We start from the raw sequence: 72,089 nt of genomic DNA, 5'->3' as shown, positions 1-72,089 counted from the left end.
AAGCAAGCAAAGGGCCACAGTTTGGAGACTACTTCTTTACGCCATTAAAATGTTTAAAACCGTTTAGCTGTCAAAGTTTCTGTTGCAGTCAAGAAAACAATTCAACATAGTTAGAAACCATCTCTAGCAACATATTTACACACCAAAAGAAATGGATTTACCATTACCATTGTCAGAGCATAAAAACTGAAAAAGGGGGAGAGAAAAAACAAAAAAAACAAAGCAAAAAAAAAAACAAAAAAAAAAAAACCCCCACACATTTAAAATCCAGCCTACACAATGAGCAGACCTTGTAGGGGACATTTACTAAAACTGAAGCACACAGAATCTGGTGCAGGTGTGCATGGTAGCCGGCTTCAAACTTCAGCTTGTTTAATTAAAAACGTTGACAATAAAACCTGGAAGCGGACTGGTTTCTTTGCAGAGCTGCGCCATATTTTGCATGCTCCAATTTTAGTAAATAACTCCATATAACATAGTGTAGCAACCATACCTGTGTCAGCCTGTCTTGTAGTATAGTGACAATCTGATCCTTTGTGTATGGAGAGAAATTGAGCAACTGAGGTCTGCAATGAGCACGAGCCTGAAGCCTGGGCAAGATACGGTCTGTCAAATCCAGAGCATTTGCTATTCCTAATTGAGAAAATTAATAAAGTGTGAGGTGGAGGGAAGGAGAGATGACATACAGTAATTCATCTGGAAAACTATGTTCTGTAGCATGCAAGCTATACAAAACAGGATTGCTGAATGAATATACACACATCAACAATTCCCAAAAGACAGTTCATCTTCACAACTCACCAATGAGCACAACTCTGGAGTTTGGAAGCCAGGGCCACTCAAACACTGTGTACAGCACATCCTGCCCTTTGCTGTCTAACTGATCCATCTCATCTAGTACAAGAAGGCTGCAAAACGGAGAAAACCATTATCAACTTATGTAAATACCACAAATACAAGTTTTACTTATGAGATCTGCAAGTGAATACAGAGCAAAGTAACAAGTTGTTCCATTAAAGTGTTATAGTGACACTGCCAAACAGAAATAAGGCGTGTGTTCTTTGTAAAATCCCTCCACATTATTGAAATCCCAAATGCAAATGAATGCAGGAACTTCCCAGTAGGCTCTTTATACAATGCTTTATCAAAAAGCCAAAAAGATGAAAAAAGGGACACCAAATGTTGATGCAATGGAAATGCAAGCAGCAGTTCAAAAGTAAAATAAAATAAAGGATGTTTATTGCACATACATGGCAGGCCCCTTGGAGGTGACCATCTTCTCCAGACTCCTGACCATATCTTTCCCAGAGGTTGAAAGCTTTGATGACCCAGAGATCTCTTCTGCTATGGCTGGGAAGACTGCCAGGGAACTCCTGAGACGCATACAGTTGATATACACAGTCTTTGTATCCTTTAAAATCTCCTAGTATGGTGGACGAAAAAAAAAAAAGTCACAATGCATTAGAATTAATGAGCCAAACAGCTGATAGTACTGCTCACCACATTTTGCTCACCCAGCATGACTATCTGGATTTAATTAAGTCTATTCTATTGAATATCACAAGGCAGAAGTATACCCCCCTCAGAATGGTTTGTTGCCCCGACTAGTAAAATACCTTGTTCTCTTGCAGCAGCTTGCTCAGACATGCAGTTTTGCCAGTTCCTGGAGCCCCAGAGATGTAAAGGCTGCCAGGCTTCTCAGAAGAAACATGTGTCTTCAGAAAGGAAAGTATGGCTGCCGTCTCCTTTTCTCGTGCCAGCAGACGTTCTGGCACAGCTGTGTTTAGTGCGCATTTCGCCTTCTGATAGCAGGTCCCTGTACAAAGCAGAGGAAAGAAGATAGGCAAAATGAGCTGAAATTACTAAGCTGTGATACAGAATGGCACTAGGACAAGAGGTGTCATTCAGGATATTTCCCAAGAGGTAAAGGATCCTAAAGGGCATTGGCCACTTGGCTTATACCTGTACAGAACAAACTTCAAAGGCCCGGAGCTCTTACAATAAGAATTTTTAGGGTTCAATAATGAAAACTGATCCAAAATAAGGTCAAGGTAAACTTCAGGGCACAACAAACATGGGGAAACCTTTATGTTATCGCAAACATTCACGAATACTTCATTCAAGAATTTACATAGTAATATACAGTATTCAGGGTGTGTCACAGACTAGACAGACGTTCCAGCCATTAAACACTTTCTTTTGGAGTTTTTAGATGGAGTAAGCTGGTTGCAAACCCCTGAAATGAAAAAAAAACAAAACAAAGTATATCTAGTATGTACTGGCCTCTCTCTGAAGTGTCTAGTGCGATTTCTGTCTGCTTTGCCATTCCTCTGCTCTGTGCATGAGTCACTTTTGAGAGGCTATGCAGACACCAAGCAATCCTGGGAGTGGGCCCCACCCCACCACAGGTGATCGAAAGCCTCAGCTGCGCATGTTTCCCTATGAGACTGTGCGAAGGGTGGGGGTGGGTCCTTTCCCTCCACTCAGGTCTCAGATTACACTCAGCTCTTCTCTCCTAGAGCCAAGACATGCTGTGCTTTAGGAGACAATGGAGGAGAGCTACAGCTAAACAGGTACAACTTATGTAGGAGGATTTGTTCCATCTCTGTGCATCACCTGAGGCTAGTCACTTCAGTTGGCATATGTAAGGGTTTACAAAATCATTAAGTGCTCAAGTCCAAGGTAAAAAGGTTGGGGGAGCAGCTTCGATCTGAAAGGCAAGTCTAGAATACAGCCATCTAGAACAGTGACTGTTAAACAGTCCAATTCTCGTTTATATTTTTTGTGAACAGAAATGGACATACTACAAAAATGCCTAATGCAAAAGTTCCAAAGCTGTGGTTTAGAGTTGTTTCAGAGTCCAGGGTGGACATACTCGTGTCCTCACCTTCCTGTTTGAACAGCCTTGTACACACACTCTTCCTCTCCTGTGGACCACGATGGGAATTACTGGATGGCGTTTCCTGACCTCTTTTTTGAGGGGATGAAAAAGTAATGTGCTGAGCCTTCTTACTGGGGGACAAGGGAGTTGCAGCCGCCTGATTCTCATCAAAAATCAGACGCCTCCCCTTGGCAGGGCTGAGGGGTCCATTTTCATTGCAACTTTGTTTTGGAGGAGAGCAGCGGAGTGACTGGGGAACATTGCAGAGATTATCATCACCTAGAAAAAAGAAGACAAGATGATAAACAGCTTCCCAAAAAGACAGCAAGCCCATTTCAAGACAAACCAGCATGGTTTTTACCTAGTCTCTTCCTTGGACTTAGAGGTAGTTCCTTAGAGACAGGCAGGGGTGGCAGAGTACCAGCTTCTGATTTAGCCCGGGCTCGCAGCTCTGCCTTTACTCCAGTCTTGGCAGTCTTTGTCTTGGGAAACTGGATGGAGCTCTGAGATTGGGACCTGGTGCTTGGCATGGCTACAAAACAAAATGCTACTTTATAACCAAGACCCACAAAAACAAAACATTTTGTTAAAAAAAGAACAAAATTAAACCATCGTTCCACATGTGAGCAGTTAGATCACATCCACAAAGGTGCAGAGGGACGGTGTTTATGCAGCCAGAAGTGTCTGCATACAGCCACCTGTATAAATCAACCGCCTGCAGATGCACGCCTGTCATTATCTATCTCAGGGATTGTGCTTTTCAATGCATTTCGCATATGTTCTTTAAAATCATTAAGTCTGAACTAAAACGAGATTAGGCCTAGCCCTGAGTTAATAATATATGGGTTGAACAACCAGACACATTTTTATTATTCAACAATGCCAACTGACATTTACCCACTTCCCGTCTGGCCCATGTACATTAACAGCCGGACGGGAGCAGTGCCGAAGTGGGTGGCTGTTTATAAACGACCCCCACATTTACTGCCTGTGCGTGCTACCCGGGAGCGCACGGCACTGTGATCCAGTGCCCGCTGTGTCCTCAGGACACAGCGGAACGCGATCGCTGTATGGGACCTCTGTGTGAGGTCCCGATCATGTGATCACTCATTGGCCAATCGGTGATCACATGAATAGTAGTAAGCAAGATGTCACTTCCTGACATCATTGCTTACTACTAGTGAAATCTGTGAATGATCACAGAGGTCACACGGTACAAGGCTATTCACAACAGCCTTGTACAATGTGACCAGATGTGACCAATCACAGCTCTCAAAGTATTTCTCAATGGCTGCAAGAATGCAGCCAGAGAGAAGGGGAAATGATTACTTTTACAGCCTTTATGGGTGTAAAAGCAATGTAAAAAAAAAAAAAAAAAAAAAAAACTTTATCACCCCCCACAAGTAGTACAGTGTCACCATGGTGACACTGTACTGCTAGGGTGACAATATGTAAAAAAAACAAAAAAATTATAAAAAGAAAAAAATTTGTTAAAAATTATAATTTTTGGTTATAAACCAATTTGAGTTATTTTTTTACTAAAAGATAGCTGAATACATTTTGGCCAAGATTTATGAAGAAAGATTTGCTAAATTTTATAAGAAAAACACTTTTTTTTCAAAAGTTTTGGACTTTTTCATTTATATAACAAAAAAATAAAAATCCCAGTGGTGAATAAATACCACCAAAATAAAGTTTTATCCGTCTCATAAAAATGCTAAAAAAGTCATATGGGTACAGTGTTGCATGACTGCACAATTGTCATTCAAAGTGTGATAGCACTGAAAGCTGAAAATTGACCTGGACAGGAAGGGGGTGAAAGTGTCCGGACCTGAAGTGGTTAAATATCAGTATATACTTTAGAGAAAAAAAACCATTCCTCATAAAATGAGATGTTTGAAAATGAATGGGAAGGCTAAACACTAGAGGTACTGCATAAACATGGAGGGAGGATTGGCAACCAAAGTTCTGTTGTCATTTTCTTTTAGCAAGGTCTGAAAATTAAACTGGTACAGGCGGCACCCTTGACTTTTACCAATCCCCCCTCCCCCTCCCCCTCCCATAAGTGTCACACAACTGTGCTCAATAGTAGTACAGAGCCCAAAGCTCTTGCTGCTCTAATGAGCATGGCCTTCCCATTAACGATAACGAGCTTCAGGGAAGCTTCAGATTAAGTCATCAACAGGGAGCAGTTATAGCTTAATGAATGAGACAGCCGATAGCATGCAGGTTAACAAGTTTAATCAGTGTGTTACAGAAAACTAGCCTGCAAGATTTAACCCTTCACAGCATACATTACATGCTAAAAATACTTTAAAAAGGAGGGAACGCATAGGTGGTCACCATGGATAGTAAATTCAATTTGTTATTTTTATGCGTTTCCTCTTTCTCCGGTTCCTTAGCAAGTCAAGACACGCATCTGATCCTATGCTTGACACATTTAAAGGATTCCAATCCATAAAAACTATTCTAGCTCTTACAGCAGATACCCCGGGCATACACTAATATGCTATGTATTCTAAGCACAACTAGTGTAAACATTTGAAATGATCATAAAATCAGCCTCTTGCAGACATCGGCACAACAACACCCCAGAGCAGGACAGTGAGCTCACCTTGTTGTAATGAATGCTGTTGTACCGAGAGGTAGAGAGAGCGCTGCAAGTAGAATGCTGCTCAATCAGGCTGGGAAGTGTTCTGGCCCAAAAGATATAATGCAAGGACCTACATGGACAATCCAGGCAATATACTCAGATATCCCCCTCATACTGCACAGCTGCTTTGTTAAAAAAAAAGTCTGTAGTTGGCCTAGGGGAGCCAAAGGATGATCTAACCCCAGTTTATGGCAAGCCTGTATGGGGACACCAGCAGACACGGCTAAATAATGTTTGTTGGCAGGAGATCAGTTAGACATATTGGAAACCCGTGTCTGACTGTTTACACAATGCAAAGCAAATGTTCGTGTTTAACCACTAGCCTACTGGGCACTTCTACCCCCTTCCTGCCCAGGCCAATTTACAGCTTTCAGTACTGTCGCACTTCCAATGACAATTGCGCAGTCATGCAACATTGTACTCATGAAATTTTTTATCATTTTTATGAGACAGATAGAGCTTTCTTTTGGTGGTATTTAATCACCTCTGGGGTTTTTATTTTTTTGCTAAACAACCAAAAACTGAAGATATTGAAAAAAACGTTTTTTCTTAGTTTGTTATAAAATGTTGTAAATAAGTTATTTTTCTCCTTCACTGATATGCGCTAATGAGGCTGCACTGATGGGCACTGAAAGGCAGCACTCATATGGCACTGACTAGCAGCTCAGATGGACACTGATATGCACAGATATGTGGCATTCATGGACACTGATGGGGCTACACTGATCATCAGTACCCTGATGATCAGTGTACATGTCCCCACTGAGTAATGCCGATCACCGGTTCTCCTCTCCTCACGAGCTGTCAGCATGACAGTTCGTGAGGAGAGGAATGCTGATAATCGGCATTTCCTTATTTACATGCAATCAGTTGTGATTGGACACAGCTCATCGCATGACAGAGCCACAGCTCATCGCATGACAGAGCCACAGCTCATCGCATGACAGAGCCACAGCTCATCGCATGACAGAGCCACAGCTCATCGCATGACAGAGCCACAGCTCATCGCATGACAGAGCCACAGCTCATCGCATGACAGAGCCACAGCTCATCGCATGACAGAGCCACAGCTCATCGCATGACAGAGCCACAGCTCATCGCATGACAGAGCCACAGCTCATCGCATGACAGAGCCACAGCTCATCGCATGACAGAGCCACAGCTCATCGCATGACAGAGCCACAGCTCATCACATGACAGAGCCACAGCTCATCACATGACAGAGCCACAGCTCATCACATGACAGAGCCAACGTCATCGGCTCTTTCCATTGATCCGCTGTGTCCCAGGGACACAGCACGCCACCGATCAGCGCGCACGCGTGGTTAGACGTCATATGACATCCTCCCATAACAAGCTTCCTTGCGCCCGTCATTTCCTTATATGGCGGGTGGGAGGTGGTTAAGGACCCAGAGATGTGTCAGGCATCGTTGGAATAGTTGACCATTATCTACAGTGGCCTTTGCTGGAATCCCAACATCTGCATCCACAGTAGGCAAGGTTACACAATTTACATTTAACTCCAGGCAGATAGTAAAATAAATAATGCAGACGAGTGCAGTTATTTATAAAAAATTATTATTTTAAAAGGCAACTATTGAGCTGTTTCCAGCTTCTTATAGACTCCCCCAACCTTACAGCAGAGTTCAAACTAAAGGGGCAGCACAGGGCCCAATCAGGCACCCTGTATGCACTTGTGCCAGCAAGAACATTCAGACAGCATGTTCTGTTGCTGTTCCTCCACTGTCCATTTACACGCTGGGAGGCAAGGAGGTGACAAAGCTGATTTGCCTAACTGTGGTAGAGGGAAGTACCCTACCCAGGCCTGACTGTGCAAATCTCAAGATCAAAATGCACCCCACTGACAGTGAAACAGCTTCCATATAGGTCAATGTGTATTCACCGTAGGATAGCACAAATCACACATAGCAGCCAGTGCACACTATGTGTGGTGTAAAATCATAATGGAATGGGGTGAATGGAGGTCCCACTACAGCTATAGATGGTCAGAGATGACTGAATCAAAAAACACTTATGTCTGCAGGTTTAGATTCCTATAGACAAAATGATTTTGCTTCCTTCTCTGTACAAGGCTGCAATCACACTTCAGAGTTTTCTAGCTTGAAGCTCAAAAGCTCCAAAAAAAGCTAAAAAAAAACTTTAAAAGAAATTAACTGTTCTCTATGGTGTCTGTTCACACCTGATAGCATGAACAGGCACCATAGAGAACAATTGATTTTTTTTAAGTTTCAGCATTTTTGGAGCATCAACATACAAAACACACAGGTGTGAATGCAGCCTAAGGGTCAGATAAAGCCACCCCCACCCATGATTCACCTTGCTGTTTGCCAAGACTAGCTGATTACTATCTGATGGGGGTTGTGTGCACACTGGATAAAAAGTTGTGTGGAGTGAGAAATTCAGGACACAATACAAAACTGTTGCCAGAGCAAAAAAGAAACCTCACTCCCAGCTTTGGCAAAGCCAGAAATAAAATCAATGGCACCATGAATACTAACAGCAATACATAAAGTATGTATAGCCAGCTTTGTTTACACCACAATCTCTCCGATCACTGTGTGCATTTGCAGAAATCTTTTCAAACTTTTTGTTTGTGTTTGCATGCATTTGTGGTGCAGCATGCTGTATTTTTTCCCCCTCACACAAAAGCACTGCAATGGTGTAAACTAGGCTCATAGCAATACCTTCCCTTTTCATACATATGCGTTCGTATTGCTTTTAAAAACACCTTGGATTGCATCTGGTATAAATGAGCCCCTGGATGCTACAGGCCTGTTAAAAATCAACACCTGTGTGAGCCTAACCCCCCCCCCCACTTGATCCAAAACTAAAGGAGAAAACAAAAAAAACAAGAGTTTTGCCCAGAGATAAACTTGAAACAAAGCATACACTTTTTCAATATGGCAGCCATCTTGTTTCAGACCACTGAGACAAAATAAAAGTTCCTGTACATGACCGATCATTTCCCAGGTCCTCCACCCCAGAGGGGGCACCACAGCACCCCCATTTGTCACCCCTCTCATCCTTTCATTACTATTCTCATCTCGATTTACAAAAAACAAAAAGGGAATGAAAAGTATATATATATATATATATATATATATATACACACACAAAAAAAAAATATATATTTTTTTTGTGTGTATACACATACATGCACACACAATATATATATATATATATATATATATATATATATACACACACACACATAAAAAAAAAATATATATATATATATATATATATATATATATATACACACACATACACTTGCTATTTAAATGTATTATAACCCAAGCCCATCACAGCCTCCTCAGAATGTGTATTTGGACTCCTCTGGTCCACCCTCTGTTCTACCCTCTCTCTCTCACACACAGTATATCATCAATGCTTTCACAATCCCCCTTCACATATATAATGAGAGACACAAATGAAATAGTCAATAATGAACAGACCTGAGCAATGAATGAGCCGATAGATATCTCCCCTCAGAAGTCCAGCTACAGACTGACCTCAGCCCGCCAAACTCCAGCAGCTGATTGAAGCGCGCGCTCGGAATCTCGCGCCAAGCCCCCTGATTGGGAGAAGTTGCACTGTAAGTTTCTTCTGATTCGTCCAACAAGCCAGCTGCTTTGGTTAGCGGCAAATTCCTCCCCCCCCAACAGCAGCGCTGACGTCAACATCCTGCCTTTAGTGTTCTTTTCCAATAAAAAAAAAGCTTCTACAGTGGTAGGCGGGTCTCAACCATGTGCTCACACAGCACCAATGACATGCGCGGAGTTACTTGTCTCCCGCATAGTAAGCAGCCACGTTTGCGGTGGGATATAACGCAGTTGGTGGTTTTCTCCAGATACTGAATGCTAAACGGTTTGGAAGATGGAATGTACTGACTTGGCTTCTACACGTGCCAAGCTTCGTACAGTGTGGAATTGCTCCTGTTATTTTGCGTTGATTTTTAAACTTTAATACTGTAATGGGGAACTTCCCCTCTATCCAGGGGCAGACTGACCATTTGGAAATTCGGGTGCTGCCCGGGGTCAGTAGGGGGCCCCATGAGATGCCCCTGGTACCTTTTTCATAGGCTTTTTTGAGTTTGGGCAAGGACACAGGGGCCCCATGATCCCCTATTGCCCGGGGGCCCCATGAGTTGTCAGTCCGCCCCTGCCTCTATCATAAAATATATAACAAAGGAGCCTTTAGAAATGTTTAGTAATGACCAGGGGCGGACTGACAACTCATGGGGCCCCCGGGCAATAGGGGATCATGGGGCCCCTGTGTCCTTGCCCAAACTCAAAAAAGCCTATGAAAAAAGGTACCAGGGGCATCTCATGGGGCCCCCTACTGACCCCGGGCCCTCGGGCAGTGCCTGAGTTTCCAAATGGTCAGTCCGCCCCTGGTAATGACAAAAAGCAGTTACTTATCTAATAATTGTATTTTGTTTTTTGTTGCTTTTTTGCTATTGCTTTTATTGGTGGCCATTTTGACTAAGGGCTGTTATGGAAAAACAAATATTTATATAAAGCCTATTGCAGGCCATACATGGGTCGAACTCTGAACGATTTTTCATCCAAAAATCGAAACTGTCGTTTGCTCGGAAATCCAATGGCACCATCAATGATTTTGAAAATTGGCCGACCAAGTCATAACATTCAACCCCATAGAACAGGCAAAACTTTTGTTGCTTCCAGGTCACGGTTCATGCGCATATTCTTTTCGGAAAACCGATCCTACAATTTGACCATCGAGTTGAAAATCAGTTTTTCATGAATTTTCCAACATGCCCGATGACCGAAAAGGGGAGGAACCACAAGAATTGGCCGGTACCACTGACCCACTAACAGAGCGAAAAATCAGCCGATTATTCTTATGTACGATATTTGGATGAAAAATTAGTCCAATTTCGACCCAGGTAGGACCGGCCTTAGGCTAGGTTCACATCTCTGCATGTCGGGAACAGAGCTTTCCCAACTCCCAGAAGAAACGTGCTGCACTGTAGGAGACGCGCGGCGGTGTCATTCTTCAGCAGGACAAGTCTGGGTCAATTTTGACATTTCTCATACATGTAAAAATCAGCAGGTTTGGGCTTTTTTGCTAGATAACCCCAAAGTGTATATTTTTTTTCAATAGAGACCCTAGAATAAAATGGTGGATGTTGCATATTTTTATGTCACACAATATTTGCACTGTGGTTTTTCAAACAATTTTTAAGGAAAAATACAATTTAATCAATCTTAAAGTGTTACTAAACCCAGGACCTTGCGTTCGCCATATAGACCCATCGCCCCGCATTCGCCGTATGAACACAGGGGCCCGCGTCCGCCGTATAAACCCAGGACCTTGCGTTCACCATATAGACCCACCACCCCGTGTTCGCCATATAAACCCATCACCCCGCATTCGCCGTATAAACCATTCACTGTATAAACCCAGGGTCCTGCGTTCACCTTATAAACCCAGAACCCTGTATTCGCCGTATAAACCCAGGACCCCCGCATTCACTATATCTGGTCTCCCACAGTACTCACAACATGGAAGTGCAATTATTTTAGTAAATATAAACTGCTAAATACCTTTTCTCATCAGCCATTAGAGCAGTTTTGTGACTTCGATCAGTGTGCAGCAGAGCACTAGTTAAAGCACGTAGGAGGAGTTTTCATTTTTGCTCTAAGAGGATGCAGAACTCCCGACCTCTGAACAGTGCTGAATGGCCCTGTGCTGAGCACATGCACTCTAGCAATACACACTAAACTGAGCATGTGCAGAGTAACTCCTCACAATATGTCTTATCATGAGATAAGTGGGGGACACTGGAAGAAGGGGAGGATCAGAGAAGTCAGGATCAAACAGCCTTTTTATACAATGCAGAGGATTAACCCCTTAGGTTCCACAGTGAGTATAACTAGCATGCTTTACTGCATATACAGACTGATTTCACTATTGTGGGTTTAGTAACACTTTAATGTGCAAAAACATCATATAATACCCTATTGTTTGGTAAAATATAAAAAATGATGTTATGTCGAGTAAATTGATAACAAATATGTCACACTTTAACCACTTACCCTCCGGAGGATTTAACCCCCTTCCTGAGCAGGCCATTTTTTGCGTTACAGCGCTGCGTTACTTTAACTGACAATTGTGCGGTCATGCAACACTGCACCCAAATTAAATATACATCCTTTTTTTCCCATTAATTGAGCATTCTTTCAGTGGTATTTGAGCGCCTGTGCATTTTTTATTTTTTGCACTGACCAACAATTTTGAGAAAAAATACAATATTTTTTACTTTTTGCTATTAAACATGTCCAGTAAAAAGATTTAAATCAAGTTTCATTATAAATATAGGCCAAAATGTATTCTGCTACATGGCTTTGCTAAAAAAAAATAAAAATCCCAATATGTGTAAATTAATTGGTTTCCGTGAACGTTATAGCATTTACAAAGGACGGTATAGAAACTGGAATTTTTTTTCTCTTTTTCATACTAATAATGGCGGCGATCAGCAACTTATAGCAGGACGGGGGGATTCTGACACTGGGGGGGAACTGACTTGGTGTCACTGACATCCCCAGTGACATTAATACAGTGATCAGGAAAAAAAAAAAAGCACTGACACTGTACTAATGGCACTGGACAGGAAGGGGTTAACATGTGAGGCGATCAAAGGGTTAACTGTGTCCAGGGAGTGTTTTACTAGGGGGTGGTATGTTGGTGCTTCATTGGAAGCACACTGCTCTGGATGGCTCTGCTGGGAACTCTGCAATGGCCAGTAAGTTAAAAGTATACAAAGTATCAGAGTGGAAATGTTCTGCCCTGAGGAATGAAAATAAATTGTAACATTTCATCAGAGGAAGATCATTCTGTTAAGGAAAGCACATTAGGCTTCATGTACATGAGCCTACCCTGACCGCCAGGCGCAAGAAACCGCAAATAGCAGCAAAAACACAGTACCGCAGTTGCTGCGGTTTATCTTTTTCTGGCAGTTGGTGGTTAAAACGTTCCTATCCTTAATGCGATTCTTCCGTGTTCAGGAGAGGAAGGTTCAAACCTCACCTAAGCTCCTAAACTCTGCTAAAACCCTATCTGTACATGGACACACAGGCTTTTATGGAGTTGAGTTTAGGAGCTTTGGCAAAAAAAAAAAAGTCAAAAGCTCCTAAAATAGAGTTTAGGAGCTGCTCGTGCACATGAAGCCTTAGAACAGGCATCACTAAATGGCGGACCGGAGTCCGGATGCGGACCGAGTCACTGTCCCATACAGTTCTGTCATTTAAGAACCTTTATTTCTCCCAACTGTCTCATGGTCATCTTCACAGAGCTGACAGCGGGAGGCAGGACAGTTCTGGATGGAGGGTGGGAGCTGACCGAGGTTAACAAGCAGATGATTGGTTGCTAGGATGAAGAGCAGTCCTAGCAATCAAATTACTGTGTAAGGTAGGATGGGGGGGGGGCAAAGTTAATGGGGCTAAGGACATTAGTGTGAAGGGGTGCCGAGGACTGAATGTGGGGGGGCTGAGGACAGCAATGTGGGGGGCTAAGGACTGTGGTTTGCGGTGGCTGACATTAAAGTGTGAGGGGCTGAGGACAGTAACATGGGGGGGGATGATGTAGAAAGGGGCAGAATACTCTTCAGTGAGGGGGGCAGAGGACAGTACAGTTGGGAGGGGGGGTTGATGTCAAGGAAGTGTGAGAACACTACTGTGAAAGTGGTGGAGGGGGTTGATGTAAAGGGGAAGATAAGGACACTCATCAAGAGAGATCTTGCTATGAATGAGGAGGGGACTGTGATGTGTAGTGGGGATTGAGGACACTGATGTAAGAACAGGCTCAGATCTGTACATGTGCATTTGGTGCACACATTGTACTGTAGGTAGGTCAGCACTACCTGTTAGAAGCCTGAAGAAGTCCCCGGCCCTTTATATATATATTTTTTTTTTCAAAATTGCACCGCAGCAACACGTGGTTTGGCATACATGAAAGTGCACCACAGGGGCCTACATGAGATTTGAACCTCCGATGCATGTAAATTTTACTGCTCGGACCTTGGTGAATTTTAATTCAATACCTCTGCCTTAGAATGTTCTCAGTTTCATAACAGTGTGCATTTATTGCTTCCTCTGGTGCAATGTTAGCATGTAAAAGAAAAAAAAATTGCAAAAACACTACGCCAAAAATAACTAAATAAATTTAACTGATAAAATATTGCAAAACAAATATTTAACACGGTCAGTAAATAGCGCATTCGTTTTTGTGAATTGACTACTTTTGATGCAGGTGGTTTTTTTACCTTAATGCATAGAATTTTGTAGCAACCTGAAGAGTGATGCCAGCAGGAGCTGGAAGAGGAAAAGAAGGTCAGTGTATTAAACAATACTTACACTTCCTTTTGCAACGGCATATTAGCACCTATAAAAAAGGGTTAACAGCTATTAGGCTACTTTCACACTGATCAGTGCAATGCACCTGCAGGTTAGCTGCACTTTGCCATAGACTCCTATTATTTCTTGCAGTTTTGGTGCGCCCTCAGACAGTGCACCACACCCACGGGATATATTAGAAGTCTAAGGCAAAGTGCAGTTGACCAACAGGAAAGCCGCAGGTGCACTGCATTGTACCCGTGTTGCAGGTAAAGCACAGTGCATCAGTGTGAAATTCCAATTCCCCTTCCTTCTGTCGGATGGAAACGGACAGGCGGTACATTTTCATCTGACCACCCATTGAGGAGAGCGAGCAGCTCTGTGTCTGCTCTGCAGCAGGGGAGCGGACACAGACCTGTCATCTGCTTGCTCAGTGGAGAGATCCCCTGCTAAGCAAGCGGATCTGCTAAGCAGGTCTGCCTCATGTGAAAGGACCCTTATAGTAACTCAGGACAGTAAGAGCTTGTTTACATTTGCGCTTTGGGGGTGGTAAAACCCCATAATTGAGATGTTTTACCACACCCCCCAATCACTGGTGTAGCATCAGGGATTACTATGGATACCCCGCCCCATGCTCCAGGGGGCCCGTGCAACCTCCCTGTCACATTCTGTTTTACACTTGAACCAATCCTCCATTTTCCTACTGCAACCGCTAAACTTCAGCTTCTCCTCCTCTCCCTCCTGTCAACATACAGCGGCTGCAGGAGAAAAAGGTTCAATATGCTAAAATAAAAAAAATTTAAATTCTGAACCATTTCTTTCATTGAGGTCTGCGATCGGTTACCAAATCACTTAAATGGCCCTTGTTCTTCAAAAAGGATGAGGACCCCTGCTGTAACCAGATGAAATTTTGTTCACACAATTAGAGCTTTCTATTGGTGGTATTTGATCACCACTGTGTGTGTTTTTTTTTTTTCTTTTAAATTCATATAACTTAAAAAACAGACATTTTGAAAAAAACACCACAATATTATTGTAAAACATATCCAATTAAAAACAAAACAAAAAACTAAAATGTCTTCACAAATGTAGGCCAAAATATATTTTGCTACATCTTTGGTAAAAAAAAAAAAAATATTAATTGGTTAGTCTGAAAGTTATAGCGTATATACTGGAATTTACACAGCTATGACGCTATACTGGTAATGGTGGTGATCAGTGACTTATAGTGGGACCGTGATAGCGTGGAAAGCTAGCTGACGCTGGCTGTGAGGTACACTGACAGGGACATCAAAAGTGACAATACAGTGACGAGTACTAATACTGTACACTTTCACTGTACTAATGACACTGGCTGGGAAGGGGTTAACATTGAGGGGCAATCAAGGCATCAATTGTGTGCCTAACAATGTGTGCTGCTTTTACTTTACCATATGGCTGTTTTTTTTTCTCCCTGCAAAGAAGGGAGAAAAAGCAGCCAGATTGCTGTTCCCTGTACATAGAGTTCTGTGTTTTGTAAACACAGAACTCTTTGTGTGACTGGACACAGCCAATCAGCTGACTTCAGCCAAACTCATTGGCTCAAACTTGTGCTGTGTCCAGTCACAGCACGGGTTGGCAGGGGGCACGCAGACCCAGAAGCAGACACACACACACACACACACACTTTATAATAATATATATAAATAATACACACACACATACCTGCACCTGCCCGTGCATGGTAAATGTATTGTGGCGGAGAAGTGCTAAAAATTTTTACAGTTTACTACTTGACAATTAGGCCTCATTCACACAGGGTATATAAATGCGTGAATATATAAAGTAGAAAAAATTGCCATCCTGATCGAATATGATTATATCCTTATAATACAAGTGTGGTTTATAAACCCAGCAATACTTTGAAAAACAAAATAGCAGTTGACTAGTGCAATGCCTGCCTAAATATGGTTTGTAATAAATCCTAAGCGGAGTAATTTATCACTATATAGGTGAATGCAATATTGTATTTATTTGATCTCATGGATCGTAGAAAAGGTGGACATGGTGAACATAATACAATCATGTTATAAAATCAAAGAATTAAAAATGGAAAACAGTTTGGCATCTTCAATTTAGCTGTGTGGGCAATGAATGTTCAATATGAGGCTGTGAAGATTCTTCTGTGTTCATCAAATAAGGTTTCCATACTTCTTAACCTACAGAAGTAGGTACATAAGAGCTAGATAAGTGTAGCTCGTATATTAACTACATGCCACCCAGCCACTGTACATATAAGGCGGCAGGGCGGCACTCACAGGCAAAACCACGTTTTAAAACGTGTGTTTTGTAAACAAATAGGAGGCGCGCCGTCGCCCTATTTGTCCCGCCGATCACCGCCGCAGATGTCAGTCGCCGGGTCACAGCCGCTCCTTAGCGGCTATCTACCGGCGATCGGCGGCAAACAGTGACAGACAGCACAGTTGCAGTAGCTGTGCTGTCTGTCACTTCCCTGTCAGCTTGAGGATGAGCTGATCGAGAAAGAACAGTTTCTCTTTCTCGCCTTGTCCCGCCCAGCACACACCCCCGCCCCCTAGTAAAACACTCCCCTCACTCCTATAACCCTTCCCTGCAAAATAAAGTTAACCCCTTCCTCCCCAGTGCCATTAGTACAGTGTCAGTGTTTTTTTTTTTTTGCACTGATCACTGTATTAGTGTTTTTGGGGATGTCAGTGACCCCAGGTCAGTACCCCCCAATGTCAGAATGTCCGCCGCAGTCCCGCCATAAGTCCCTGATCGCCGCCATTATTAGTATAAAAAAAAAACCCTAAAAATCCCAGTATCTTTCCCGCCATATGTAAACGCTACAACTTTCATGTAAACCAATTAATTTACACGTATTGGGTTTTTTTTTTTTTTTTTTTTTTAGCAAAGACATGTCGCAGAATGCATTTTGGCAGAAATTTATGATTAAATTTTATTTTTGCATTTTTTTTTTACTGGACATTTTATAGCAAAAAGTCCAAAATATTGGGTTTTTTTCCTCAAAATTGTCAGCTTTTTTTTTTTATAGCGCAAAAAATAAAAACCGCACAGGCGATCAAATACCACCGAAAGAAAGCTCAATTTGTGGGGAAAATTCATTTATGTACCAGATTGCATGACCGCGCAATTGTCCGTTAAACTAGCGCAGCGCTGTATAGCAGAAAAATGGCGTAAATTGCAGTATTTATACCATAGTTTGTAGACGCTATAACTTCCACACAAAGCAATCAATATACACTTATTGGGATTTTTTTTACCAAAAACATGTAGCAAAATACATTTTGGCCTAAATTTATAACCAACTTTGAATTTACTATATATTTTTTTATAGCTGAAAGTAAAAAATATTGTTTTTCTTCAACATTTTTGGCCTTTTTTTGTTTATAGCGTGAAAAAGTAAAAAAGCGCACAGGTGACCGAAAGAAAGCTCTATTTGTGTGAAAAAAAAGGACGTAAATTTTGTTTGGGTGCAGCATTGCATGACCGCGCAATTATCAGTTGAATTAGTGCAGCGCCGAGTAGCAAAAAGAGGCCTGGTCATTAAGGGGGGTAAATCCTCTGGAGCTCAAGTGGTTAATAGTGAATTTACCATATGGTAAATTCACTATATTAATATACGAGCTACAGTTATGTATCACTCTATATTATTTCACTAATTTTCTTTATTTTAGAAACCTCACCTATACACATATAATTTTTTGGATAACTACCCACTATTCTTGGTCATACAAGGAAATTTATATCCACCATTTACAAGATATGATACACTCACTTAGAAGGTAATGAGATAAATATTTAATCAGCCATTAGATTCCTATATGTGCATCCTACAAGGTTTAAATGATGATGACAAGCTTCATGATTCTTTTTAATTCATTATTCCACTATTTATTCCTAGGAACCTCTTCATATATGCTTTGATGTTGATTATAAGGAACAAATAAAGAGGAAAAACAAATTGATTAGGTTAAGAAGTATGGAAACCTTATTTGATGAACACAGAAGAATCTTCACAGCCTCATATTGACCATTCATTGCCCACACAGCTAAATTGAAGACGCCGGACGGTTTTCCATTTTTAATTCTTTGATTTTAGAACTTGATTGTATTATGTTCACCATGTCCATGTCTACCTTTTCTACGATCCATGAGATCAAATAAATACATTATTGCATTCACCTATGTAGTGATAAATTACTTTGCTTAGGATTTATTACAAACCATCTTTAGGCAGGCCTTGCACTATATAAATGTGTGCCCTTTGCGAGGATCCTGTTTACCTGCACAGGGATGCATCGTGTTCTGTTCATCTCCATGCAGGCAGTCTCACTGATGCCAATTGGGATGCAAAAGCTGCACAGCAAGTTGGTGACATATGCACCTTGGTTAATGGCAGAAAAGATTATAGGACCTGCACCTACAATCATGTGACTGTTACAGTGTGCACCTGTCCCAACCTAAAGCTTGGGAAAGCAGCTCTGAAGGATCAGGACGATGTGATTTTTATACAATAAAATGTGACTGGGGACAGTCCTTTGGGAAACACATTGCAGTATATGTTTGCTACATAGACATGAAAAAATGAAAAGGGAGTGTTTCATACTACTTTGACCCACAAATACTCCTATTATGCAAAAAGCAATAAATATTGAAAATCCATTTTAATATATACACCCCATATATTTAAAAACTGGACAGTAACAGCAGCTTAAACACATGGGTATAGGATTATAACTTTTTTTTGTTTTATTTAACAGTTGAACTGGATGGACTTTTGTCTTTTTTCAGCCAGATTATGTAACATGGCTAAAAAAGTAAACCTGAATCTCTCATAGACAGCCTCTCTTGAAAATGTCATGCTAAAAGCCAGCAAGTCAGTGCAACAGCCAAGCGACTAGCATTTTCAATGGAGGATCACCCATGGCAGACCCTCCCTCAGGACAGGTTTGTTGTAAAAAGACGGTCAATTCCCATAAACACCAGTGCTGTATGGCATGGCCACCATGAAGCAATGAATTATTCCAGGCAGACTGCAGGTTATTTTATATATAGATATATTTATATTTTAGTATTTTCAACCATTTCTCATAGTCCTATTTTACAACATACAAAATAGACATCAGTATCTATAAGTCTGGATTATTTCAGAGTAAAATATACATTAGAAAATAATAGTACCAAATTTTCCCCCCTTTTCTCTTGTTGGATAAAGAAGCAGTGCATTGTGGGCCGGTCTGCAGTTACCATATAGTAGTGCATCATGAGGAACATATGCGGACCACTCTAGGCTTCACAGCAGTGGTTTGTGCATACCAGCCTGTGCTCTGCAGAATCATGCTTTGCTTCCCTCACCAGGTAAAAGGGTTGAGTAGTGTATAAGGAAGGGGGCCCAATTAACACCTTAATAGCGCATAGACTTGGCTCTTTGGGATACACGCTACAGACCAATCCTTCCACATTGTGCACAGTATACAAGATCAGTTATTCTTAACAAAAGCCTATTCGTTTAAAAAAACAAACAAACAAAAAAAAAACAAAAAAAAAACAAAATCACAGCTTTCATTACAGAACAGACGTGCCCCATCTTTGATTTGCTTTTTTTAAAGCATGGTCCCTACCTTTTGATGATTTTAGTAAACTGAACTCAAGACTTATTTTGTTCCATTGTGATTGGACAAGATTTTAATGGAAAACACTGAGGCTGGATTCACACTTTTGTGAGTCTCTGCAGTGCGTTACGTTGCACATTAACATGGGTTGCATTAGTGAAGCCAATTCATTATTAATGGGCTGTCAAAGCACCATCAAAAGATGTATATGACCCTTTTTAGCAAAAAAAAAAAAAGAAAAAGCGCAGCGCAATGCAAAGGCACTGCAGTGTACCGCACTCTACAGTACAATGCGTTAGAATGGCATTCACAATGAACAACACACAAGTGTGAATGGACCCTCAGACTTTGATCCATGGAGGCTGATCTACAGTAACCTATGAACTACTAAGCAATGATCCCATGGCAGCAAGTAGACCAGGGGTGGGCAAACTGTGGCCCTCCAGCTGTTGTGGAACTACAAGTCCCATCATGCCTCTGCAAGTCATGATGTAACTGTCAGCTTTTCAATGCCTCATGGGACATGTAGTTCCATGACAGCTGGAGGGCTGCAGTTGCCCACCCCTGAAGTAGACACAAGTTCTGCTGCGTACAATAGACAATTCAAGCATATCAAAATAGGAAATTGTCAATCTCTGTTTATGCTTTAAATGGTGTCTGTCAGAAAGCAAAAGGCCCATCTCCCAAACCATTCTCCAATTCAGGGGGGGTATTAGACTCACAATGTGCACTAAACGGTTTCAAACGTCAATGCAGGTTAAAAGGGAACAGCCTCTATAAGGCCCCTTTCACATGGGTGGACTCCGCCAGTGGATTATCTGTCCGTTGATCACTGCTGAGCAGGCAGATGACAGGTCCTTTCCTCTATGGGCAGTCGGATGTAAATGGACTGCCTGTCCGTTTACATTTGACTGTCATCTGATCTGCTAGATGGACGGGGAACGGATCCCTCGTTTGTCTGTTTTTAGAGGATCGGCTACAGGCAGGTGTAAATGGACACGTCTGTTTACATCTGCCATTTCATAGAGAGCAATGGATGGTCCAATCGGGTACGCCTGAAAAATGGACAGGAGGACCCCATCAGTCTGCCTGTGTGAATGGGGCCTAAGGCTTCACACAGCTGTAAACATTTTACTGATATTATTACATGAGTTTTCTAGGAGAAAAGTTGCTGCGTAACAATCAGTAAAATACTTGTGTATAGATACATTTAACGTAAAGACGCATATTTGTACATAACTTGTTTTTATGATAATTATTTTCCCCTTTGTTTAGGCTTAATTTACACCTGTACAAATACATTTATATGTGTAAATCTAGATTTTTGGATTCTGTGTTACGGATCTAAAAGCAGATCATGTTTACACACCTGTGTGAATGAAAACAATGTAGCTGTGTTCAGATCTGTAATTAACCTCTTCGCGCCAGCGCCTCCAGGCCCTTTAAGTTTCAGAAGCCAGGAGATGGGCGGGGTTTTAGGGTCATGTGACCACCATGATTCACTGTCACATGATCAGAAAAGGTGCCGATCGAAAGGGGAGATCAGGACCTTTTCGTGAGTCACGGACATGTGTGCTGGGAGCGCGCACTCTTAGTAAATATGTATTTTCTAATTGCACGCAAATATGCGTCCGCTCGGCGTCAAGGCCCAGATGCCGAGAGGCCTCATATTTGCGTGCGCTCGGCGTCAAGGGGTTGAAAAACACTTGTATATGCGTATTTTTATGGCCATGTCAATGAAGCCTAAGGTACTTTTCTGTATTAAACAGGCAAGTACACAAAGCATTAGTGTATACATTAGAAAACATTTGTTGCAGCAGAAGTGTCAGTTTAGAACCAGACCGTGGCATCCAGAGCTCTTAGCTACAGTGCTGCAGCATCAATCTCATGACTCCTGCCCACCCTTATTGTGCAGTAGGATATGGGGAGGTCTGATCTATGACATACCTCCCTGTATTCCAGAAGGTGGACTGGACTGAGGAGAACTGACACAAAGCACAGCAACCAATGGCTCCAGCTGCCACAGGGTTGAATGGGTTTGCTGCACAAGAGAAATTATTATTTAGTTGGCCTGCTTTAAGGAAAACGGTCATGAAAGAAACATGAAAGTTCCTTATGAAAATGCAAGCTGCCTGGTTGTCATGCCATCTCCTCTTGCTTTGATATAATGGGCCACTGACCCAGCACAAGCATGAAGAAAATTGACACTTTTTTTTTAATTTTACATCATTGCACGACTGTTCAAGGTGAGTGTATCTCACAAAAGGCAGGCGGGTCAGTATAACTGCCAAGCAACTAAGATTTTCAGCAATGGCAGTCTCCTCATTTCTTTCATGACAGTTTAATTTGCAAGTACTTCATAACTGGTGAAGCTGTTCTTTAATTCGCTACTCCAGATGTCCAATTCAGCTTAGAAGCTATGAAATGGCTGCTTCCATCAGAAATGTATCCGGAGATACAGATTTTGCTTTATGACCTTTATAGAAAGTATGTCTCAGACAAAAGGGCAAAAAATTGTATTAAAAAAATTAGCATCATTCACCCAGGCACCTCTACAAGACAAAATTCCTAGACAGTTACATGTCAAAATCCTGAGAATCGACAGCTTTGTGCTACTATTTTCTTTACGTACTTCTCCTCACTCAACTAAAGTAAACAGGGTGACATATGTGTAGCAATGCAGAGACCCGCATTACCTGCTAGATGGGGCTGTAGGCTATCCCAAGAACCTGGCCTATGGGCTGCAAGTGTTTAAAATGTGCCCCCACTATAAGGCAAATGAATTCCTGCAAATCAAAGCAGCAGTGGGGGTGTTGGCAGTCATGAACATGCTGCAGCCTATAGTGTTGTCGACGTCTCTATACATGAATAATAAAACATGCTGCAACAGAAAATGACAGCTAATAACCGTTGAAAGTCAATTCAGAGCATTGCCGCACTGTGCCATCTACATTATGAAACATCTACGAGCACCAGCATGGCTCTTTAATAACAAGATCATCTAATCAACCTAAAAAGTGTCCAGACAGGGGACTGGCAGCCGCAGAGCATTCCTGATGCCTAGGGCTGGTAAACAGTTACCTGTAAAATCATTATTGGCTAAAGTGATAAAGTAGGTCACGGTCATGTAGTGATTATAGTAGTAACAAGGGACCATGAACAGATATCGACAAGACACACAAGAGGTTTAAAATGGAGCTCTGATTTAAAATGGGCTGGAGAACCAAGATATGGCAAAAAGTATTAAAGAATTCGAATATGGTCATCAAACAAGACCAAAAGAAAAAAAAAAAAAAAAAAAAAAAAAAAAGGTGACGCGGACAAGAGATCCAGTGACCTTGGAAAGAGAACACCGCTTATGAAAAAAACCCTCTTCATCTGCATAGAAAGTCATAAGAATTACCATCCAGAAAGTTTGTTCCCATCACCTTATTACACACAAACAACCCGCACTAATATCATGCCACAATTCAGAGAGTCGTTAAAATCTGGCACTTTTGTCCTCTTTTCTTGCCTCTTCTCCAGCCACCCTACATGACGGTTTATTGTTATTTGCTGCAACGTGGACGATACAGTCTCCCAGCTGCCCAGTGGCAACCATTCTAAACGCACATCCTCAGTCCAAGCTCCACTGTCTTATCCAGAAAGAGCCTGCACATGGATCTGCCCAGTGTCTTTGGGTAACAGTCAGAAAGTGCTTTGTGGTGAGGCTGAGGCCTGGGACAGAATACATAGATCTATCTGCCCTGGCCATTTGTCCTCTCTGTAGTGTATTCCTCTGTGTATATTCTTTGCGCTTTCATAGTTCCTATATTGTGAAGCCCACTTCTTATGGACATAAAAAATTCCGTTTGTCATGGCATTTGGAAAATGGAGGATCCATTAATTCTGATGTGGATAAAGACGGAAAGCAGTGCTTGATGCAGTCGCAAGTTCCCTGGTTTACACTCAGGAGCTGAGACCATACAATACCCCCCTTCCCGTGCAAGAAGCGAAGGCGGCTGTGCCCGAGGCAAGGATGTGGAATGCATAGACAGGCAGCGGGGAGGGAGATGAAGATTCCCAGTTCTGTTTTGTTCACAAATGTTTTCATGCGAGAGTGACCCCTCTCTGTAAGGTGTGAGGAGGCAGGTGAGGAGAATGGGCTGGGGTAAACAGTCCAGGCAGCAGACTGGCGACATGGTCTCACCTCGGGATGGGAGGCAGGGGAGGAGCACCACGGGTTGCTGAAAGGCAAAATTAGGATTGTTAAAATTTGCATAAAAAAAAAAAAAAAAATGTATTAGGACACAGGCTACCTGCTGAGTGTCTTACTTTCATGAGGACATTTATTTATACAACTAACATTGTACAAATATTTATAATTGGCCTTATGCTTCCTATAGTAAAAAGTCTAAAGCTGCAATAATGCAGGCCAGTGTTCACCAGCTCAGACATTCTACACTCGCTGTGCCCAACACAACTTTAGCCATGTACATAGGAGAGAAAACCGTGTCAGAGTATCCTTTTCCTAGACAGTATTAGCAGTTAGGCTTGGTTCACATCTGTGCGGGTGGTGATGCTGCGGATCCGCACAAAAATCCGTGCAGCCGAACCACCCACACAGTGATATGCGGACCCGTGGGCAGGTGCCATTCGTTCTAAGGGAACGCCGCCCGCACTGGAAAACGCAGCAGTACTGGGTTACCGAGATTCCTGTGCGGGCTGCGTTTTCAGAATTCCCGGGAATTCTTCCCTGCGTGTCATGGGGCACAGGAGTCCATTCAAATGAATGGGCTCTAGTGCCTGTGCAAAGCGTGGCCCGCATGGCCTCATATATGTGAACCAGGGCTCAGGGCCCATTCAGATTGCTTTGTAGTTTTGCTGCATGTGTGTTATGTGTTGCAGTAAGACATCCAAATTCACTATAAATGAGCTGCAGCAAAACCGTTTTAATAAACCTGCAGCATATATGTGAACTGGGGCTAACGGAGTTTACCAGTCACCTGAAGCAGCTATGCAATATAAAAGTAGAGCTGTCATCACAGGCACAAAGTCATTAGTGCAAGCTAGGTACCACACGGTCCCAATCTGTATTACCAATTTAATACACTGCTACAGGGCCCACCATGAAGCCCATGGTAAGCAAATCTAGAAGTCCCCCCACCAAAACCGCATCCTACACTGGGAACGATTTCCAGAGCACAAAGTGCTAAAGTCCACATTTTCTGCCTCATTTCTGAAGATTTACTGGTAGTGATGAGAAACCAGGAAAATTACCGTATTTTTCGCTCCATAAGACGCACTCCCCCCCCGTTCCTTGGTCCAGCGATGTCCTCATCACCTCATCAACTTTAGTGTGGGCACCCGGCTGTGACAGCTTGTGGCTTCACAGCTGGGTGCCCACTGTGCCTGTGCAAGAAGCGCTGCGCTTTGTGAATGGCCCCGTAGTCTTCTGGGACCTGTCACATGTCCCAGAAGACTACAGGGAGAAAGAAGATCACAGCGGACGTGGGAGCAGGTACCTGTCAAATTACTCCCCAAAGGTCCACAGTCTCTGGCCATCTCCTGTAGTACGTCCGCAGTCTCTGGCCATCTCCTGTAGTACGTCCGCAGTCTCTGGCCATCTCCTGTAGTACGTCCGCAGTCTCTGGCCATCTCCTGTAGTACGTCCGCAGTCTCTGGCCATCCGCTGTAGTACCTCCGCAGTCTCTGGTAATCCACTGTAGTAAAACTGCAGGCTCTGGTCATCTGCTGTAGTACGTCTGCAGTCTCTGGTCATCTCCTGTACTGTGTCTGCAGTCTCTGGTCATCTCCTGTAGTATGTCCACAGTCTCTGGTCATCTGCTGTAGTACGTCTGCAGTCTCTGGTCATTTCCTGTACTATGTCTGCAGTCCATTGGTTCAGAATATTTTTTTTCTTGTTTTACTCCTCTAAAACCTAGGTGCGTCTTATGTAGCGAAAAATACGGTACTTCATTTTTGGTGGTTCTGAACATATGCTAATAGATTTGTCTAATCAGTCAAGCATCATTCATGCATAACTAAAGAATGCCGAATTCCTAAACTCTATGACTTCACATATCCAAAAGATCTGTATATGCAAATACCCAGTAAATAAAGAGATGAATCATTACTTTTGGTTTGATCGTACATGTTCCCATGCACGCCTATCAACAAGACAATAAAAAGCTAGCCACACACATTAAAATTTTATTTGTACAATATCTGTACAATCTACTTACAATTCTCAACAATTATGCAATGTGAAGCCCTAACCACACAACCCACTGAATTTATGTCCAGCTGGTTAAGTACAAGCAAGGATACTGTATAAACAAGTTATAATAGGTGTGGAGCACTTGACACAGATGTAAGATGACAGCAAGACAAGGTTTTTGATAGTCCAGGTAAAGTTTAGAAGTACCACGGCTCTAAAGCAATGCCACTGTGTTTGAAGGAGTTCAAAAGAACCCCTCCATGAGGGCTACCAATGTTATGGACAAAAATGCAGTGGATTTCACTTCTCATTATTCCTACATGACACTTGAGGGTGAAATGTTTACCTTATAGAATTATACTACTGAATACATTGCAGTCATCCTATGTGACTATAAATGGAAACGCTGATGTAAAAGAGGGCAATAAAAACACATTTTGAAACAAATTACATTTGTTACAGATCAGCTTTCTTTAAAAACTAGAAACCTAACAGCACTCATTGCTTCCAGTGGGAAATATACACACACTTGTATCTGGGCAAGTGAAGACACATAGAAAAAATGTGTGACATCACATATTACAACAGATATGTGAGTTAACAGGAGATTCCGGTCCTCCAGATTAAACAGTGTTGCTCCTTAGGAAGGCAAATCAAAAACCCTGATAACGACCAATGCCAGTTATGCCGTATAGAATAAAACACACTCCTGATGAAGCATGGCACCCAAGCTAATTCATGCACTGCCATAATCTTATTCTTTACTGATGATCACCATGAACATACATAGTTGTGGGAAATTTATACAGTCCATTGTACACTGTAAATACCTGTAGCAAAGCCCCTTCCATAAGAAGCATAGTGGGCATTATACAGGCTATAAAAAGACAATACTCTCACAACATAAAAAGCCTAAACTAAAAAAATTAACAGGTCAGTCCACCCATAACTGGCATTTTGGTATTGGCTAGATGCTGACTGCAATATGCTAAATGAGGTTCCACCCTTGACTGAAGTAAGACTTTTGTCAGTCCAAAATAAATAAATAAATAATTGAATGAAGTGCAGCAGCTTGGAACTACTTGTCAGATGTCAGCAATTCAGGGCCAGGAAAATGAAATATGCAACTCCCTGCTTCGGGTGATGTGGCATAAGCTTTCTTTCAGTCAGAATAACCATTTTCTCACCTCTGATTGTTTTACTAGGGTAGATTTTCTGGAAGGGTCTATAGTCCTCTGGAGCAGGAAATTCATCCACTGAATGGAAGGAGTATTTTGACTCAAAGTCATCTGAAATACATAATTAAAAGTTATTGTGGCAGCTATCAAAGTCACTCATTACCAATTGTTAGGGTATTCTAATGCCTAGGTGAGGAGGAGAGTTCTCTAGGTACTAAGTAATAGGGTCCTTAACCACGTCAATACCGGGCACTTTTACCCCCTTCCTGCCCAGGCCAATTTTCAGCTTTCACTTTGAATGATAATTGCACGGTCATGCAACATTGTAGCCATATGACATTTTTATAATTTTTTTCCACACAAATAGAGCTTTCTTTTGGTGGTATAAATAAAATAAAAAAACACCTGAAACTTTTGAAAAAAAAAAAAAACCCTGCACTTTTCTTAGTTTCTGTTATAAAATTTTGCAAATAACATTTATTCATAAATTTACGTCAAAATGTATTCTGCTACATTTCCTTGGTGAAAATAATAATAAAATTTGTATTTTTTTTTCAAATGTTCCTATTATTTTTTTTAATTAAATTTTTTTTAATTTTTACCATTTTATTTTTCAGCACACTGTGACCAAAGCAATACAATGTTACCATAGTAACATTGAACTACTCTGGGCAAGTGATCAGGATTTTTTTTTTTTTTAACACATTATGATTGCTAATACCAATGTATTTCATTGACATTTGCAATCATTGTTACTGAATGAAACTGATTCAGTCGTCTGTTGTGATCAGCTGTGATTGGGCAAAGCGGATTACATGATACAGATGTGCTGTGATTGGCCCTGTCTGTATCATGTGACTGCCTTGACCAGTCACAGCTAACAACATAATTGTATACAATGGATGGCATGACAGGAAGCCATCCATTGTATACAATGGACATGTGATCTGCTGTGATTGGTCACAGCGGTCATATGACACTGGCAACAGGCCGATGTAGTGATATGTCATCGGCTGTGTCCCCTGACAGATTGTGCTGCTGAGCGGCCCCGCGGGCGGCTCATTTTGATAGGATGTCATATGACGCCCAGTCGCAATGAGCAGTGTCCCGTCCAGCCGTCAATCTGCTATAGGCCAGGCGGGAAGGTGTTAAGCATCCAGGACTGGACATCTGTCAACAACTGCAGATATCAGCTGGGTGTGCGAGTACATGCAAACAGCAATGGCTCCTCTCAGCACAACTAATTCTTGCCACTGGAATCCACGGTATGTACAAAACTGCCCATGTGGAACTGGCCATCGTGCACAACACAAGAAAGGCCATGACAAACTAAGATCTATTATTATTATACAGGATTTATATAGCGCCAACAGTTTGCGCAGCGCTTTACAATATAACGGGAGACAATACAGCAACAATACAGTTCAATATAAGAGGGATAGGAGGGCCCTGCTCCTTGGAGCTTACAATCTAGGAGGGAAGGGCTAGTGGTACAAAAGGTAACTGTGGGGGATGGAGTGGTTGGAAGAGTAGAAGATTCCAGTATTAGCTGAGGGCAGGATAGGCTTCCTGAAGAGATAGGTTTTCAGAGATCGCCTAAAAGAGGAGGAAAGAGTACGGTTTGGGCGATATTTGGAGACAAGAATGGTGATGTAATTTGGGGCAGAGTTATAAATGGCTATAAACGTTAATGTTAGTGTTTTGAATTTTATCTGTTGGGCAATGGGAAGCCAGTGGAGGGATTGGCAGAGAGGGGTGGGAGATACAGAGCGGTTAGTAAGGTGGATGAGTCTGGCAGCAGCATTCATGACAGACTGAAGAGGGGATAGCCTGCGATTCGGTAGGCCAACGAGGAGGGAGTTACAATAGTCAAGGCGGGATATAACAAGGGAGTGAATAAGTTTCTTAGTGGTTTCCAAGGTTAGGAACGGGCGTATCTTGGAGATGTTGCGGAGGTGAAGTCTACAAGATTTGGATAGTGGATTGGATTTGGGGCTGAAAGGACAGATGGGAGTCTAGGATTTCACCTAGTACCCTGGCATGACGGGAGGGAATGATGATTGTGTAATTGATCTTGATGGAGAAGTCAGGAGAGGGGGCACGGACTGGGGGCAATACTAAGAACTCAGTTTTGGAAAGACTGAGTTTGAGGAAGTGGAGTGACATACATGCCGATATGTCACTTAGTAGGTTAGTAATGCGAGAGGAGACTGAAGGGATGAGGTGAGGGGTAGAAAGATAGATTTGTGTGTCATCAGCATAGAGATGGTACTTAAAGCCATGGGAGTTTATCAAGTGACCAAGGGAGGAGGTGTAGATGGAGAAGAGAAGGGGTCTAAGGACAGAACCTTGAGGGACCCCTACAGAAAGAGGGAGTGAAGAGGAGGAGGTAGCATTATAGGTAACACTTAAGGAGCGCTGCGATAGGTAGGAGGAGAACCAGGAGAGAGCAGAGTCTCTGAGGCCAAGAGAGTGGAGTTTGAGGAGGAGGAGGGGCTGGCCAACCGTATTAAAAGCTGCAGAGAGGTCGAGTAGTAAGAGTAAAGTAAATACACACACTTCTTCAATAAGGCTTAAAATGAGGAGTTAAAGCAGCATTCCAGTTGAATAAAAGAAAAAATCAAGAGCTACAAAAACTATCTGCTGGCTTTTAAAATACAGACACTTACCTGTCCCTCAGTCCAACGATGTCCTCACCATGGCTGGTTTCACAGGCAATCTTCTCTCCCCGGCATCTTCAGTGTGGGCACCCAGCTGTGACAGCTTGCGGCTTAACAGCCGGGTGCCCACTGTGCATGCACGTGTAGTGCTGCACTTTCTAAATGATCGTAGCAGAAGTAGGAGTGGGTAGCTGTCAAATTTGGGTACCCGCTCCCCAAAGGTGCCAATCCTTAATGGGGAGCAGGGGATAAAAGCTTAACTTCTCCTTTTGGGTGGAGCTCAGCTTTAAATGCACTTATCCATAAGTACCAATAAAAGGCTGTTGTGCACAGAGCTTAAAAAAATGCTGCTCTTACATGTGTTTGGCGGGTTTTTTTTTCCAGCCTGTAAAAGCACCTCTATGTAAGCCTGTGTGTCAATGCTCACATTTACAGGCATATTAGAAAAGAGACGTTTACATACAAAAGGACAAACACACACAGTGTTCAGGAGAGGAGCTGAAGAGCAAAAAAAAACTGCTAGATACATCTAGAATTATTGCATTCCAATGTCCAGCATAAATTAACGTTCTGGCCAATGGAATCAATTAAAGCTCAAACGCTTGACATGCCTAAACGTGTGTGCAATATGTGGCTTTTACAAGGTTTTTTAAGCAGCTGTCTCCTGCCAGAAGTTCTAGCATTCAGAGAAGCTAAACAGACGCCCTGTATGCATTAGGCCTAAGGCTTAATCTGTTGTCGATATGACTCCTAAGAAGTGAAATACCACTTACTGCTATGTTAACTACATTCCTCCTAATGTATAAACCAAGCAGATTCAGAAATGGGGGTTTATAACAATCATTGCTTCAAATGTTTACCTGCTGCAAAAAGCCCTTTCATATTTATACAGATTCCTTAATGGTTATTTATAATACAAATTAATGTTTAGGTATTTACACGTTTTTTTCTGGGACAGGAAGAGGTGGTAAATTTCTCCAATAGGAAAACAGACAAAAACAAAAGCAAGTTTTAGCAGAATGGGGAAGAGTTAAAACTTCTGGCACTTTGCATTGCTGTCCTGCTGACAAACCCTATTTCCTAGTATCACAAGGACAGGAAGTGTCCTGTGCTGCAACACAAAATGTCATGAGACATGAGAGAAATTTTGACTTATGTCTTTTTTCTATAGTATAACTGATGCATTGTACCACAGGAAAACACGAGGCATGCTTCAAAGTTACACTAAAAAAGCAAGGTTTGCTTAAAAGTATTAAACTTAGAAAAAAAAAACGCTGCTAGGCAGGGTTTTAAAGCAGAACAGACCCAACTGGTCTCCTTAAATTGCAGCACCTGTTCTGTGGCAATGTGACGCCTGAGCACATGGGCAGAAGTGATGTCATTGTGGCCATTCAAGCAGGAGAAAAGAGCAAACAAAGAAGGAAAACTGGGAGAAGATGGAAGCACCCTTGCGCTGAGAGCACAGCTCTTCCTTTGACAGATATGTCTGTCATAATGGGATAGTATTTGGTGCATATTATGGTATAAAGATGCAGGGGGCCCAAATAAAAAAAATAAAATAAATTAATGCGTTTACGATTGCTTTAATAAATTAGGGCCCCTTCCCCTAGAACAAAAAAAAAAAAATCCTTTAAGCGGGGCATGCTGTGTGTTCTAAATTCTGTGATACGACACTCCAGCACAAAGCAAGAGACTCAGCAGACCCCAAGATCTCGCCAAAAGAATGGTGACTGTGCAGTGAGCAAGCTTAGCAAAATGAAAGTTTAAAGATTTTTTTTTTCTTAAGCCCTGATTCACACTGATGCGGTGCGGAATTTGCAGCGGTTTCAGTGCGAATTCTGCACTGCATCAGAATCGCCCCCAGTTCTTGCGAACCACTGCGGGTGTGTATGTTAAGTTAACAACACCCTGAAAGCGGTCCGTAAAACGCGGTGCGATGTGCAGAATTGGATCGCATAGGTGTGAATACCTATGCGATCTGATTCTAGTGCAGACCCAAAAAAGTGTCCTGCACATTTTTGGTGCTGGTACGGTGCGATTAGAGCCGGGTACGGTGCGATTAGAGCCATACAAACTGTATGGCTCCAATCGCACTGCACACAAAATCACGTGATTTGCACAGGAATGCGATGCGGTTCCTGTGTGAATCACATGCGGTATAGCGCACCGCACGTGTGAACCCAGGCTTAACCTGAGTGAAGTTCCACTTTAAATAGATTTCCCTCACAGTTTTTTTTTTTTTAAATAACGAGGTCCTTGCTTGTTAGTACTAAAACACACCTTGCACTAATTACTTGCGATTACAATTCATATATTTAAGCACTATGCAAGGCTGAAATTTTTAGTGGCATAGTTGCATACATTTTCATGAGTCACAATTCTTATCAATAGCTGGCTCAAATGATAAAATACAGATGTAGCTCTTAAGAAAATGTATGAGCTCTAACGCTAGGTTCACATATGTTCGGGTGGTGCCGCTGTGGATCCGCACACAAATCCGTGCAGCCACACCACCCGCACAGAGAAATGCAGACCCTTGGGCCACCCACACTGGAAACCGCAATCGTACTGGGAACCGAGGTTCCCGTGCAGGCTGCGTTTTCAGAAGAAGTGCAGGGACGACTTCTCTACGTGTCACGGGAGTCCATTCAAATGAATGGGCTCTCGTGTCCGCGCAAAGCGCAGCCCACATGGCCACATATATGTGAACCAGGGCTCAGGGCCCATTCAGATTGCTTCGTAGTTTTGCTGCATGTGTTATTATGCGTTGCAGTAAGACATTCAAATTCACTATAAATGAGCTGCAGCAAAACAGTTTTACTAGACCTGCAGCTTTTTTGACAAGGCCGCACACCACAATGCCGAGAAAGCCCAGAACTGTGTGTTATGGTTGGTGGCCAGGTGCACCGTGATGCCACTGAATCTCATTTAATTGTGTGTGTTAATGTACACTGTGATAATACCATGCACAAAGTAAACAACACACTTACCAGCAAATGACCTGCCAACAGATATTGAGTCACGGTGTCCATTCCTCACAGGAGGAGGCGGTGGAGGAGGTGCAGATGGTGTTCGAGAGGGAGGTGGGGGAGGCTTGACTCGATTCTGAGTGACTTCGCTTCCACCATGCATTCTATAGGGAGGAGGAGGAGGGGGAGGATCACGACCACCATTTCGAACTACAGGTGGCGGCGGAGGAGGAGCTGCAAAATAATTTTTAAGATTTAAGTTGATCTTTCAGTAACACTGTCATTCAGATTTGCTATAATAGCCAGCAATACCATTTAATATTAAAAAAAATCCATGATTGCAATTAAGCTTCAGCTAGGTAACTGTGACTAAAGGAAACATCTTGGAAGAATGAGGTTATCAGTCAGAAGGCGAGAGACTACAGCTGCATGAGGCTGATCTCTGCAAAACCAAAATGTGTACAAATTTTGTGGCAGCAACACAAAGAGCACCGTGATTCACATGACAGACATTCATGATCCAGGAGGTAGTTGATGCTCCTGAATGATGCCTGAGCAAACATAACAGCCTTCTGAAGAGAAGGAAGATTAAGACACTGACTATGGAAGTACTTTGACAAGTTGTATCTGAATGAGGTCTTGTATAGTTGGGCTACAGCTGGTACAAAAGCAGTGTGTACAGACAGCTTTTAGGCTTTGTTCACATGTGCGGCTAGGGGAGCACTATAACCTGGCGGATTTGCCGTAGCTTTACCTCCCCCATGAACATGAGCATGCAGCCACTTGGGGCTGTACACGTCGCAGCCATGGCAGAAACTATACAGAATATTGCATTCAGCAGGCACTACTATGCAATCAATGCAAATCAATGGAGCCGCGCTGCAACTGCATGACATGCACGCAACTGCGGTACAGTAGTGTAGCATTTACAGGGTTTATTAAGGCAATGAGGAGGTGACATAATGCCTCCTTACTCATTGTAATGCACACGCTAGGTATGATTTAGGGATATTAAACACAGATCGTAATAGAAGGCCTGGCTATTACTTAAGCCTAGGTTCATGGGTGCGGTAAATCCCATATGATCTGTACTGGAACCGCACTGCATTCCTGTACAAATCACATGCGATTTGTGTGTGGTGCGATTGGAGCCATACATTTTGTATGGCTCTATTCGTCACGGCACCAAAAACGTGCAGGACCCTTTTTTGGTCTGCACTAGAATCAGATTGCATGGGTATTCACACCTATGCGATCCGATTCTGCACATCGCACCGCTTTTTGCGGACCGATGTCGGGGTGTTAACTTAACATACACACCCACTTCGGTTCCTATGAACAAGGTGCAATTGTGATGCGGTGCTGAATTCACACTGAAAACGCTGCAAATTCCGCACAGCATCAGTGTGAACCAGGGCTAAAAGAAGCCGTTGGTTGAATCCAGCAGTCTTTCACCAGGTTTCAAGCTGTAAGAAAGATCCCCAAAAGTCTGCTAGAAACTTGTTAAAAGTGACAGTCAGCATTTATATCTGTGTTTAATATCCACAAACTGTGGCTAATGAGTGCTTTAAAAAGCTGCTAGAACAGAAAAGTTTCTGAGCCCATGTTGTACACACTGCTCTTAGACAAGCCTGTATGCTCAAGGCAATATATACCCATGCATATACATTTGATGATCGGTCCCATTTAAGTAGGTAAAGGAACCGCAGGAAATTAAATGCTTGTAAATGATCCCCAAGCCCAGGTCATAACACTGCAACAAACACCAAATAACTTTTACAAGAGAGACTAAATAGCAAGAAAATCTGTATTAATAGAGGGTTGGTTGCAATATCCAATTTAAAGGATAAGTTCACCTTTGGGAACAGGTTACATGTTCCACCCGTTTTCAGGGTGGAACATGTAACATGTCCTCAATGTTGCAACTGCTCCCCAACCTGCCACCTCCAGTGACAGCGAGCCAGGGATCTTCTCTGAGCTCTTTGTCACAAGTATGAAAAAAAAAAAAAGCCTTGGGCAGCTGTCAGCTTGTTGTTCTCAATTAACTACCAGGGCGCTGATGAGTGCTCTAGGTAGCTCATTAAGCTTCCTGTCAATGTGTAACTGCCTGCCCATGCGCGGTACGAGCAGACCACTTACATAGACAGTCTGGAGGAGTGCTGCAAAAAGATGTGCATTTAATTTAGTTTTTTTTTTTTTTTTTACAAAGGTGAACTTATCCTTTAAAAGTACACATTCTGATTACTGTAATATTAATGGAACACAATATGATCAAACGTTAACCTCCTTACTGCATTATATTTTCAATACTGAATTACAAACAAATTTTAGGGCCAGTTCACACTGGATGGAGTCCAGTGCGTTTTTTTTTTCTGAATCAAAAATGATTGCACAGTGTTTTCCAATGGCCCTAGTTCTCACCAGTGCAGTCAGTTCCAGGTGCAGGGAAAAAAAAAAAAAAAAAAAAAAAAAGGACATGCTGCATTTTTTCTGCACATAACTGTTCTGGAACATAGACTACTGCAACGGAACGGCGAGTGGTGTGAACTATAAGCAAATACGCATCCGGAATGCATTTTTGTAGTGTGAACTGGTCCTCAGTTGTACATCAGGCACATAGTTAAAATCTCTGAACAGCTTCCTTTGTGTTTTCATCCCACACACTTGCAATGACAGAGAGGTACATTGTACAACATTACTTAGAAGCAATGCCTGCATATTTAATAGGAAAATATGGCCATCATCATTCTTTACCGAATTTCAAACTAAATACAGATATAGGATTTTTAAATTCTTAAAGAGAACTAGCATTCAAAAGTGGAAAAAAAATAAATAAAAAGCAAATAGGTAGGCTTTTAATTACAGAAGGCTGTCTCTTCTGAAATAAATGTTTGTCTACTGATTCCTCGAGCCGTGCAGGACATGGGTGCCATGATGAAATAATCCATGTGCACATGCTAATCAAGATAATGAGAGATGCCAAACCTCGGGGAAGACCCAGAGAAGAGATCAGTGGCACAGAAGTGGGATATACTAGACGGTGCCACACTCCAGGGGTTGCTATAGGAGCCAAGTGTGACATAATGTACAAATAATTCTGTGCGTACTTGCACACCACGGCAAGAGCCTACTCACCATGATGGGGACTTTAGTTCCATGTTAACACAAACTTCTGAAAATTCTTACCTGGTCCTCTCCCTGGAGGATCCCTATTTGGAGGTGGTGGCCTGTTACCACCTGGAGAAAGGTTGGCTGAAGGAGGAGGTGGGGGAGCCAAATTTCGCACTGGAGGAGCCTGTTTTCGATGAAGCGAGTTATGCCTCTGTGGTAGTTCTGGTGCCTGGTCATTTATTGGACTGGGCGGTCCATTGACAGAAGCAGGCGGCTGCCTATAAGGTGGTGGAGGAGGCTGTCCCTGGGAAGAAGGAGCTCGCATATTGACAGGAGAGGGTGGGGGCTTTACTGGAGGCGCAGCAGGGGCTCGATGTCCTGGGGTTGGCGGTAAAGGCTTGTCCCTATTGTATGGTTTGGCGTCTTGTGGAGGAGGAGGAGCAGGTCCTGTTTGTCGGCGACCTGGAGGAGGTGGTGGAGGAGCAGAAGAACTGTGCTTCATGCCAGGACTGCTCGTACTAGGGGGTCGCGTGAGGTCAGGCAGGGACGGTCTATGTGCACGGCCAACGTCTGGTGGCGAGGATCGATTGCTGCCACTGTCGGAGTCATCTTGCGGTCTACCTCCAGAGACTGGGGGGCGAGGAGCAGCTGATCGTGCTGTGGAACCCTGAAGAGGAGACCGACCAGATGGACCTTCTGAAAAGAAATAAAGAAATTGAGCACCTGCCTGAAAGGGTGCATTAAACAGAGACCGCCAGCTGTATTAAAAGAAACCTATCTTGAGAAGTTACTTAAAGTGGAAAGAAAAGCTACAAATAGGTTTGCTTATAAACACCGCTTTCCCCCTCCTACCTATGCTTTATGGTGCGGGTTAACCCCCCCCCCCCCCCAAAAAAAAAAAAACCTTTAAAGCTAAAATATATAAAATTCTTGTTTTCAGATTCAAGTACACCATCATTCAAATTTAGTATGGGAACTTTAAAACACTGATTCAGACAGAAATGCTGGTTGTCACTTTAAAGTGGAGCTCCACTCAGGAGGGGAAGTTACACTTCAAGGACTGGTTCCCCCGCTCCCCGTTAAGGTTTGGCACGTTTGGAGAGAAGGTACCCGAAATTGACAGGTACCCGATGTTACTTCCGCTGCGATCACCTAAGCAATCGGAAGTTGTCCTCCCACCCCATAGTCTTCTGGGAAAAGTGACAGGTCTCAGAAGACTACAGGACCATTCACAAAGCACAGCACTACTTGCACACACTGAAGATGCCAGGGTGGCCGGTGAAACTAGCTGTGAGGGGGGACTCCGCAGAATCAAGGGGCAGGTAAGTGGCTGTTTTTTTTAAAAGTCAGCAGCTACAGTTTTTGTAGCTGCTGACTTTTTTTTTTTTCCCTGGAACTCAACTTTAAAGAAGATGCAAATGAGCCTCAGTAAGCATGAGCACCACTTAAAGCTTTTTAAAAGCCTTTTAGCAGTGATAGTCAGCACTTCCATCAATATCAAATCTCCCAGCACTTGACAATGGGTCTCAATTCAGGGAGCTGAAATGTCACCTGCCAGCATACAATGCTCAAACGTTATCACTTCTTCCTTTTCCCTGCAGCAGCCTCTCCATGACAAAGGGGGGCTGGAGCTTCTGCATCACAAAACCGCACTGGAGAGGATTGAAAAAAAGGTATTTACACACATCTCCCAGCTTTGGAAGCTTTAATATTAATGGAAGTGTTGACTATCACTGATTAACCGATATACACACCAACAATAAGATTTTACTAAGAAACAAAGATAAATTGTACATTTTATTATAATCAGAACAATATTTTGGAAGACAAGAAAAGGCCATTCAAAACAGTATTTGCATTACTACCATGTTTACTGAATGGTTCCAATACTTTGAGCCACTGACGTGGAAGAACTATGTGAACCAGGTGTTCTGACTTTGCCCCGACTTCTCTGGCTTAGAGGGTTTTTTACCTTCGTGCATAGAATGCATGAAGGTAAAAAGCCTTGAGCCTTTGCAACCACTTTATGCACAGCAGCCCCATTACTTACCTGAGCGCCATCTCAATCCAGCGATGTCCACGAGATCCTCGGGTGTCTTGGGTCTCTCCTTCCTAAATTGGCTGAGACAGCAGCAGGAGCCTATGGTCCCCACTACGGTCAATCACAGCCAGAGAGCCAATGAGGAGAGAGCAGGGGGGCAGGGTCTAGCCACGGCTGTGTGTAAATGGACACACAGAGCAGTGGCTTGGGAGCCCCCATAGCAAGCTGCTTGCTGTGGGGGCACTTGGCAGGAGGGAGGGATCAGGAGTGCCAGCAGGGGACCTGAGAAGATGATCAAGGCTCCTCTGTGCAAAACCACTGCACACAGCAGGTAAAGTATGATAGGTTTGTTATTAAAAAAAAAAAAAAATCTGCCTTTACAATCACTTTAATGATTGTTCAAATCAGTGACTCAACATACCATGGTCAGAGTCACTGGAACACATTTAGAGAAGCTTAACAATGGCCACCTCCTTAGTCCTCTCAGGACAAAATCTGTTTTTAAATTCTGTTTAAAAATTATTTATCAGTGACTTTCAAATTTTTGCATAAATGTGTCAAATTCATTCTGATCCCCTTTGGTAGGGGCTAACCACCAACTATACAAGCTACAGACCAGGAAGCTTTTAAAAATGACAGCAGCAATGCTTCTGTATGTAGTTTTCCTCTGATTAAGTATTAATTTAGCCTTTTTACAGCCATTTATTTAAACTTGCAGCAGACCTATTACAAAAAAAAAGCTTCCTACCAGGACTATCCTTGGCTCCTACTGGCCGAAGTTTAGGTACTCCCCCTTGGAAGAGGCCTCCTTTGGGCTGCATCGCTCCACCAGGTGTGGGTCCAAAACCAGAACCCCCTCCTCCTGCACCTTTAGGTTCTGCAAAATGAAATAAAGTTAGTTATGTGCTACTACAACTAAGGAAACACCATAAAAAACAAACATTCATCACTCTGAGAATCTTGAATATAAAAAACATGAAGCGTTGTCTCCAAATATCAGCTCCCCAGACATCTATGGAGAAATGCACGTCTGAGGGACTGGATGCAGCTCCTAGAGGCAGGATTTTCAAACAGATGAGGAGTCCAGAATTAGAAGTTGGTGTTATTTACAGTCTACATTCACCTCCTTTTTTTTCAACAAGCCTATAAAGACTGCATGCATATAAACAGCATTGAATTCAGTAGACTACCACCAACTATATGCATGTTGGACCTGAAGAGGTAGCTGTACTTAAAGTGGAGTTCCACTTAAAAAAAATAAATAAATAAATAAAAGTCAGCAGCTACAAAAACTGTAGCTGCTGACTTTTAAAATACAGTCACTTACCTGTCCCTCAGTCCAGCGGTATCTTCACCACCGCTGGTTTCATCGGCCATCTTCTCTCCCTGGCGCCGGCATCTTCAGTGTTGGCACCCGGCTGTGACAGCTTGCGGCTTCACAGCTGGGTGCCCATCACGCATGCACGAGAAGCGCTGCGCTTTGTGAATGGCCCCGTAGTCTTCTGGGACCTGTCACATGTCCCAGTAGACTACAGGGAGGGAAGGGGGGGAGGACAACTTCCGCTTCCAATCACCTAGGCCACAGTTGTCAATCTGGCGGTCCTCCAGCTATTGCCAAACTAAAAGTCCCATGAGACATTGCAAGATTGACAGTTAAAAGCATGACTCCCAAGGGCAGAGGCATAATGGGACTTGTAGTTTCACAACAGCTGGAGGGCCTCCAGTTTGACACCCTTGGCCTAGGCAATTGCAGCGGAAGTGTACCTGTCAAAATTTGCTTACCCGCTCCCCAAAAGGTGCAAATCCTTAATGGGGAGCGAAGGACAAAGGCTTAAAGCAGAACATCCCCTTTATGGGTGCAGCTCCGCTGTAAGGCCAGGATTTCCATTTCAGAATACTAGACAGAGCACCAAAAATTGAAAAACAGTCATCTCCTTAGTCACCATATAAAATATGTGTTTCCCATTGATAGATTAAAAACACCCTTATAATCCTGACCCTTCTTTGTAGAAGCGACCATGGAGACTTCCTCTATAGTGGGAAAAGTGAGTTCAGAGTCCAATGGAGAGCCATGCACAGATAAAAGTGGGACTATGTAAAAATAGTGGGGCAGAAGTGGACCACTTGAAATCTACCACAAGGGGATTGCTTTTTTTCCTTTTAAATCATAAAAACTTTCAAACCCAGTAAAAATAAAAACAAAATATAAATGTTATAGAAAACCTTCAAAACAGAATATATATATATACATATTGTATACACACACACACACACGTGTGTATAATGAGTGTAGATTAATGAGAAAAAGAAAAACATGTATAAAGAAAAACATGTATTTACACTGTAGTACACACACAAACTCACGCCTTGCATGTAGAAACTTGTCCCATAAAAAGGTTTACAGTACAGCTTATCATACAATTTTAAACAAAGTCAGTTCTCTCATCAATATTTATACAGATGGACTTGGTCACTTAATGTCCCACTGTCAACACTTCCTGGGTCACACATACTTTCTATTACAGGGGCACTTCTATCGCTGACCGCAGTGGTCTTCTTCAGCTTTGCTCCTTTACAGATGTCATTGAGAAGAGCCCCTCGTCCCCGCTGCTCATCACGATTCAGTTTAGGAGGCTCAGTATTAGCCTAGGGACAGAAAATCAGTACAACGTGAAATAATCAGAGGTGTAAGACCGTTCTCTAAGCAGCAATGAGAAGAAAAAAAAACAAAAAAACAAAACACTAGCTGGTTTATGAATACTGGAAATGTGTGTGCTGCCCAGAACAACCAGACAGACTTAATAATCCCAGCACAAGTTTAAACTAGAAGGTAGAATATGGCTGCTTGCTCTAAAGCATTTATGAGTCTTTGAACTTTTTTCTATTTATTTTTCTGCTATTTACTGAAGAACATAATTCAAGTTCAGCAAACTAATTGTGAGAACTACTAGTTCCAGCATGACATAACCACCCAAAAACGAATTTTATCTATACTTGATTTATACTTTTTCATGCACTCACGCGTGTGATATCATGACCAGGCAGGAAGCAAGGTGTGGAAATAAAGAAATTGACTGACACTGGAGGAGAGCCAAGTACTTATCTGCAGAAGGCAACACCTCCTGATAAATCATGCCTCACTTTCTGTACATAATGTGACCGGAGTAACTATACCAGTAATTCATCCCCTGATTAACGCATCACAAAGACAGCAGATGTATGAGCATAAGGCCCCATACACAAGATAAGAATATCGGATGAACGATCGTCCATTTTTTTTTTTTTTGCATGCTAGTCTCATATCAAAAGTGAAGAGGTTACTAAAGTTAGGAAAATTCTTGTAGGACAGAATAAAAATTCAAGTGATGTAATGTGTAATATTTGTGTTGTATTTTTGGATGAAAATTTTACTGATTAAATGAAAATTGTACGAGTAAAATTTTTGTGCTGGTGCCTTTGAATAATTTCAGATGAAAGCTGTGTACTAACGATCGGATTATTGTACAATCACTTCCAAAGTGGTACTTTTTGTACAATTTTCTGATCGTGTGTACTAGGCTCCTGCAGTCAGGGTACAATACAACTCAGCCAGCATCTTCCATTTGCTGATAGGAAGAAATATTTCCCCAGTAGTGACACAGGCAGACAGTCAGGGGATTTAACTCTCTCCTGATCAATTTAAAATGAAATGCAAATGTTTTAGATGGAGTTGGGCTTTAAGGCCATTTACATTAAACCAGACATATTTACATACAAATTGTAAAAAGACTATAGATTACCTTTAAAATAACCTTACCTGTGAAAACGTTGGGGGAGGGGGAGGCCCCGGAGGAGGTGGCGGAGGAGGAGGGATGGGCATTTTTCTGCTGATAAAAGCTTCCCCCTCTAAGCTCCCAGAACCAGCCCCTACAAAGGGGTGGGAACCACTTAATTCCTGTATCAAGAAAAAAAAAAAAGAAAAAAAAAGTATTGTTAATTCCTGTATCTCAAACTAAGCTACCACACATTTATTTATTTCAGGTACTTATATAGTGCTGTAGATTTACACAGTGCTTTGTATATTGTACATTCACATCAGTCCCTAACCCTCAAGGGGTGTACAGTCTAAGCTCCCTAACTCACATTGATTACATATACAATGGGGATCGAAAGTTTGGGCACCCCAGCTAAAAATTTGTATTAATGTGCATAAAGAAGCCAAGGAAAGATGGAAAAATCTCCAAAAGGCATCAAATTACAGATTAGACATTCTTATAATATGTCAACAAAAGTTAGATTTTATTTCCATCATTTACACTTTCAAAATAACAGAAAACAAAACAATGGCGTCTGCAAAAGTTTGGGCACCCTGCAGAATTTATAGCATGCACTGCCCCCTTTGCAAAGCTGAGACCTGCCAGTGTCATGGATTGTTCTCAATCATCGTCTGGGAAGACCAGGTGATGTCAATCTCAAAGGTTTTAAATGCCCAGACTCATCTGACCTTGCCCCAACAATCAGCACCATGGGTTCTTCTAAGCAGTTGTCTAGAAAACTGAAACTGAAAATAGTTGACGCTCACAAAGCTGGAGAAGTCTATAAGAAGATAGCAAAGCGTTTTCAGATGTCAATATCCTCTGTTCGGAATGTAATTAAGAAATGGCAGTCATCAGGAACAGTGGAAGTTAAAGCAAGATCTGGAAGACCAAGAAAAATATCAGACAGAACAGCTCGCAGGATTGTGAGAAAAACAATTCAAAACCCACGTTTGACTGCACGATCCTTCCAGAAAGATCTGTCAGACACTGGAGTTGTGGTACACTATTCCACTATAAAGAGATACTTGTACAAATATGGTCTTCATGGAAGAGTCATCAGAAGAAAACCTCTTCTCTGTCCTCACCACAAAAATCATCGTTTGAACTTTGCAAATGAACATATAGACAAGCCTGATGCATTTTGGAAACAAGTTCTGTGGACCGATGAGGTTAAAATTGAACTTTTTGGCCGGAATGAGCAAAGGTACATTTGGAGGAGAAGGGGCACAGAATTGAATGAAAAGAACCTCTGTCCAACTGTTAAGCATGGGGTTGGATCAATCATGCTTTGGGGTTGTGTTGCAGCCAGTGGCACAGGGAACATCTCACGAGTAGAAGGAAAAATGGATTCAATAAAATTTCAGCAAATTTTGGATGGTAACTTGATGCCATCTGTGAAAAAGCTGAAGTTAAAGAGAGGATGGCTTCTACAAATGGATAATGATCCTAAACACACCTTGAAATCCACGGGGGATTACATCAAGAGGCGTAAACTGAAGGTTTTGCCATGGCCTTCACAATCTCATGACCTCAACATAATTGAAAATCTATGGATAGACCTTAAAAGAGCCATGCGTGACAGACAGCCCAGAAATCTCAAAGAACTGGAAGACTTTTGTAAGGAAGAATGGGCAAAGATACCTCAAACAAGAATTGAAAGACTGTTGGCTGGCTACAAAAAGCGTTTACAAGCTGTGATACTTGCCAAAGGGGGCAGTACAAGATATTAACTCTGCAGGGTGCCCAAACTTTTGCAGACACCATTTTTTTGTTTTCTGTTATTTTGAAAGTGTAAATGATGGAAATAAAATCTAACTTTTGTTGACATATTATAAGAATGTCTAATCTGTAATTTGATGCCCTTTGGAGATTTTTCCATCTTTCCTTGGCTTCTTTATGCACATTAATACAAATTTTTAGCTGGGGTGCCCAAACTTTCGTTCCCCACTGTACATACTAGGGCCAATTTAGACAGGATCCAATTCACCTACCAGCATGTCTTTGGAGTGTGGGAGGAAACCGGAGTACCCGGAGGAAACCCACGCAGGCACAGGGAGAACATGCAAACTCCAGGCAGGTGGTGTCGTGGTTGGGATTCGAACCAACGACCCTAGTACAGCCAGGTGGAAGTGCTAACCATTTAGCCACTGTGCAACACATGATCTTATAACTAACACACACACACACACACACACACACACACACACAGAAAACTATCCACTGCAACATACCAGCAAAGATGAAAATTGCGGGATAGGGGGTTCTCTGCCAAAAACATACGAAAAAAAAATAAGCTGTGCTCCAAAACCGGTCTGATCTCTAACCTATCAGACAGCAAAACGGTCACAGGCAAAAACTAAGACCTGCACAGAGATCCTAAAGCAAAAGAGAAGGTTTTGCTACTAGCTGTAAACAGATAAAATGACGCAACAGTGACACTACTATATTCATCTAATTGGCCGCAAATGGTCCATCACAGTCCATAATAATCAGTGTAGAAAATATCCAAGGGGTAACCTCTTCAGAAAACACTAAGGCCAATTCACAGCAGTGCGTTTTAGAGTAGCTGTAAATCACAGATCAATGAAAGGACATCTGAAAAAACAATTTCCAATGTGTCCTAGTCACACCATAATGTTGCGTTGCACAAAAATGCAACATGTCGGTCAATGGACCTCAGCACGCCTTAAAACACGACTAAAATGGATGGAAATGTACATGCATTTTAGCGCAAGTCAGTGTGAATGTGACCTAGGGCTACAGGAGAACTATCATAGTAACATATGGCTTCCCAGGTATAAAGTATTCCTGTGTCTTAAAGTGGGTATAAAGGCAATACCTCAATGCACTACCTGCACAAAGGTAAAAAAAATGTCCCAATACTTGTATCACCCCCTCATCTACCTATATACTTACTGAGTCCCATCCTGAAGCCGCGCTTGTCTCTGTTCTCCTCACAGGACACAGAGGCAGCAATGGGGGCCAATGGCTTTTGCTGCTGTCAAAATCCTGTGAGGAGGGAGTGGGGGGCAGGGTCAAGCTGCGCTGTGTGTGCCTTTGGACGCACACAGCAGGGCTTGGGAGTGCACCTGCACATATACCACTATAGAGAGCGGCTTCCTATGGTGGCACATGCAGAAGAGGCAGAGCGGAGAGAATTAGTGGAGGACCCCAGAAGAGGAGGTTCAGGGCCACTCTGTGCAATACTATTGGTATGTTTATTATTTTAGCGAGAAAAAAAAAAAAAAAAATGTAAAGAATAGGTAAACCCAACATTTCCTATTCCTGATATGTGCCTGCTGTACCATGTACTTGCATGAAAAAGTATCCTGTTCTTTTTTTATTTGCTTCCTTTGTGTGAAATCCCTGGTGTTCCTGCGAGCCCATCCGCTTTCCAATTAAAAACTGACCACACTAGGTATGAGGGCACAGCGTGATGATCAGACTTGTGCGACGACCCCGTCCCCTACCCCTGGATAGTCATTCACTGGGAAGATCAGCATACTACTGTTTCTTCTCCCCCCTCTCTGAGAATAGAGAGTATATGATCACACACTCACATTTATTATATATATATATATATATATATATATATATATATATATATATATATATATATATATATACACATATACACACACATAGCCTTTCATTTCTATTTTTAACTGAATGGGTTGTTATTCTTTTTTTGCAATAAAGGACAGAACATTTGACATCTGTCAAATCAGATTAGTATAGGTCAAATGTTTTAAAATAAAAGAATATAAACAAGTGGAAGGGATATGAGCAAATAAAGTGATAAATTACAAAATGGGCAAATTATAAGCCTCACCTTAAATACACAGCCACAAGATCTGGATCATGGCCTGAAAGCAGAGAACAAATGTTAGAACCAGACAGCGACAGGCTGAAATATGGCAGTCACTCATATACAATTCAGCATGGAATAAAATAGGTGCATTTGTATACAACCTGACAAAAAACAGTTGGGATAAGCACTGAATAAAAAATAAATCACTAATGTACTGAAATAAATTATTTTCCTAGTACTGCCAATCTATAGATTGGCAGTACTAGGAAAAAATTACTAGTTTCTTTCTAGTGTCCCCATTGGAAAACTTCCCCCTATTCTGGGGACAACCCAAGATTTGGGATTTTCTTTTACTTTCACTTTTGATAATACTGGTAAACTGGACAAATAAAGAGAGAGTGTGAATCTCCCTACCCAGGGCACAGTCAGCAATTCCTCTTCATGATATTCAAAACTAGAAAAAAAGTTTTGCCTTTACACTTTAACCACTTCAAAAGCAGGCACTTCCATCCCTTTCCTGCCCAGGCCAATTTTCAGCTTTCAGCACGGTCACACTTTGAATGACAATTGCGCGGTCATGCAACACTGTGCCAAAACTAAATTTTTTTATTTATTTTCACACAAATAGCGCTTTCCTTTGGTAGTATTCAATTACACTGGGTTTTTAGTTTTTTATAAATAAAACTAAAAGTCCGAATTTAAAAAAAAACAAAAAAAAAAAAACACATTTTTCTTCGTTGCGGTTAAAATTTTGCAAATAAATAATCTTTAGGCCTAACTGTATTCTGCTACATTTCTTTGGTGAAAATAACCCAAGTCAGTGTATATTATTTAGTCTTTAGGAAATTTATGGAGTCCAAAAACTATACATATATCTGAAAATCAATCAATCCTAATGTACTGACGGCCTGTCTCATTTCTTGAGGCCCAAAAAAGCCAGGACAGTACAAATCGCCCAAATGAGCACTTTTTGGAAAGCAGACATTCCAAGATATTCAGTAAGAGGCATGGCGAGTTTTTTGAAGTTGTAATTTTGTCACAATTTTCTGGAAAAAATAAAGAAAAACAGTTTTTTGTTTTTTTACATATTGTCACCAGTGCAGTAGAGTATCATCATATAACTGGTGGTGGTGGTGATCAGGGACACTGATGATAGTATGTTTTATAAAAAAATAAAAAGTTTCAATTGTTTTAAAATGTTCTTTTCTTATGCATTATATTTTTTTTAAACCGGTGCGACATTGCAAAGTGGGAGTTGTACTGATTTGAACGGTTCCATTGTCGACAATAGGGTGCAACTTGTCATGCAATTTGGAACTGTCAAATTGCATGACAAGTCGCATCAGTGTGAAGAACTATTAACCCAAAAATTTATAATGGAGTATACTGTATTTCAGCTTACTAGTTCTTAAATGTGGTGGCTGTATTAGTCTTTTTTTTTTTTTTTTTTTTTTTAAAAAAAAGAAAAAAGTAGGACCAAAGCTTTTTTAGCCATCCTTTTGTGAGTCACAGCAGTACAACTACTTTTGCTCTTCTGTAACTCAGAATCAGCTGACAATGGGCTAAGGCCCACTGTCGGTTGACTTGACAGAGCTGCTCCAGGATTTGAAAGTATCCCAACCAGTATTGGAAGTATTAGCAGCCAGCCAATCCTGCCCAATGCTCCAGTGAGAACTGGAGGGGCAGAGCAGAAAGCTCTGACAGTCGCTGCTTTCTGCAGCCTGAAAAATGAGTGATCAGCGGTCAGGTGATCACTCAGTTCCCAGTGTCAGAGGTGAATACAGGTGAATATTCCCACATTTCTCCTTTAAACTTTTTTTTTCCACCTGGTGATCTGGCCAGAACACACTTCCTGTCACTAATCTGGATAGAAGAGCAATGCAGACATCTTTGGACTGCAGCTTTTTTGATATGGGGAAAGGATTTTGTTCCAATCCACTCAAAGATCCTCTGCTGATCAGAGAAGATCAGGCAACTGACACATCTGTGTTCGCTCAGGTTCTGTGGAGCAAACACAAAGTCCATTCTGCTCTATAGGCAGCCAGGGTAACCAGACTCCACTGTCGCTCCACTATGCTCTGATCCTCTTCACCTAAACCAGAGAGGATGGATCCCTTACTCTTTTTTTTCTTCAGTGAACTGGATTGGATCTGGAGGTAGATGGGTGTAAATGGATACAAGTCCACTTACACCTGCCTGTCCATAAGGATTTCTAGACCTGATCAGGTTCGCTTTAAAAACTGACAGATGTAATCAGAATGGCCAGGTGAAAGGGGCCTTGCACTAGCAGATTTAGATGGGCTTAACTAATAAATGAAAGCTGAACTAAACCCTCCTTCTACAGCACAGGTGTCAAACTGGGGGCCCTCCAGATGTTGCCAAACTACAAGTCCCATAAGGCATTGTAAGGCTGACAGTTACAAGCATGAGTCCCACAGGCAGAGGCATGATGGGACTTGTAGTTTCGCAACAGCTGGAGGGCCGCCAGTTTGACACCCCTGTTCTACAGCCAAGGAAGCTACATTTGGCAGAATACTGCAAGCAGGAAGCAGTTCATCATCTCTCGTCTGTCATAAATAGCCTGTCTGCTCACAATTTTTTGGAACATTTTTTGTAAAATGCCTTCAGTTCTGCTTGAAAATTTCTAGGTGTTCCTTATAACATATCTTCATTTTCTGAGTTCAAATCCCCTTTAACTAGGATGTCTCTAAGTGATTTGCAAGTGTAAACAAGCTTATGACTACATCAACCATAAAATGGTCACATTTTATTTGATAAAAAAAAAAGAATAAGAAACAGAATTCCAATAAAACTGGTAAGATTGACTAAGTGGCGTCTTCAACTACACGTGTTTGGGGTGAAATATGAAGGCTGTTATTGTTGCTCTTTCTGAAAATGCTATCTGCTCAGCTTTCTCTGACTTGAACACTTCTGAATCACACCCAGAAGAAACATGCAGTGAATGTGTGTCAAAGTCAGAATTCCATATTTCTATACTTGTTCTAGGTCAGTTATTTAGAAGACCAAGCTTAAGCATTGTAGGTAATCACCTGACCCCATACCAGTGTGCCCTTTCACACAAAACCATGTAACCATTATAGGACAGCCTCCACCCCATGTAGAAAGATTGGAAAAAAAAAAATGTAGGCTCGGTTCACACTGCTGTGACTTGGGATCTGACTTGTGAAACCTCAAGTCGCATGACATTTGAAATCCCATGTTAGTCAATGACAGCTCTCTTAATTAGCACTACTGAAGTCGGTCCGACTTTAGAAAAGGTTCCTGTACTACTTCAAGGCGACTTCTATCTGACTTGTGCCCATAGACTTTAATGGAAGTCCTAATGCTCATCTATAGTGATGTGATTTGGATCCGACATTACAGGAAGATTACCCAGGTATTCCATGAAAGTTGCTTCAGAGTTGATTCAAAGTAGTACTCAAGCTGCCTGGTAAAGTCGCACTTTAAATCGCACAACTTTCAGGTAGTAGCAGTGTGAACCGAGATTTTGATATATAGATACACACGATGTATGTATATATATATATATATATATATATATATATATATATATATATATATATATATATATATATATATATATATATATATTAAGCCCTGGTTCACACTGATGCGATTTCTGATGTGTTCCAGAACTCATGGGGGTTTATTTACTAAAGCTGGAGAGTCCAAAATCAGACTCCCTTCTGCATAGAAACCAATCAGCTTCTAACCTCAGCTTGTTCAATGAAGCTTTGGCAATGAAACCTGGAAGCTGATTGGTTTCTATGCAGAAGGGAGTCTGATTTTGGACTCTCCAGCTTTAGTAAATAAACCCCATGGTGTTCTGTGTCTATGGAATCCAGTAACGTATATGCAGTGCAAATCTGATGCAATCTGAAAAAGGGTCCTGAGCGTGTTTGGATCCATTGCGATTTGTAGCTCCACAGACTTGAAGGGAAACTGCATCTGCTGACTCTAGGAATTTCCAGTACCAACTCGCACTGGAGCTGCTCCTGAAATCACACTGCAAAACAGATTAAACTCACACTACATCAATGTGAACCTTGTCTTAGGAGCCTCTGCTTTCCCACAAGCCAAATAAAACAGGGGTCTCCAAACTACAGCCTATGGGCCACGACAGGCCCACCACTAGCTTTTATTTGGCTTGCAGCAACTGTTTGGCTGGCAGTGGATGTGCTGGTCTGTGTATCATAATATGAAGAACAATGCATCTACAGCCAGCCAGCCAATGCTGCCCCTTCTACACATGGATATAAGTGGGCAACTAAGCTAGGCACACTTGGATGTATAGGGGGACGGGACGGGGACTCTGCTGGGCACACTTGGATGTTTAGGGGGGGGGGGGGACTCTGCTGGGCACACTTGGATGTATAGGGGGGACGGGGGGATGGGACGACTCTGCTGGGCACACTTGGATGTATAGGGGGACGGGGACTCTGCTGGGCACACTTGGATGTAAGGGGAGTCTTTTTCTAAAACATTTTTTTTCAGCCCTATACATTTCAAAAATATATGATGTGGCCCTCATACCTCTGCACTAGAAGGTTGAGCAACACCAGTGGTGGTTAGGGAAGCTGGCTGGAAGTGGCGTGCCAAGGTTAGTATATTCTACATCCTTTATTCAAAAGGGTTTCTTTTTTATTTCTCTTCACCTAGAGATTTTGCAAGGGAAGGTCCACCAGCACATCCCCAAGTAAGAACAACACACAGTGATCACACCAGGCATTTTTAGGTACAGGATTAACCCTTTGATTGCCTCTAGATGCGAACACCTTCCCAGCCAGTGTCATTAATAGTGTTATCAGCACTGATCACTGTATTAGTGTCACTGGTTCCCAGTGTGTCAAAAGTGTCAGATTGCCCGTCATACCATCACAGTTCCGTGATAAGTTGCTGATCAGTGCCATTACTAGTATAAAAAAAAATAAAAAATTCCAGGATATATACAATAGTTTTTTTTTACAAAAATATGTAGTAGAATACATTTTAGCCTAAATTTATGAAGTTTTTTTAAAAGTTTTTATTGGATATGTTTTATAGCAAAGTAAAAAATATTGTTTGTTTGTTTTTTTTCAAAAATGTTGGTCTTTTTTCATTTATTTAAAAAAAAAAAGTGGTGAGCAAGCTGCACCATAAGAAATCTCTCTGTGAAAAAATGATATAAAATTTCATTTGGGTACAGTGTTGCATGATTGAGCAATTGCTAGTTAAAGTAACGCAGTGTCAAAAAGCGAAAAATACCCTGGTCATGAAGGGGGTAAAATCTTCTGGAGGTCAAGTGGTTAAAGACAGGGCACCTACAGAAGAATTTACATCAAAAGTGTACCAAGAAAAAGGTTTTAGCACAACCACTGTATTCAACCTTATACAAAAGAGTATGCAATGTGGAAGATAGCAGAGAACCCTCAATTCACCATAATAAACAAAACATGGCAGTTATATTGTAATAGAAGAAAACATCCAGGATACTAAAGAAAAAAATAAACTAAAAACTGGATCATTTTAGCAAAGGCTGAAGGTAAATACACAACTGTGATAGTGTAAAAGAGCAGCTAAAAACTAGATGTATACAACTGTCAAGTGTTTCATGGTCAATGAAAACAATGGATCCCATTAAATAAAAGCAAAAGTTGCCTCTGGAGAGAGTAGTTATTACTCCTAAAGACAGTTGTGAGATCAAGGATTTTACGACAGAAATCTAAAACTCAGATTTATTCTATTCCCAAACTTACTGTTATATACACATGGCGGAGACCTGGGTACTGAAGGGAACTAAAGATGAAGGACAGACCTAATCATGTCACATGAAGGCTGCCATGCTGATACTCTGGCTTCAATTCTCACCAACTTAGAACAAGTATGACTTTTCTCTTATTTTCCTGCATTTTCATACTTCTTGGAGGTCAGTAACTGGATCAGCAAAACAGCTAACCCACCATCAATTTTAAAAGGACATCACCAAAGGCAGTCTTCATATTTCCCTTCTGACAAGTGTACTTTAAATTTATGGTACATCGAAATGAAAATTCTGGTGCCGAAACCAAAAATTCAAAATGCACTTGGCCGAAAACCGAAATTGAAATGCGTGGTTTTTAAAAATGAATATATTTTTTGGAAAAATATACACTGATTAAAAAAACCCCCAAAAAACAATATAGACCCCAATTTTTTGTACAATATGAAAAAGGATGTTATGGAGAGTAAATAGATACCAAACATGTCAAGCTTTAAAATTGCGCAAGCTCGTGGAATGGCATGAAACTGTGGTACTTAAAAATCTCCATGGGCGATGCTTCCAAAATGTCTACAGGTTAGCAGTATAAAGTTACAGAGGAAGTCTAGTGCTAGAATTATTGCTCTAGCTCCGACGTTCGTGGCGATACTTCACGTGTGTGGTTTGAACACCATTTACATATGTGGGCATGGCCTACGTATGCGTTCACCACTACGTGCGAGCACAGGGGGATGGGGGCACTTTAAACTTTATTTTTATTCATTTAATGTTTTTATTTTTTGTTTGGGTTTTTTTTTGCACTGTCCCTTTAAAAAAAATTTAATCACTTTTATTCTTAATCACAAGAAATAAATGCATCCCTTGTAATAGAAATAATTAGTGACAGGTCCTCTTTATGGAGAGATATGGGGGTCAATAAGACCCCACATCTCTCCTCTGCAATGTAAAGCATTGGATTAAAAAAAATAAAAATAAAAAGCATTGATCAAGTGCTTTAAAAAATAAATAAATAAAAAAAATGGCCGGAACAGGGAGGGACATCACTCCGGTCCTCCAAGGGCATAGAGATGAGTGGCAGCCATTTTTCCTTCACTCATCTCTATGCCCAGGGCCAGGATCGATGGTTTCTCAGGTAATGCTGAACTACCGAGTGGCGGCGGAGAGGGGCGGGTTTTTTCGGCACCTGTATCGGTGCTTTTTTTTTTGTCCATTTCGGCCAACGACCGAAAGGGGTGTTTTAGGCTGAAATGTTTCGGCCAACGAAATTTCGGTGCATCCCTACTTTAAATACTTTAAAGTAGATATAAATCGTAGATGAATGACACTTTGCTAAAGCCCAGTAGATCACAAACAAATGCCATATAAAAAATAAAATACTTTTTGCATTCTAATGCCACAATATCCCACTTACTGTTTACACACATGTACTCCAGCAATGGCTGCATGGCATTTCACATGGCTGGTTTCCCAATGACAGGTGGGCCCATGCCTACATAATGAATGTTGAAACAGCCATTTGTCTCCAGCCTGTGTGACAACTCAGACAATTAAGCGATATGGGCAGATTGTCATTACTCTGTGAGAATTGGCTGAACAAAGACCTTCATGGCAGGATCACTAAATATTATTTTAATGCAAGTTGTACAATTAAAAATATTTGGGTATTCTATGTCTTACTCTGACAGGAGAGCAGTTCAGTAGCTTCTCACCGTATGGAAGTTCTGCTACATTTACATGGGTATTGTCTTTTTTTCCATATTGTACTATGGTATGGTGTCAGTTGTATTGCTTCTTTGTATTTTATACATTTATCTTTTTCAAGAGCTTCGATTAAAAAAAATAAAATATATATAAAGAACCCTTAAAATTAAACATGTTAAAGCTTGGGTTCACATGTTAGGCTTGGTTCACATATGTGCAGGTGATTACCACTGCAGGAACGTGCCTGTTCCCACAGCCGCAACCACCAGCACAGAAAAACGCAGGAGCTGTGTGTGGATGCCATTAATGCTAATGCCACACCGCACGCACTAGAAACTGCACTGTACTTGCAGTTCCCGTGCGAGCTGCGATTTCAAAAATGCTGCAGGGACCCTTTTCCCCAAGTGTCAGGAGGCATGGCAGCCCATTCAATTGAATGGGCTACTGTGCTAGCGCAAATCGCAGTACACAGAGCTGCACAGACATGAACCCAGCCTTATGCACGTTCAGCAGTTGTGTTAACACATAAGGACTTTTGAAAATATTTGCAGGCCCAGAAAATGCACTTTTATAAATGAATAAACACACTCCAAGAAACAACTTCACTGCAGAAGCCACCACATCAGAAGTTCTCCGTATGCATCAGAGTCCCCCCTTACATCAGGATCCCCTTCAGAGCACTCCCCCCCTTTCCATATCAGAGTCTTTCCTCTACATCAGGATTCTAACCAGGGTCCCCCTTACAACAGGGTCACCATCAGAAATAGAGACCAACTGATCTGAATCCACAGTCTATGCATCAAGTCTGAGGATACACCACTGAAACTAGCTGTATGGCGGGTAAAATCTCATAGCAGACTGGAAGTGGCTTGCAGGTCTTAGTTGGGTTGGCCTGTTTTAAATGATAAAATACTTGAAAGATAGATAAATTAAAATAACTACCATTATGTATAGTAGACAATATAAACCCCTTAACCAATACTCCTGGTTGCAACATCGGTTACTGTAACAGTGTTGATAGCACATGAATCTAACAGAAAATGCTTAGGGTCCCATCCATACCTGTTGCAGCATCAATGTAGTCCAACACTTCCTGAAACCACTGCTTTCTCCACTTCTTATTGGTAGAGATTGGGCACACCACACGGCTCCTATCCCACAATGCAATTCCAGGTGTCAAAATTACTTATCAGAACGCAGGGGCATTGTCATGTGTGCAGTAGAAGGGCACGCGCACGATTATGAAAAAAAAACAACTTTCACATATCTAGATGGGAGGCTCGGGGCAGTACCAGAATACATGGACTCTGCAGGAACAGGTATGCTACTTCCTGCTGATGCGTTTGTTACTTTTTTTTTTATCGACACGTTTAGAGATCAGAGAAATATTTGCATACATCAAAGTTGCTATTTCCTGCACAGCACTGCGGGAGTGGTTGACATACCACACGAGATCTTTCAAAGGAAAGAGAAATAAAGTCAAGTAAACATGACTTCTCTGAATCGACTGGAAGCTAACCACATTGGGATTAACAGCTGATTTTTGATTGCCGGCAAGAACTTTGTCCAATGTGATTAAAAACTCTATGAGTCCAGGAGGGTACATCAAACAATAAAATCATACGAGTTTCCTAATTAAGGAAAAGAATAAACTAAACTCAGCAAATCTTCATCACACATTAAAACCTTGACCCCTAAGACTGTAATGTACCATAAAAGAGAAGACAGGATTGCCAGAGGCACCATCAGCCTTTCCACCCACAGACCTCGTACCTCTTAAGCTATGCTCCTCGTTTTCTGGATGATCCACATTTTTAAAAGTTTTGTACCTGCCTTCCAGGAAGGTATGCAGCAGAGCTATGCAGTCACACCTCCAGGGCCCGCACTCCCCTAACACAAGACTCCACGAAGCTGTACATGAAAGAACTGCAACTCAAAATACCTCCCCGGAATTTACTCCAACCCCATTACTGACCAAAAATCCAGAAATGAGAAGGAGAAACATCCAATAACACCAGTAAAAAGCTAAAAAAAAAAAAAAAGTTCTTTTGAAAGGGAGTCCTCTGGATGTTTCTAGCTTCTATACTCAGGGGTCCATTTAAAGCAGAGAGCAGAAAGGTTCTTCAAAAATCAGTAGGTTGAAGTAGGAAGCCTGTGGTGTGTTCTGTGCATAATGCTACAAAAACAGTTCGAGACTGGAAGAGATTACAGTCATGTGACTTGTCAAGAGTCATGTGACCGGTTCCCTCCTCTTCCAGCACTTTTTTTTTTTTCCCAAAGCAGCGATATGGTCATAGTTATGCTCTATAAAAGGCACCTTAGACCTGTAACAAGCATGCAGCAAATGAAGCGAGATCACCAGATATGTATTCTTGTTAGTTCATGACACACAGCACCGATATTCAGAGCAATGCAGTCACTCAACCGGCAGCTTCAGAAAAGGGGAAGAACATTACATAAGGCTCCCATTCAAGTTTAGCTACATGATCTCTGATGAACAAGATAGACTAATATTGCCCAACGGATAAAATTCAAAACACTAACACTGACGTATAAAGCTGTTCATAACACTGCCCCTAATTACATCACCGACCTTGTCTCTAAATACCACCCAAACCGTACTCTCCGCTCCTCGCAGGACCTCCTACTCTCTAGCTCTCGTCTCCTCCTCACATGCTCGTCTCCAGGATTTCTCAAGGGCGTCACCCATCCTCTGGAACTTCCTACCCCAATCTATCAGGCTATTGCCTACTCTGTTCACTTTTAGGCGCACTCTGAAAACCCATCTCTTCAGGGAAGCCTACCCCGCCCCCAGCTAATACTGGAATACTCTACTCTTCCTACCACTCCATCCCCGACAGCTAACTACCTCTTGTACCACTATCCCCTCCCTCCTAGATTGTAAGCTCCAAGGAGCAGGGCCCTCTAATCCCTCTTGTATTGAACTGTACTGTCTCCCTCCATAATGTAAAGTGCTGAGCAAACTGTCGTGCTATATAAGTCCTGTATAATAATTATATTATATGCATCCTCCCCTACAACAGAGAGAATATACCCAAGGTCCCAGATTCCATTCCGATCAGCGGGAGATCTGCACTGGAAGAGATTACTGTCACGTGACTTATCAAGCGTCATGTGACAGGTTCCCTCCTCTTCCAGCTTTTTTTTTTTTAAAGCAGTGATATGGTTATGCCTTTTAAAAGGCACCTTAGAGTCACTGACCTGTAACAAGCATGCAGCAAATGAGGTGAGATCACCAGATATGTATTCTTGTTAGTTCATGACACACAGCACCGATATTCAGAGCAATGCGGTCACACAACCAGCAGCTTCAGAAAAGGGGAACATTACATAAGGCTCCCTTCAATTTTAGCTACATTATGTCTGATGAACAAGGAGATAGACCAGTATATGCATCCTCCCCTACAACAGAGAGAATATACCCAAGGTCCCGAATCCCATTCCGATCAGCGGGAGATCCGCTCACAGATCCTACACTGGTGGACGGATGACACTTCATTGTCCACTGTTTCTGCAGAATGGACATGGACAGAACCAGCTCTGCTGTATGGGCAGCTGGGAGTAACAGACCATGCTGTCCGTTTACAACCAACTACCCTTCGATCTGATCCACCTGAATGAAAGAAGATGGAGTAACCCTCCGTTTTATTTTAGCAGACCAGATCAGACCTGGAGGTAGTCAGGTGTATACGGATACACGTCCATTTAAACCCTCCTGTCCATAGCAATGCATGGACCTTTTAATCAGGTCCGCCTAAAAAACTAAATCGCCCATGTGAAAGGGACCTAAGTTTGAGTAAGAGTTCTAAAGCTGAACTTTTTTTTTTGTTTTTTTGGGTTTTTTTTTACAATTTAACTGCAAAAAAAAAAATACATTGCCATGTATTGAATGAGAAAGAAGCTGCTCTGTATTGTACAATTAAACTAAACGGTGGATACTACAGCTAGCATTGTGCTTTTGCCCAACTGCGGCTCTCACACACAGAAGTCCTAATGTCATTTATCCACCCCTTCTTTCCCCTTGACCATTCCCAGAACGCCATGAATTCCGTAAACCATTTGTTACGGTTTGCTGATCTATTCCAGAAAAAGCAGTTTTAACACTTGAGTTTGGGTCTGTTTTTTTTTTTCCTTGATCATAATCCCGCTAATGGAAACAGCAGTGAACAGTGAAAAAAGAGTTATGGCCAAAAGTGATGACCCTCTCCCAAATTAGAAGCTTTGGTCACATGTGCCCACTAAGCTGCAAGCCTCAGGACTCCACGCGGCGGAACAAACCACAGGCCCCTCTCTCGAAACCCCAAGGAGGAGGACAGGGCCTACTAGCCAGGGGCTTCAGAAGTCATCCCCCTACAACTACATCGGGGGCAAGATCCTGGAGAGAAAAAGGAGCCTCTGATCCTAGGCAGAAGGCCAAGGCAAGTCAAACAGGGCATCAGGAGGGGGGACCGCTGACCTCACATCCATCTGGTCAAGATAAAACAACAATTGTGCAGCTCCTGGATAGCAGAAAACACAATCTGAGCTAAAGGACAAGGGGGTGGGATGGCTTTTTCTCACCGTTTTGGCGTGTGATCTATAGAAGGAGGAACCAATCATCTCTCATGTTCCTGTCTTGGAAGATAATTGGGGAAAATACTTTGTAGAATAGGAATGTTTTAAAACCTCCATAAGGTTAATAGTTCTGATGCCTGTCCTAGTAACCCTGCCTCCCCCATTTTTAGTGTCACCGGGATTTAAAGGAGGGAAGACAGTTTACCAAATCAATTCACATGTTGCCAAAAAAGAAAAGAAAAAAAAAAAAAAAAAAAAACACACACACGACAGAGGTTCTAATACCCTCTTAGATAGAGGCAGGCTTTAAATGTCAGCATAAATTACACATTTGGTATACACCATGGTAACCTGCACAACAAAGTGATTATTTCTGTGGCGTTCGAATATTTGCATTCATGTGTTATGCATATTACTAGTAGCATATTTATAGTATACTACGTTTTAGGTTAAAGCAATCCATAAATTGTAATTACATCACACAACAGCAAATTTGAAAATAAAATATATCATACATGTTGTAATCCAATTTTCAGAAGGCTTAAACCCATGAAGTGATATAATTATAGCTGACTGATGTACAAAACACACATAATTAGAGGCTGCATCATTTTACGATCACTAAAAGAAGCTGTAATAAACTACTTAAGAACTGACCTTATATTTAAAGCAATCCCCTATCCCGACTACCCTGCCCCCCACCCCCTACCCATTATTGCCTAAAGCGGACCTTGCAGTAATAAGTAAATATACACATCTTTTCTACAGGTTAGTATAGATATTAAAAAGTGGCGGGAGCAGTTTTAAGATTAGTTCGTGCTATCCTGGAATTCCACTTTAATACATGTGCAACCCTCAACCCTCCTTGGCACTCTGTAAGGGAACATTCTTCTCATTAACTCCCACTAAAATGGGGCACCTCTCCAACTGATCCCCAAAGAAAGCAGACCCTTTTCCCTATACTATTCTGCCTCTGACCACCAATATAAGAGGGCACTTCTTTTGTTGACCACACTAATGTACTAGGAGTTGTATATTTATTATATTGCCAACAGTATTAGCACGTCTGCCTTTACACGCACATGAACTTTAATGGCATCCCAGTCTTAGTCCGTAGGGTTCAATATTGAATTGGCTCACCCTCTGCAGCTATAACAGCTTCAACTCTTCTGGGAAGGCCGTCCACAAGGTTTAGGAGGGTGTCTATGGGAAGGTTTGACTATTCTTCCAGAAGCGCATTTGTGAGGTCAGACACTGATGTTGGAGAAGAAGGCCTGGATCGCAGTCTCCGCTCTTATTCATGCCAAAGGAGTTCTATCGGGTTGAGTTCAGGGCTCTGTGCATGCCAGTCAAGTTCTTCCAATCCAAACTTGCTCCTCCATGTCTTTATGGACCTTGCTTTGTGCACTGGTGTGTAGTCATGTCGGAACTGTTCCCACAAAGTTGGGAGCATGAAATTGTCAAAAATGTCTTGGTATGCTGACGCCTTAAGAGTTCCCTTTACTGGAACTAAGGTGTCAACCTAACCCCTCAAAAACAACCCCTCAACACAATCCCCTCTCCACCAAACTTTACACTTGGCACAATGCAGTCAAGAAAATACCGTTCTCCTAGCAACCGAAAAACCCAGACACGTCCAACAGATTGCCAGACAGGGAAGCGTGATTCGTCACTCGAGAACACGTCTCCACTGCTCTAGAGTCCAGTGGCGGTGTGCTTTACACCACTGCATCCGACACTTTGCATTGCACTTGGTGATGTAAGGCTTGGATGCAGCTTCTCGGCCATGGAAACCCATTCCATGAAGCTCTCTACGCACTGTTGTTCTGCTAATCTGAAGGCCACACAACGTTTGGAGGTCTTTAGCTATTGACTCTGTGGACATCTGGGACTTCTGCGCACTGTACGCTTCAGCACGTGCTGACCCCGCTCTTTTTCATGGCCTACCACTTCGTGGCTGAGTTGCTGTTGTTCCCAGTTGCTTCCACTTTGTTGTAATACCACTAACAGTTGACCGTGGAATATTTAGTAGCCAGGAAATGTCACGGATGGACTTATTGCACAGGTGACAACCTGTCACGGTACCATGCTTGAATTCACTGAGCTCCTGAGAGCGACCCATTCTTTCACAAATGTTTGTAGAAGCAATCTGCATGCCTAGGTGATGATTTTATACACCTGTGGCCATGGAGGTGATTGGAACACATGAATCTAATGATTTGGAGGGCTGGCCCAATACTTTTGGCAATATAGTGTATGTCCTATGTGGGGTGGCGATGAGGATGAAACCAGTGTCAAAATCTTTTTAATATCCAAGTTTATTGGCTGCTATGCTGATCCAACGGCTTCAGCACTTTCTAAGTTACTGACATGGAACAAGGTGTACAGATTGGGAACTCCTACTGTCTTTCCTGATCTGCATACCTGTCCTGGATCAGCGTCTCAAAAAACCTAAACATCAACTATTTTTGGAGAATATATTTCCAATCTCTTACTTTTTCATTTCACTTGCTACTTGCTGATCTCTGCTGCTAGACTGTGCTTCTGGATGGGAGGCGCATACTATACAGGTGACATAAAGGCGCATGTCACAGTAACATCCATTGACAGCAAAGCGCATTTCCACCCCCGTTTGCTATACACTGTCACTAAATTGGTTTGATAAAAGAACACATGCCTATCCTATCACAGGCTAAACTGGGCATATAGAGGAGGCCCAATGGTACACTGTAAAGAAGTGGCGCACCCTCAAAGTGGAAATGATGACTTTAGAAAAAGGCAGAATGTAAACAAGTGACAAGCTGCAGACAGAAAGCAAGAGCAAGGGATAGGTTCTGTATTATGCTGCTACATATCCAATTTCACACTGAGGGTGTAAAGTTGTAGTAAAGTAAAAAAGATGACTTTTCCCTACATATACGACTATAAAGTCTTACCTGTAGGTGCCTTTGAACTAGCTCGACCATGAAGTAAACACCAGCATCAGCTCAAGCAGATGATATAATTCGCAGATGCGCAATGCTCTCTCCATGCACAAACACTGTCTTGGATGCAGAGAGCGCTGCTACAGCGACTCCTGTTTGCATGTATGGGAGTGATGTCATCGCAGGCAGCCAATCCCACAGCAGGAGAGCACAAACACAGAAGAAAGACCGAGTAAAATGGTCATAATGTGCTAGTATGTGGTGCACACCAGAACATTATGGCATTAACCTGCAGAGGGATTTTTTTTTGTGTTTTCTTTTGTGTTTTTTTTTTTTTTAAGTTTACTACCTTTTTAATAACATTTAAGAGCCCCCCCTCCAGGATAAAGGTATCCCGCTCCCACCACCCTTTAACAAATCGCTGGCAAAAAACAAAGCTAAAAGTCTTGGTGGCATGACTCTCAGGTCCAGAGTCCTCATTCATCCTCGGTTTACTTCCAGGGATCCTTCTTTGAGTGTCCATGCAACTGCCTGCGCAACATAAATATCCTCCTATAGGCTGTCCAGCAGCAGGGTCCTTTCAGGATGTAGAAGAGGACTGACGTCGGCAGAGGGGACATCAGTAGACAGCATTTTGGGAGGATTTGTAGCACTGGGTCTCCTGCACCTGGAAATTATGGCAGCGAGGGTCCTGGACAGGGGACTTGAGTGCATCTTGCTTTACCAAGTAAGAATAAAAGACCTATCAGGATGGATTAGAGGGGGGCTGGGAGGAGGGTTTAGAGTTAATTCATCAGGGATGTTGAATTTATATCTCCCAACGCCCAGGACATGTAGTTTCGGGCGCCGGGCAGGTAGGTTTTTTTATACTTCTGCCCTGCTGCACACAAGCAGCAGGGCTCACCTGTCAGGTGGAAGCATTTGGGTGGCAGTGCTGCTACTCATTGCTTCCAAAAGGTGCCAGCCTGCGTTTCACCCACACGAACCATCCACTGTCTCCCAGGCTCCGCTTGCCCATCTGCGGGCCGGGACTGGCTCTCCGCTGTCAGCTAGAGGGGAGGGAGGAGATGAACACATCCGCTCCCCATCCCCTCTTGTCCTGACCCGGAAGTGATGTTATGATGTCACCTCCGGGTCCCCGTTTAAAGATTTCCTGGCTATTGAGGCCGAGAAAGAATGTAATGCAGTGCGATGTGCACTACATTCAGGGGAGGCATCCAGGGTGTTTTTGACCCTGGATGTCTCAATAAAGAGAACCTGTCACCAAAAAGCATCACATAGGGGACTTTGGTATCCGTTTATGACACAGAGAATAGCTGCGATTCAGAAGATCGCAGCTATTCTCTGGTCATTCACAGTTTATGACACTCAGGAGATCAGCGGAGAACATGTTCAGCCCTTCACTGGAGATCTGTGTTCTCCCTTCAGATTCTCCAGCCCAGAGCTGGAGAATCAAAGAGACCGCAAACTAAGCAGCGATAATTTACCTCTGATTAGTGAACTGATCTTTTACTGTAATCTCGCGAGATTATAGTAAAATCAGCCGTTTTCCTGTGTTTGTAGATCATTCTCCCTTCGTTCGGAGAACTGATCTACACCGCTTCATAAAAGGCATTCCCAGGAGAACGGTGTTCTCTGAGAATTCTGGAGAACTTAGCAGCGATCATTTACTGCTGGTTCATAAACGGACATCTATGTTCCTTATGTGATGAAAAAAAAAATTAAGTTAAAAAAAAAAAGTTTTTTATTTTATTTTATTGTAAACATCAAAGTTACACCCAAGCACACAACATTCCCCCCCAAAATACTTGAGCCCCCCCCACATATACACACGTACAACGTAAAAGCACACGCTGGGGCGCCTATGCACGAAAACAGATTGTGAAACACGTTACATATCGGCGCGCACGCCAGAATGAGTGCAATAATTCTAGCTCCAAACCTCCTGCGCAACGCTAAAGTCATGACCATTTAAGGGGCTTTAAAAGTGTCACCTATAAAAAATATGTGGTACTGAAGTTCGTCACCATTTCACAAGAACATGCAAATTTAAGGTTTGACATGTTGGATATCTATTTACTCGGTGCAACCTCGTCTTTTATATTTTACAAAAAAATAGGGTAATTTATTGCTTTTTTTGTGCCCTAAAATTAACCTACTTGTATTTTTTACTGAAATGTTGTGCTATTATCATGCAACATACAAAATTGGAACTACCACCATTTTATTCTCTAGGGTCTCTGCTTTCAGAAAATATATAATGTTTGGGGGTTTTGTGTAATCTTCAGGCCCCAAATTATTTTTTAAATGTGTGCAAAATACACAAAAACGGTTCTGGCAGCGAAAGGGATAAAGGATAAGCCCGACACTCCCCTTTCCTGATGAGCACCCAATCAGTGCTCATTACACTGCAAGGTCTCTCTCCTCCCTGCTAGTCCCCGGGTGTGGTGCTGGAGACAGGCAGGGAAGGGAGGAGGAGATAAACAGTGCAATGTTAAAATTATAAAACGTTAAAGTCGCCATAAAGCCCCTTTTGATTTTAAAAGCCCCAGACATTCCTAATATCACCTCAGATTTAAATACGGTTTTGGTCCAAATTTATCTTTTTTGATCAGGACAAGTAGATTGTCATGAGGTACAAGTAGACTGGGGCACCAATTTAATCTCTGGGTAAGTAGTTTGTTCAAAAATTTCCACACCCCTGTAAATCACATTTGATGGGAGTGTGGCTTTAAAGCCTAGGTTTAGTAGTCCCAAAAAAAAAAAAAAAAAAAAAGGCACTAGAGACATTACTTATGCAGGCCATAGACGGGGAGAAAACCTTCCGTTTTTTTTTATTTATAAAAAACGAAAAATCGGTCCTTCAATCAGCCGATGTTACCACCATTGGTAAAATAAAGTCGGCTAATTTTTGTCCCGTCTACGGCCGGCAATTATATAGAATATGCAGAAGAAGAAGAAGAAAAAGAAGAAAAAAATTGCAACATTGTATCTGTTTGTATCCGAATAGAAACATCTGTATCCAAAATTGATACAAATAGATACGTTTCTATTCGGATACAAACAGATACAATGTTGCTATACTTTTAATGTCAAATATAATATCGGACTGAAATCCTTTTTTTTTCTACTTATTCATATTCTATTTCTTTTTTATATTCTACTCCTTTTTATTCATATTCTATTTCTTCTTCTTTATATTCTATTTCTTCTTCTTTATATCCTAATTCTTCTTTTTATTCATATTCTATTTCTTCTTTTTATTCTATTTCTACTTTTTATTCATATTCTATTTCTTCTACTTTATATCCTAATTCTTCTTTTTATTCATATTCTATTTCTTCTTTATATTCTATTTCTTCTTCTTTATATTCTATTTCTTCTTTTTATTCATATTCTATTTCTTCTTTTTTATATTCTATTTCTTCTTCTTTACAGCCTATTTCTTCTTTTTATTCATATTCTATTTCTTCTTCTTTACAGCCAATTTCTTCTTTTTATTCATATTCTATTTCTTCTTCTCCATTATATTCTATTTCTTCTTTTTATTCATATTCTATTTCTTCTTCTCATTCATATTCTATTTTTTTCCTTCTTTCATGTCACTGCTCATGAGCATTTTTTACGATCGGAAAAAGATCGGCAGATTTGTCCATCATTGCCACGAAAATCGGCAGAACGACAAATTTGGCCGATTATTTTCCAGCAGGACCGATAATCCAAAAGGGCAAAAATCACTAAAAACGGCTGACCGATTACCACACTAACGATCTGAAAACCAGCCGATTTTTTTTTCCGGCCGCTTTTCATCCCATCTATGGCCCGCATTACTGTCAAATCCAATGTGTCCCTTGTGCTGCTGTTTACTTTAATTCCTCCTCCTCCCCTGACCCTCCCACCCTGCTGCCTTAATCTTCAAGTGTGGCATGAGTTAATAGAGCCGAAAGACCTGTCACAGGCACTCAAGAGTGGCAACTATGCCCGTCCTTTCTGCCCCCTCCTCTATTCACAGAAGCTATAGCATCAAAATAAAAGATCTCTGAATGGAGGGAGTGGACCTTTTAATCATCTCTCCACCTTCCGTTCATAGAAGCTATAGTACAGGCAGGCGTAATCGGCACTCTTGAGGCACCCTCAGCTTTAACAACCCCGCTGCACCAGAAAATTATGTCAGCAGGGATTGGAGGAGGGGGGGGGGGGGGGTATTGGAGAAGGAGCATTTCAACTAAACCAAGAGCCAACAACACAAGGAACACATCAAACTGGTAGCAAGTGATGTCTCTTGTGCTGATTTTTATTTTCTAAACATAGGCTTTACATTTTTTTAATCATGTCACAACCTGACTAGCCAGACTTCCTCATTGTATGGAATCCAGAATCATCACCCCTTTGCCCCCAGTTCAAGAGAAACCACAGACACCAATCTATACTGAGAGAGTTCTAAGATGTGCCCCACCGAAGGACACCACAAACCCCTAACTCACGGGTGTCAAGCTGGCGGTCCTCCAGCTGTTGCCAAACTACAAGTCCCATGAGGCATTGCAAGATTGACAGTTACAAGCATGACTCCCAAAGGCAGAGGCATGATGGGACTTGTAGTTTCACAACAGCTGGAGGGCCGCCAGTTTGACACCCCTGGGCTAACCGAGAGATTTACAAGACAGCAATACCTTTTTATAATTATTCTTTACCTAGTTCTCGCCCATCCACAGTACATATCCACTTACCCTCCAGAGGACTTACCCCCCTTCCTGACCACGTCATTTTTTGTGTTACGGCGCTACATTACTTTAACTGACAATTGACCGGTCATGCAACGCTGCACCCAAATTACATTTACATCCTTTCTTCCCCACAAATAGAGCTTTCCTTCGGTGATATTTGATTGCCTGTGCGGTTTGCATGTTTTGCTCTATAAACAAAAAAAGACTGGCAATTTTGAAAAAAAAAAAAAAAAAACCAAAAGCTATATTTTTTACTTTTTGCTATAAAACATATCCAGTAAATTTTTTTTTTTTTATTAAATTTCATCATAAAATTTAGGCCAAAATGTATTCTGCTATGTCTTTGCTAAAAAAAAAATCCCAGTACGTGTAAATTATTGGTTTATGTGAAAGTTAAAGCATTTAAAAATGGCGGTATATATACTGGGTTTATTATTGTAATAACGGCAATCAGTGACTTCTAGCGAGACTGCGGCGGGCATCTTGACACTGGAGGGGAACTGACTTGGTGTCACCGACATCCCCAGTGACACCAATACAGTGATCGGTGCTAATAAAAAGCACTGACACTGTACTAATGGCACTGGGCAAGAAGGGGTAACATGTGGGGCAATCAAAGTGTTAACTGTGTGCATTTTTCTATGTGTGTGCTTTACACTGTAGGTACACTGCTTTGTATGCCTTAGCTATGCAGAGCCATACAAAGCAGTGTGCATGAGCTGATGGGAGAAATCTGTGTTGTTTACATACAGGTCTCTCCCCCATCGGTAATACTAAGAGATTGCCGGGTGTCAGCGGGGAATCAGCAGCCGGGACCCGGTGATAGACAACCGAGGCCGCGAATGGCGGCGAGGGTAGGGCGCGTGCGTGCCCCCCTACCCTGAACTGCAAAATCACATACATATATATACAGGACCATTCACGAAGCCCAGTGCTACTTGCGCATGCACAGTGGGTACCCGGCTGTGAAGCAGCAAGCCATCACAGCCGGGTGCCCACACTGAAGATGCTGGCCTCCTAGAATACAAGATGGCCGGTGAAACTGGCTGCAGGGGACACACCACGGGACAGGTAAGTGGCTGTATTTTAAAAGTCAGCAGCTACAGTTTTTGTAGCTGCTGACTTATTTTTTGACAGGGTGAGTGGAACACCGCTTTAAGAGCAATTTGACCACTGAGCTCTATGGGAGCGACTTGACCACTGAGCTCTATGGGAGCGACTTGACCACTGAGCTCTATGGGAGCGACTTGACCACTGAGCTCTATGGGAGCGACTTGACCACTGAGCTCTATGGGAGCGACTTGACCACTGAGCTCTATGGGAGCGACTTGACCACTGAGCTCTATGGGAGCGACTTGACCACTGAGCTCTATGGGAGCGACTTGACCACTGAGCTCTATGGGAGCGACTTGACCACTGAACTCTATGGGAGCGACTTGAGCACTGAACTGAACACACAATGGTGTCACTGAACAGTGATCTCGACACGCATATATGTGAAGCCAGGACGAAACGGAACTACAAGTCTCCATTCCATACTGTGAACAGGCCGGCTCTATGAAGAGGAGAGATGGAAGGTCTCTGCTGCAATGAAAGGATCCCACCTGCCGGCTCACCGTGTTCTTTAGGCTGCATATGGTGCTGAACACGCACAGACCACTTTACATCCCAACATGGATCCTGTGTGCCAGCATGAGTGACCTCCTGCGCCTGTGTGACGTCATCTCGTGTCGCCCAATGAAGATTGTACAATTTCCTATCGCTCCACCATCCATTCCTAGATTGTAAGCTCCAAGGATCAGGCCCTCCTAACCCTCTTGTATTGAACTGTATTGTTGCTGTATTGTCTCCAGTTATATTGTAAAGCAATGAGCAAACTGTTGGCGCTATATAAATCCTGTATAATAATAATAATATATAAATCCTGTATAATAATAATAATAATATATAAATCCTGTATAATAATAATAATATATAAATCCTGTATAATAATAATAATAATATATAAATCCTGTATAATAATAATAATAATATATAAATCCTGTATAATAATAATAATAATAATATATAAATCCTGTATAATAATAATAATAATATATAAATCCTGTATAATAATAAAAATAATATATAAATCCTGTATAATAATAATAATAATATATAATTTGTGTATTATAATAATAATAATATAATATAAATCCTGTATAATAATAATAATAATATATAAATCGTGTATAATAATAAAAATAATATATAAATCCTGTATAATAATAATAATAACTGTGTATGGATACCACTTCATCAGGTTGTTTAGGATTTGCCCTTATATTAAAAAGGATTCATAAATGGGAAGGAGATTGTACAATCAGATTGTATAGTGTATGGCCATCTTAAAGGGAACTGCACAATTATATTGTATAGTGTATGTCCATCTCAAAGGAGATTGTACAATCAGATTGCATAGTGTATGTTCATCTTAAAAGAAACGGTACAATCAGATTGCACGGCGCATGTCCGTCTTAGGGGAGGTCGTGCAATCAGGTTGCACGGCGCATGTCCGTCTTAGGGGAGATCGTGCAATCAGATTGCACGGCGCATGTCCGTCTTAGGGGAGATCGTGCAATCAGATTGCACGGCGCATGTCCGTCTTAGGGGAGATCGTGCAATCAGATTGCACGGCCCATGTCCTTCTTAGGGGAGGTCGTACAATCTGATTGCATAGTATATGTCTGTCTTAGAGGAGATCGTACAATCTGATTGCATAGTATATGTCCGTCTTAGAGGCGAATGTATCGTGTTTGGCCATCTCAGCTGTAAAGGAACTAAAGCCATGTCTGCGATAACTGCGGAGGGACTACAAGTCCCAGCATAAGAGATGAAATCCATCATATACCGTCTTCTGTCCCCGGGAAGGGTGGATGAGGCCAGGCACATAGTGACTGGAAGGTAAGGCTGGGACCTGTAGTTCCACACAAAATAACTGGCTGATAAACCTACCAACACAGTAACCCATAGCAACCAGTCAGCTGTCACTAGGATACACACTCTTCTCGGTTGCTATGGGCGACTGCATTCCAGGAGCCCCGCACAGGAGGAGTGAAATGAATGTTACGCCCCCTGCTGGCGGAGGACTAGCAGTCCCAGCACACCCCGAGCCTGTGGTGGACGGGTATTCCCACCCAGGCCGGTGTAGAGGACGTGCCTGGCCCTGTCACCCCGCACACAGGCTGCACACATTGCCAGTGACGTGAGGAGCCCGCTTTATACCAGCGCCAACCCCGTCCCCGCCATCTCACCCTCTCTTCGCAGCTCCCTCCACTTTCCGCTCTCCCCGGGCTCCGACAACCCGGAAATACAAGCCGCAGCTTCGGCCACAAGCACAAAATGGAGTCACCGCAAGGGGCGTGCCGCACCGCCCCGGGACGTCATCGCGTCAGAGCGCCTCAGCCGGGCAGCGTAGTGAGGGAGCGGCCATGTTGGGAGGGGCAGAGCGCTGTGCTGGGTAAAGGGGGTGGGGGGATCGTGTGTGCTGGAGGAGGAGGGCGGGGTCAGTCAGCTTAGCAGGGTGTTATCTCAGTTTAGGGTTGAACATTGTAGAGATCCCTGATGTCACAGATAGGGGGCGTATGTAAAATTATAATACAATCCTGCTTAGGATGCCAGTGTGTGATCTGGACACCCATTTCAGTCATTGGAAATCTGTAATAACCACTTGCCCTCTGAGGATTTACCCCTGTTCCTCACCAGGCCATGCAGGCGCTGCATTACTTTAACTAACAATTGCACGGTCATGCAACGCTGCACCCAAATGGAATTTACGTCCTTTTTTTCCCACAAATCAAGCTTTCTTTCAGTGGTATGTGATTGCCTGTGCGTTTTTTACTTTTTGCGCTATAAACTAAAATGACCGACAATTTTGAAAAAAACCCCAATACACAGTGATCAGGGATGAGCTCAGGTGGGTTTGGATACTATTGGGATGTTATTCCACTAGAAGTTGTCAGCATAGCACCAATCATAAGCAGCGGAGGCACTCCCCGCCCCCACTGCCATCCTTCTATACACTCACCGGCCACTTTATCAGGTACACCCGTTCAATTGCTTGGTAACGCAACTTGCTAACCAGCCAATCACATGACAGCAACTCAAGACCAGGGACGGACTGACCATTTGGAAACTCGGACACTGCCCGAGGGCCCGGGGTCAGTACGGGGCCCCATGAGATGCCCCTGGTACCTTTTTAATAGGCTTTTTTGAGTTTGGGCAAGGACACAGGGGCCCCATGATCCCCTATTGCCCGAGGGGCCCCATGAGTTGTCAGTCCGCCCCTGCTCAAGACATTTATCCCCCGGTCACACCGATCTTGACTTTGAAATCGTGCAACCTAGGCAGGCCATAGACGGGCCGTTTATCGGCTGAATTTTTGGCCGATAAACGAAAAATTGGTTGGCCCCGTTGCCAATGCTGCCACCCATGTCCACGAAAAACGGCTGTTTTTTGCGGATTTTCCAGCATGACCGATAAAAATAAATGAGGAGATCCGTGAAAAACGGCCGACGGGCTGGCCCCACTAATGGCGTGATTATTGGCCAATTTTTTGTGCGGACGAAAATTCGGTCAATAAATGACCCGTCTATGGCCTGCATTACAGTGAAGTCGCACGATTTCAAAGTCGGATGAAATGCCAATTTGAGGTGCGATTTGCAAGACATCTGACACAGATGTCTATGCAAATTGCACCAAAAGTAGTGCATGGGCTACTTAAGAAATCGGCATAATTGCAGACAATAGAGTGCGACTTGCCATGCGATTTGCAAGTTGTATAGCATGAAAATCGCATGCCAAGTTGCATCCAGTGTGACCGGGGACTTAGGCATCTAGACGTGGTGAAAACCATTCGCTGAAGTTTAACCACTTGCCCTCCTTTTACCCCCCTTCCTGACCAGGCCATTTTTTTGCGATATGGCGCTGTGTTACTTTAACTGACAATTGCGCGGTCATGCAGCACCAGGTACATGAATTGAGGGGCAGGACCATCAAACACATCAGTCGATCAGCGAGAGGAGGAGATCGGGACAACTTCCTCCTCTGTCGTGAAGCTTATTGGATCCAGGGGCGGACTGACCATTTGGAAACTCGGACACTGCCCGAGGGCCCGGGCTCAGTAGGGGGCCCCATGAGATGCCCCTGGTACCTTTTTCATAGGCTTTTTTGAGTTTGGGCAAGGACACAGGGGCCCCATGATCCCCTATAGCCCGGGGGTCCCATGAGTTGTCAGTCCGCCCCTGATTGGATCCATAACCTCGACACAACACAACCAGGGGGACTTAATATTAACACATCATATTTTGCTTTTTGGATCGCACATAAAAACACCACCCAATTGGAATTACAGCACAATTTGTCAGTAGGCAAAGGCCAGTTCATCAGAAAAATTGAGACACCCTAATCAATTTTTTTTTTTGCAACAAAGTCTCTACCCTTTAAAAATTTATAAATTGGGTTAATTTTAATGGTACATTTGTAAAGATTTTACAAAAAAAATTCCTTTTCTCATCAGCAGTTAGAGAATTTTTGTGACTTCTATCAATATCAAACAGAGCACTGGTTAAAGCCTGTAGGAGGAGTTTTCATTCTTCCCTGATTGTCCTATGAGGCTGTAGGACCCCTGACCTCTGTCAGAACAGTGCTGATTGGTCCTGTGCTGAGCACATACACTCTCCCAAGAAAACAAAATTCTCTATAGCAATACACACAAAACTGAGCAGTTTGCCCCCAAGGCTCTGTTTTATCAGGAGTTGGATTGGGGTCAGTAGAAGAAAGGGAGGATCAGAGAAGACAGGATCAAACATCTTTTGTTTACACAATGCAGAGGATTAACCCCTTAGGTTCCATAGTGGGAATACCAAGCATGCTTTACTGAGTATACAGACTGATTTTACTGCTGTGGGTTTAGTAACACTTTAACTGTATCGGCAGCTGTCAGGAAAAGCTTTGTCATAATACAAATGGAATTCTGAGGCTCATAAGTATGCACCGGTCGGGAACGGGCAAAGCAGATGTGCATGGACATTCCTGCCTGCTTCAGCTGCTTCAGCTGCTTCAGTCCAGCACGCTCTCTTCTTGCTTCTGCTTCCTATAGCACATCCACAGCCTGTCATCAGACAAGTACCATGCTAGCCTGTCTGCTACCAGCCTATTTCACTGTGACATCTGTCCGCTGTCAGCTGCTCTGTTTCCTGGAATCATCCTGATGAAGTGTCAGCTACTACCTACGCAGACTACCAGACTGACCATAGGCTACCCCTTCTGCAACAAAATTTTCCAAGTTTATAATAAAATTATGGACATATCCTATGGGGTATCCCAAGGGGTGTACTTATAGAGGTTGCAGGGGTCACATTTGCAACCCAGCCCCATGCTCCAGGGGGCCCATGCAGCTTCCCTGTACGCCTGAATAGGAGTGGCAACAGGGGCGACATATAGAGGAACTGATGCCCTCCATTTTCCTCTTGCAGCCTGCTTCTCCTCCTCTCCCTTCCATCATCATTCAGCGGATGCAGGAGGAAAATTGAGGGCATCTGTTCCTCTATATGCAACCCATGCTGTTCCTCCTATCTAGACCCATCTTCCCCAGGCCCCTGTGTGATACCTTCTCCCCCCCAGTTCCCAAAGCACTGCCAGGTTCCTCCCTCCACTCTCCCACCAGCTACTACGGGGGATGCTTGCAGGATGGAGAGTGGGGAAAGGGACCGGTAAATATGTAATTTACCAGCCCCTTCCTTTCCTGAATGGACAGAGTCAGTGATTGATACCATTCATTGACTCTTTTCATTCAAAACTGAGGTATAATAGACTGTGTTTACTATGCATCAGTTAGTCAATAAACAGAAAGCTCTATACAGAGTTATTCCTATCCATTCCTTCTGTGCTGCTGAGGCTGCAGAGATGGAGATTGAGGGCTGCGTCCTCAATCTTCTTTCTCTGTCTCAAAGGTGGAACATCAGAAGTCTGTTTAGACCCCTTGCTATCTGACCAAAGCCCCCCCCCCGTGGCTCCTAAGAAAACTGTAAAAAATAATAAAAAATAAAATTGTAAA

The 72,089-nt window shown here is 42.4% G+C and overlaps 2 protein-coding genes across 3 annotated transcripts in view; both read right to left on the bottom strand.

Annotated features, from left to right (window-relative positions):
- Positions 1-9,155, bottom strand: part of CDC6 (cell division cycle 6) — a 14,492-nt gene extending 5,337 nt beyond the window's left edge. Inside the window, exons 1-7 of the mRNA XM_089674717.1 lie at positions 9,011-9,155; positions 3,243-3,413; positions 2,888-3,160; positions 1,617-1,816; positions 1,251-1,423; positions 802-908; positions 494-633 (exon numbers count right to left, since the gene is read on the bottom strand). Coding sequence (XP_089530843.1) covers positions 494-633; positions 802-908; positions 1,251-1,423; positions 1,617-1,816; positions 2,888-3,160; positions 3,243-3,411 — 1,062 coding nt within the window. The 5' untranslated portion in view covers positions 3,412-3,413; positions 9,011-9,155. The remainder of the gene's footprint in view (positions 1-493; positions 634-801; positions 909-1,250; positions 1,424-1,616; positions 1,817-2,887; positions 3,161-3,242; positions 3,414-9,010) is intronic.
- A 9,818-nt stretch (positions 9,156-18,973) lies between these two features.
- Positions 18,974-68,403, bottom strand: WIPF2 (WAS/WASL interacting protein family member 2). Of its 2 annotated transcripts, none has more exons than XM_089674387.1 (9): positions 68,287-68,403; positions 45,333-45,366; positions 41,500-41,637; positions 40,217-40,349; positions 38,452-38,580; positions 35,738-36,358; positions 32,573-32,785; positions 26,932-27,033; positions 18,974-23,771 (listed from the first exon to the last, which is right to left on the bottom strand). In XM_089674387.1, the coding sequence occupies exons 3-9, from the start codon at positions 41,560-41,562 to the stop codon at positions 23,731-23,733; spliced, it is 1,302 nt and encodes a 433-aa protein (XP_089530513.1). In that variant the 5' UTR covers positions 41,563-41,637; positions 45,333-45,366; positions 68,287-68,403; the 3' UTR covers positions 18,974-23,730. The 2 variants fall into 2 exon arrangements, with proteins under 2 accessions (XP_089530513.1, XP_089530514.1); XM_089674388.1 differs by having other exon boundaries at positions 35,738-36,355.
- Between the last annotated feature and the right edge of the window lie 3,686 nt (positions 68,404-72,089).

The sequence above is a fragment of the Staurois parvus genome, unplaced genomic scaffold, assembly GCF_062004578.1.
Source record: "Staurois parvus isolate SC_StPar_1 unplaced genomic scaffold, SC_StPar_1.0 ptg000151l, whole genome shotgun sequence".
In the NCBI taxonomy this organism is placed as follows: Eukaryota; Metazoa; Chordata; class Amphibia; order Anura; family Ranidae; genus Staurois; species Staurois parvus.
The sequence above is the reverse complement of the archived record's forward strand: the minus strand, read 5'-3'. Positions and strand labels throughout refer to the sequence as shown.

What these genes read in the sequence shown, in the direction of transcription:
- WIPF2 (XM_089674387.1), bottom strand. Translation starts at nt 41,562, where the DNA reads ATGCCCATCCCTCCTCCTCCGCCACCTCCTCCGGGGCCTCCCCCTCCC. An exon ending in AAGTGCCCCTGTAATAGAAA is followed by an intron (nt 38,581 to 40,216) that starts GTATGTGTGACC and finishes TTCATTTTGCAG; the next exon opens with AACCTAAAGGTGCAGGAGGA. An exon ending in TGTTGGCAGGTCATTTGCTG is followed by an intron (nt 27,034 to 32,572) that starts GTAAGTGTGTTG and finishes TATGTATTTCAG; the next exon opens with ATGACTTTGAGTCAAAATAC.